General features: G+C 43.1%; 3 protein-coding genes and 1 long non-coding RNA gene across 4 annotated transcripts; all 4 read left to right on the forward strand.

The window, feature by feature from the left end:
* Nucleotides 1-13,787: 13,787 nt before the first annotated feature.
* LOC120643959 lies at nucleotides 13,788-16,151 on the forward strand. The gene is made up of 2 exons (XR_005663251.1): nucleotides 13,788-15,374; nucleotides 15,532-16,151. It is a non-coding gene; the product is annotated as an uncharacterized LOC120643959 (long non-coding RNA).
* Nucleotides 16,152-16,546: 395 nt separating this feature from the next.
* LOC120643958 (PHD finger protein ALFIN-LIKE 8-like) lies at nucleotides 16,547-28,431 on the forward strand. The gene is made up of 5 exons (XM_039920478.1): nucleotides 16,547-16,775; nucleotides 16,921-16,953; nucleotides 18,016-18,244; nucleotides 27,591-27,717; nucleotides 27,797-28,431. Exons 1-5 carry the CDS (start codon nucleotides 16,685-16,687, stop codon nucleotides 28,079-28,081), a joined length of 765 nt encoding a protein of 254 aa, XP_039776412.1. The 5' UTR covers nucleotides 16,547-16,684; the 3' UTR covers nucleotides 28,082-28,431.
* Nucleotides 28,432-36,706: 8,275 nt separating this feature from the next.
* Nucleotides 36,707-38,392, forward strand: LOC120643960 (putative clathrin assembly protein At1g33340). Its single transcript, XM_039920479.1, has one exon. The coding sequence runs from the start codon at nucleotides 36,973-36,975 to the stop codon at nucleotides 38,179-38,181; it is 1,209 nt and encodes a 402-aa protein (XP_039776413.1). The 5' UTR covers nucleotides 36,707-36,972; the 3' UTR covers nucleotides 38,182-38,392.
* Nucleotides 38,393-54,467: 16,075 nt separating this feature from the next.
* Nucleotides 54,468-56,823, forward strand: LOC120646168 (transcription factor bHLH18-like). Its single transcript, XM_039922862.1, has 2 exons — nucleotides 54,468-54,868; nucleotides 56,173-56,823. Exons 1-2 carry the CDS (start codon nucleotides 54,482-54,484, stop codon nucleotides 56,710-56,712), a joined length of 927 nt encoding a protein of 308 aa, XP_039778796.1. The 5' UTR covers nucleotides 54,468-54,481; the 3' UTR covers nucleotides 56,713-56,823.
* Nucleotides 56,824-72,089: the final 15,266 nt, after the last annotated feature.

Raw genomic sequence — 72,089 nt, forward strand, 5'->3', positions numbered from 1 at the left:
TGGGGCTTTGGAGGAGACTCGGCCGCCACTCCTCTTTCGCCAGGTCAAACGAGGCGATGCCGTCATAGTCGCCCACGCGAGAAGTGGGCGAACGAGGCGACGCCATCAAGAAGTGGGCGAACCCTTGGGCGACCGCCCTGTGCCGGGCAACCGTCATGTCGACGGGCGCCGGAGGGCTCTGTGCCGGCCTCCAGCACAGGTCTCCGCGGCCGTCGATAGTGAGGATCTCGCATGATTGGCTGGGCTTGTAACGGTCTTGCGCAGTGTAGATGCGGAGAAGCTTGTATTCAATTGTGTTGGGAACTTGCCCAAGCACGTACGACGACCAGGTCGGCAGACCATCCACCGTCATCGTTGATCCAGCGGGAATGCTGACGGCGCCGGCGACCGGATTGAGCACGCGGAGTGAGCCGCTGCCAGTAGGCACATGGCAGATGAGGCCGCCGGTCGCCACGATGCCGCCGGCTCTCTGCGCGTCCAGCTTGCCAACGATGGCACCGGAGGCCGCGTCCACTTGTTTAAGGTCGACGCGGTCGATGTCTTTGGCGTCGTGGACGGCGGCGACGAGGAGGGACAGCCCCTTGGAGCGTGTGGCGGGCGCAGCCATGGATCGCCGGCCGAGTGGAGACTGAAGAGCTGGATCGGAGCACCAAAAAAAAAAAGTTATGGAACTCGAGCGCTGGGAACGCTTGGGATTGACGTGGTGTTGGTTTGGTGTGCCGTTGGTTGCTTATATGGACGGGGTGGCTCGAGTCCGACTCGGCTGTTCTCTCTGAATCGGCATCTGACTTGAGAAACAATCGGAGTCGGGGTCTTTCCGTCGCACAGGATAGGGGTGAAAATTTCTTTCCTATGCCTCCTCCCTCGCCTAGAAAAGGGGAAGCCCAGTCCCTGTGCTGCGAGCAGCACAGAACCCCCTCCGCCCGCCATGGCTGAGCCGAGCTCGACCTCACCGTGGAGCCCCCTCCTCCGGCCGACCTCCGCCCGGTCTGATCCCCTGAATCGGTTCCCCCACCTCGTCCTGATGCTCCCAAGCCCACACGCGCAGCCTCTCCCTCGCCGGACCACCGCCGCCCGCACCTCGCCGGAGCTTCTGCTCACGCCGGCGAGCCCCTTCGAGCGGCCCCCCAACCCAACCGAGACCACAAACAGGTATCCCTCGACCTCCTCTTGCTCATCCCCCACCTGGCCCTTGCCGCCAGCGAGCTCCTCGCCGGAATTCCGGCCGGCCAGTGATGTTCCCCTCCTCTGATTTCCGCTAGGGACCTGTTCGTAATTTTAAAACTTGATTTCAGGGTCCAGAACAGAAAAGGTGCATGAACTATGAATCAGTGAACTTGTAAAATCAATAACAATTCATAGAAAAATCATAAAAATGAAAACTCAATTGTTCTGGAATCCTTGCAACAAACTCTAAAACTTTCTTCACATGCACATCTTTAGATTCTGAATATATTTTAATCTAGAAAAAAGATTAGAATAAATAGGATATAAATGTTCTAGGAGTTCTACTCAGTATATATAGCTGATTTTTGGCTAGATGTTACATCATGCACTGTATAGCTCTGTGTAAAAAAATGAGCACCAATGTACACCTCTAACTAGATGAAAACCTACATCTTGCTAGATCTAGCATAGCAATTTACATATTATTTCTGGATGTTCTGTTATAGTTAATTGCATGAAACGTATTCCATAATCTAGGAGTCCTACGAGAACCACAATGCGCAAGGTTAGTTAATTTTTGAACTGTATAGATATATATGTGATTTAATCCATGTTTAATAGTGCTATTTTATGATAAATAGTTATGGATATTGGAAAATTATGAAACTTTTACCAGTTACTCTATTTGAGTAGATAAAGATTCTGGTAAAATTTGAGCACCAAACCCTTGGTAGAACAAAAGATACATAAATGTTATTGTGATCCTAGATCTAAAATGTGATTTTTATTCATGTTGTTGTACATGGTTTCTTGAGATGAAACTTTCTCAAATAAATAATAAAACTTCATAAAAGCTACACAAAAATTTTGGAATGTAGTACTTAACAATGACAAGCTCAAATAATTATGCATATGCTAAGTTAATAAAAAGCAATACTAAATATTATGTAGGATAAAAATTCTGAAATTTTTACTGCAACATGATAATGCTTAGAGGAGGTTCTAGTAAAAATTTTAGATCCAGAAACCTCGTGGAACTCTCTGTATAATTAGATCTTTATAAATATAGATTTAGGTTAGATAAATTGTTGCTTCTGGAACTTGCATAGGAAAAATATGAAACATTTACAGTAGATTATCTATGATCTTAGTAACACTCTGTAAAAATTTGAGAACCATAACTTACATACTTTGATCTATAAAAATGAATCTTGATCCTAGCAGTAGCTGTTTAATTTATTTTTCATGTTTAATTTGTTATATCAAATAAGCTGAAATTTATACAGTAATCATATCACTCAGATATGTACCTTGTGTAAAAATTTCAACATCAGAAATCATGCATAACTATAGTTATAAGTGTCACATTGTTCTCCTAGTGATTAATCAAGAAAAATGAAATTTCTGCACAATGATAAAATGGAGAAACATGAACAACCCACACTTGCTTTATGAGTTAAGTAAAATAAACTACTACTCTATAAAGGATTGCCCAAGAAAAGGTAATTAAGAAACTTCATAATAAAACTTGTGCTACAACTTTATCTGGAAGGAAAGAAATATAATTTTTACCATGTTATAACATGAACACTTTGCATTCATATAGATGATATGACTCTCATCGACGGAACGAACGAGTTGGCGCTGAAGTTCGGGAACGAACTACATGAAGTTCAAGCTAATCTAACTATAAGTTGCCGAAGACCCGGACCAATGTTCGGAAGAGCCCGAGGCTAATTTTTGCCTAGGAAGGCAAGCCCCAATGCATCTAATTCCTATTATTTTCAATCTATGCAATTTATGTTTTAATATTATTCCATTGTGCATTTAAGTTTCAGGCGTTGGTTGTAACCTTAGATGCATGATCCTAGGTTTCTATGGTTTGTTTACCCGGTTAAATCAACTAGATGCTCTACTAACTAGGACAGTTAAAAGTCGAGTAGTTTCCTGCTACTCGCGAGATTATAGGATCTGACTGTTTTATCACAAACTGCAATCATAAGGCTTACGGTGGGATCATGGGACCCCGTCGATTTAGTGACAATGTACTAAGGCACAATGTGTGGTACATTTGTTAAGTGTTTGAACGTACTAGTCACATGCCGAGAATATGGTAATCGGTAAGCTCGGTACCTGATTGGACCGACAAGTGGACTTTTTCCCACCCTCTGGAATTCGTTCCTTGGCAAGTACACGTGCTGTCACGACCCGACGCCGTCTGTAGTCCGTGGGGCCATGTACTTGAGGGGGGTGGCCCTGATCTACGACCCGGGAAGAAAGAGGAAATGTTGCTTGGGGTGGCTCATCGGTGCTCCGGCCGTGTGTGTTAGTTTTACCTTGTAAGGTTAAGAACTCGATTCGAATCGGCCGCCGCTCACGGTCAATGAGACTGCTTAACATTTCCACATAGAGTAACAAGTGGAAGATGATGATAATATTATTGCTATACTGTTTATCCAACATGCTTTGTATAGTTATAGATGCTAATCTAGACTGGTTTAATCCACATAGAATCTTGAAAATAAAAATGGAATATAAGGACCTACTCTTAGTTGTGTTTTTTTCGGCAAAACAAACCCCTCGAGCCAAAAAGCCTTGCATGTCTAGTTAAGTGGACTAAGTTATATTCGTTGATGGGTAAGCCTTGCTGAGTATTAGTATACTCAGCCTTGCTTGTGGCCCATGTTATACAGTCGTCCGACTAATCGCGATTAGTCATGATTAGTCGACCTTATCGCTCCGCTGGCTTCGATAAGTGAAACGACTAGCTTTTGTCGATCAGATGTCTGATCGTCCGACTAATCGTCGCCTAATCGCGATTAGTCGTCCGACTAGCTACTTGGACGATCAGGCCAAAACCAAAAGATGTCCAGCAGACCAGAACTCCAGCCCGCCGCCTGTACTGGGCTCAATTAGGCCCATTAGCCATTAGGGTTAGGTTAACTATATAACTTGCACCACGCAGGCACCGCACAATCCTCCGCTCGAGCGCTCGAGTCGAGCCGCCACCGCCGCCTGCGTCACGTCGAGCAAGGATATGGAGTGTGGGACAAGAATATGGAGTTCTGGACAGTTCAAACATCAAATCTCACAAGTAAGTGTCACCAAACTGACTATCATTATGGTGTTCCTGCTTGCTATATAGTATATAAGTACATATACATGTACATATATGTCGTGGGATATATAGGACGACTATAGCGACGACTAGGACCGACTAGGGTCGACTAATCGACCTGATCGACGACTAGTCGCAACTAGTCGCCTTATCGGTGCCATGGCGACTAGGTTCGACTAGACGACTGTATAACATGGCTTATGGCATTGTTTTCAGGTGAGAACTTTGAAGATATGATTGCTGGTTTAACTTGGCCTTGTACTTTGCCTCCGGGTTGGTCTGTGGTGTGGGATGGATCCTCAGCTGGTGCTGACACTCCTCCTCCCGACCAGCTGACACTCCTCCTCCCGAATGATGTCTCGTATGGGCTTTATCGAGATGTCAAGTTATCGTTAGTTATCATATTTTTACCTTCCGCTGAATAAATAAACACTGATGAACTGTAGTAGTTGAATTTCTGTAGTACTGCTTTACTTTTAGAACTGGTCTGTAATAATTTCAAATTTCCGCTGTAAGACTATGTGATGTGTGAAATGCGTGTTGTTGTATTCTCTGGACTCGCCTTCGTGTGAGGTTTGCTTATTCGATTCTGGTTTTTTGTGGCTTTAATCGAGAGTTTGCTCGAGGAACTACCGAGGTACGTGCGAGTTGGATCAGAGTTGCCTTTGCAACGATGGTTAGCGCACTAATTCAAGTTATTTTGGGCGGTTCCGCCACAGCTCGTATCAGAGCTAAATAAGCTGTTTACAAAAGACTACAACAAAGTTTTCTAACAAGAAATGCTTAAAATTTGACTTCAAAATGTTTAGTTTGTGAAAATGCATTGGATTCTTAAGGAAGAGTCTAGAACGTAAAGCCCTAGGGATTTAAGAGTATGATTAAGGTGGCTTAATAGATATGACTGATTTCTAGCACATTACTTTCAGCACTTTTATTTCAGTACTTAAATTCTGTAACGACGCACCTACGTAAAGATAAGAATGGTAAGGATCTTCAGTCAGCTGAGAGAGTCTGACCTTCCCGTCGGTGATGCGAGCCGAACGCTGAGCTCAAGCAGTGGCCTACTTGACTGCTGCCAATATACCAACCATCGATTGATTATATTGGGAGTAAATGGCTCCAAATAGGAATGAAATTCCCCGTCTACGACGGTACAAAGTCAATACGCTATTTCGATAGCGTATGCTTAACGTTGTCCATACGGCAGAAATTGTATGGATGCCGGTTCTATAGTGATCGGTAATATATGGGAACACTTTTGTGAGTGCTGGCACGGAAGGTTCATTGATATATACTCTGTCAAATTTTCTGCAGGTACGCTAACCCCGAAACCATAATCCTAGGACGACTAGTTAACCGACTAGTTATATAGCGAGAGATGTATTTACGTATGCCACCGAACTAACCACGTAAGTCCAAAGGTATTTGGCAGTTATTTCAATTTGTGAGGGCGATTAGGACGTGCATTCATCCCTAAATAGTCGCAATCCAAATCGTAAGGAAAATCTACAAGTAATGAATTGAAAAGACTCCATAAGAAGTTTCTAGGCAAATCTGTCCTATTCTGCTGAAATTTGAATAGCTCAAATTTTTGGAAATAGTAAACTACCTCAAATCAAGTTGAGCCTGTGAAATTAAACATAGTAAATCAAGTTTCATTCCTGCTGTAAAAATTTGAAAATTTTTTAAGGACTCCGCCCTAGTGTTTCTAACTACTTGGTGAAACCCTGTAATTCAGTCAACTTGTAGCAGTCTGACCACATGAATTTTTCGACCCATTTAAAAGCACTTCCTGAGAAAACGTTCAATATTAACTTTGTATATAACTAAGTCAAGAAGCTACTCTAAAATTTTTAAAAATTTGGGTCATGTGGTTTGGTGCTGGCAGTCAAATTACTAGCTCTCTGGACAGTCTGAATTCTGAGTCGACACATACTCAAACACTTAAGGTTTTGATGATCTTATCCTCTGAATTAGACTTGTACTTGACTAGAGAAAATGTTCCTAAATATCTTAGGCACCTTCTGTAAAAATTTCAGAATTTTTGAACCTTGGTAGCATCAGTTATGCTCAGATCATTCCACTGTTCAAAATCTGTCTATCAGCTGAACCCGAGACTAAGAAATGGAATTCTTTGACCATCTTAGTCAGCAAATCAGCCTCTGAATTGAATACCAAAGTTGTTCCAAATTTACTAATCTAAATACTACTAAAATTTCAGCCCCATTGGATATATACAGCAGGAGTTATGCACGAAACACAGAGGCTCTGTTTTCTGAAAAACAGGAAAACCAGAGTAGTGGTAACTGAATTTTTCGACTACCTTTCTCTAGGAATTGGTCTCAAAGTTGACTACCAAAGTTGTAGCACAAGAAATTATCTAACCCCTGTCAAAATTTCAAAGCTTTTGGATGAACAGAATGCGAGTTATGATTTTTTATCGTAACCAGCAGTTTCCTGCACACTCTTGTAACCAAGCCTTTCGAGTTCTATTCTTCTGCACATGTATACTTTAAGTTCTGAAAACTTTATGTATCATATTGCTGATGCTAAACTTCCACTTTCAGATGGTTGGATCAACTCGGAGTACCCCTGATGGCTTTGGGCAACCGAGTGGTAGTGGATCGCAGCAGCCGCCACCGCCACCGCCACAGCTCGAGCTGGCGGAATATCTAGCCGCCCACACTGAGTTGCTTCGCCAATTCATTCAAGGGTAGCAGTTCTAGCAGCCATGAGTTGGGCACAATGTCCACCAACCTCAAGCTGTCAGTTATCTGGATTTCTTAGGAACTCAGCCCCCTCTGTTCAACGTGACAGAGGAGCCCTTGAATGCGAACGCTTGGATTCGCACAATCGAGTCCAACTTCTCTCTACTTGTGGTGCCATGTTCGATGCAAATAAGGCTCTCTTTGCCGCGCAGCAACTTCGCGGTACTGCTCGTCTTTGGTGGGATCATTACAAAGCTATGCTTTCGGCTGATCATATTGTCACCTGGGATGAATTCAAGAATGCATTTAGAGCCCATCATATTCCAGAAGGGCTTATGGAAAGAAAATTGAATGAGTTTCTGGCTCTTACTCAGGGAACTCAAACTGTTATCAAATATGTTCAGTCTTTCAATAATTTATGTCATTACGCGGGCTATCATGCGGACACTAAAACTAAGAAGCGTGATCATTTCCGCAGAGGCTTGTGTACCAAGCTCAAGGATCATCTGAACCCCATTAAGGTTGATACATATAATGAGCTAGTGAATCTGGCAATCACCCAAGAGGATTGCATTATGGCTCACCGTGCTGAGAAAAAGAGGAAAGCACAAGCTGTACCCTCTAGTGCTCCGCCACAGAGATATCGTTTGGTACAGAAGGCTACACCTATAGCTCCTCAGATGGCCCCTCGGCAAGGGCGTTGGATTTTCCGGCCCCTACCACAGTAGGGCGTTGCACAACCCCCTGTTCCTCTGTAGACTGGCCCAAGGCTAATTGCTCAACAACCAGTTCATCCAAGCAATGCAAAATGTTGTTTTATTTGTGGGAATTCTACTCACTTTTCTATGGACTACCCCAGGCTAGACAACCAAATTAGGGCCAAGGCTCTAACCAGAATAACAAGAGCAAGGGCAAAAAGCAGTTTTACTATACTTACTGATCTTCCCGAGGGTGCACCAGTGATGTCGGAAATATTCTCTATCCACAACAAGCCTACAGTTATATTATTTAATTCGGTTGCATCGCATAGCTTCATCTGTGCCAAATTTGATGCTAGAATGGGATTTGATTTCAGTCACACTAAAGGGTCATATATGATATCAACACCGGGTAGTAAAATAGCTTCCAATCAAATCACACGACGTGTTCCAATCAAGCTGGGTAGTAAAATTATCAAAACTGACTTGATCATCTTGGGACTAGAAGGCATGGATATTATTTTGGGGATGAATTGGATGACTAAACAAAGAGTTACACTTGATATTCTTGCATGAGCTGTTGAAATAAATTCACCCGATCACGGAGCCATGACTCTTTACTTGCCTTTCCGGGAGTGCATAAATTCTTGCGCTTTCGCGATCCAAGGAGTCAAACTAGAAGATATTCCGGTGGTATGTGAGTATGTTGATGTTTTTTCGGATGACTTACCAGGAATGCCACCAGATAGAAAAATCAAGTTTATCATAGAATTGCAGCCAGGCACTACACCTATCTCCAAACGACCCTACAGAATGCCACCCAAGGAGTTAGCCAAATTGAAAATTCAGCTTCAAAAACTTCTAGACAAAGGCTTCATTCGCCCAAGTGCATCACCGTGGGGTTGCCCAGCCCTATTTGTGAAGAAAAAGGATCATAGTTTGAGGTTGTGTGTTGACCAGGGTTTTACTTACCGACCGGTCCGGCCAAACCGGTGCGGTCCGGTACCGGTATACCGGTCCGGTTTGGCCGGAAACCGGTCGGTACCGGTGGAATTCAAATTTAAATTCAAATTTCACAGTACAACCGGTTCGTACCGGTATACCGGCCGGTTAGACCGGTATACCGGCTGGTTTGACCGGTTTACCGACCGGTCGGTTTGACTGGTAACCGACCAAATTCAATTTTTTTTCTTTTTTGGTTTAAATTCAAATGCCCGTAAAGTATACTAAATGAATGTTTGTATAACATATTTTAGTCTAAATAAACCCTCCAATCCTTTTTTGTACTACTTTTACATTGTATTTGTATACTTTTGTATGCACGTTTTTTTGTTTAACTTCAAATCGCCGCAAACTATACTAAATGAACAAATTTTTGAGAAAATTTGACACCATTAGATTCGTCGCACCTTGAAGTATTTTTAGGAATTTTTTTGAGAATTTTTCATTTTTTTGAATTTAAATTTGAATTTTGAATTTGGACCGGTTTGGTACCGGTCCAAACCGGAACCGGGGCGGACCGGTTTGACCGGTAACCAGTCAAACCGGACCGGTTCCCACCGGTTTGGTGAACCCTGGTGTTGACTCGACCTCTCAATGTGGTAATCATTAAAAATAAATATTCACTTCCCCCATTGATGTTCTCTTTAATCAGTTGGTTGGTGCCAAAATCTTCTCAAAGACTGATCTTCGCTCTGGCTATCATCAGATCAAGATTTGCCTATGTGATATTCCTAAGACTGCTTTTTCAACACGATACGGGCTCTATGAATATTTGGTCATGTCTTTCGGGCTCACAAATACTCCTGCCTATTTTATGTATCTCATGAATTCATTATTCATGCCGGAGCTTGCCAAGTTCGTCGTGGTTTTTATTGACGACATTCTGATTTATTCTAAGAATGAGGAAGACCATGCTAAACACTTACGCATTGTTCTTCAACCCCTCAGAGACCATAAGCTCTATGCTAAGTTCTCAAAATGTGAATTTTGATTAAATAGTGTGAAATTCTTGGGCCACACAATTTCGGACCAAGGAATATCAGTCGATCCCAGCAAAGTTGAAGAAGTGATGGACTGGAAACCTCCTACTTTCGTTCATCAAATCCACAGTTTTCTTGGTTTAGCAGGATATTACCGCAGATTCATTCCGGGCTTCTCTAGAATTGCTAAACCAATGACTGAGATTTTAAAGAAAGGTGTGAAATATAATTGGGATGTGAAATGTGATGAAGCATTCCACACCTTAAGAGCACATCTGACCACAGCACCAGTCTTGGCTCAATCTAACAACAGTAAGCCATATGATGTTTATTGTGATGCATCGGGTACTGGTCTTGGCTGTGTTTTTATGCAAGAAAATTGGGTTATCCCTTATGCTTCTCGAGCACTCCGACCTCATGAACTCAATTATCCAACTCATGATCTTGAGCTAGCAGCAGTTATTCATGCTCTCAAGATTTGGAGACATTATCTTATGGGTACTCATTGCAACATTTACACTGACCATAAGAGTCTCAAATATATTTTTCACCCAGAGTGATCTAAATATGAGGCAAAGAAGGTGGCTAGAATTAATCAAATATTATGATCTTGAAGTTCATTATCATCCCGGCAAAACCAATGTTGTAGCTGATGCTCTCAGCCGTAAAGTTCACTGTAACTGCCTCTCAGTTGAATCATACAACGAGACATTATGTGCTGAAATGCAGAAGCTAAATCTGGAGATTATTCCTGAAGGGACTTTGAATCATATCTCCATTGAACCAACCCTTTATGACCGAGTCATCATGGCACAAGTACATGACAAAGGTGTTGGGATTATCAAACAGAAAGTGTTAGAAGGTGAACGGAAAAATACAAATGTTTCCGTGTAGATCACAAAGGGAATTTGTGGTTTGAAAGTCACTTGGTCGTTCCTAGAAATCAGGAACTCCGAAAGCAAATTCTTGATGAAGCACATCTCTCCAAATTTTCAATCCATCCTGTTAGCACCAAAATGTACCAAGATCTTCGGCAAAATTTTTGGTGGACACGAATGAAAAAGGAAATTGCTAAATATGTTGCAGAGTGTGACACTTGTCAGAGGGTAAAGGCTAGTCATTTGAAAGTTGATGGAACCCTCCAACCTCTGCCATCTTGGAAATGAGATGACATCAACATGGATTTCATTGTGGGCTTACCCAATATCTCGCAGCATCATGATTCTATTTGGGTTATTGTTGATCGACTCACAAAAACAGCTCACTTTATTCCAGTACATACTGAATATAGGGTTAGAAAATATACGGAAATTTATCTTGATCGCATTGTTTGTCTGCATGGTGTACCCAAGATAATTATTTCTGATCGTGGTGCTCAGTTTATAGCACGATTTTGGGAACAACTTCAGGAAGCTCTCAGAACCAAATTAATTCGAAGCTCTGCTTATCATCCGCAGACTGATGGACAAACCGAAAGAGTGAACCAAATTCTTAAAGATATGCTTAGATCATGTGTCATTCATTATGGCAAAAATTGGGACAAATGTTTACCCCTGGCGCAATTCTCATATAATAACAGTTATCAAGCTAGTTTGAAAATGGCACCCTTTGAAGCTTTGTACGGTCGCAGATATCGAACTCCTTTGAGTTAGTCACAAACAGACAAGCATAAAATATTCGGACATGATTTAGTGGTCGAGGTTGAGGAGCAAGTAAAAGTGATACAAGAAAACTTGAGGGCAGCTCAGTCTAGGCAGAAGAGCTATTTTGATAAAAGGAGGAAGCCTTTGCAATTCAATATGGGTGATCGTGTCTACTTATGTGTTTCACCAACCAAATGCGTTCAACGCTTTGTAATCAAAGGCAAATTGGCTCCTCAATACATTGGACCTTATGAGATCATCGAAGAGTGTGGACCCATGGCTTATCGATTGCAACTTCCCTCGCAACTCGCAGCAATCCACAATGTGTTTCATGTATCTCAACCAAGGTTGGAAATAGCGGGCTATGAAGTTTAGCGGTAACTTTCTCTAAAAGCTATAGCGGGCTATAGTGAAAGCTAAATCATTTAGATGAATGATAAAATAATAAATAATCTCATACAAATTATAAGTATCGTTGGTCTAACACCTAAAATTTGAGTCTAACACGTCTCTTAACTATCCAATAGTACCCAATTGACATTTAGCGCTGCTAAGTCTCACAAAAACCTATTTAGCGGACATTTAGCATGGCTAAATCTCATAAAACCTCCTTTAGCGGATATAGCGAACAAATATTATATAGTGTAGCGGTAGATCTCCTAAAAAGCTATTAGCATGCTATAGCGAGGCTATAGCGGGCTATTTCCAACCATGATCTCAACTCAAGAAATGCGTCCGAGTTCCTACGAAAATTATTGAACAACAGGAGATCTTCGTGGAACCCGACCTTTCTTATGATGAACATCCTATCAAGATCCTTAATCAAAAAGAAAGGAGTACTCGTCGAAAGGTGGTTAAAATGTACAAAATTCAGTGGAATCATCACACTGAAGAAAAAGTCACCTGGAAGACTGAAAATTATCTCAATCAACATTATTCTGGTTAAAAGTCAAAAGGGCATGCCAATCATCACATTGCTTAATAGAAATTCATATAACGGCATTTTTTTTGAACCAGAGCAGAGGGACGGAGCAAAATGTTTCTGAAAACATCTGGCCCGTTTTCCTTTGCTGTGCGGATTTTTTTCATTTTTATATTTAAAAAAAATTAAAATTTCAAAAATATATGGCGGTTTCGAAAAATTTCAAAACTATACCCCTGTCGCCCCCTGCCTGGGCGACAGGACCTAAATGTAAAAAAAATTTACATTTAGGTCCTGGCACCCGGGACGCATTAAACAGCGAACTTGTAAAATCGATATAAAATCATAAAAAAAATCGGAAAAATACAAACTCAATTGTTCTGGATTCTATGAAACAAGATCTACAACTTTTGTTATATAAAGTTTTTCATTTCATCAATGTATCTTGCTCTATTTTAAATACTAGTTTAATGCACTTTTATTTAAATCTCAAGATCCATCCTTTGGATGCAGGTCACCTTTGGCTAGAGTGTTGCATATGATGAGCATAGGCTTGCACAAAATTGGTAGATCTAGAAAACATTTCTAGAATAAGTTTTTAAATTAAATCTTGCAATATGTCTAGTTTAAATGGGTTATTTATCCATGCTGCTATACTAAGTTTTAGAAGCCATAACTTTTACAGTACCATTATTTTATTTCCTAAGAGCTATAAAAAAAGTTTGGTAAATTTTAGATAAGCACAACTAGACCAAATGAATTATGACTAAGGTAAATGCACTAAATCAAGAAAAATAGTTCTTGTACCTAGAAAAAATTTGAAATAATTCATTTGGTCTAGTTGTGCTTATCTAAAATTTACCAAACTTTTTTTGTAGCTCTTAGGAAATAAAATAATGGTACTGTAAAAGTTATGGCTTCTAAAACTCAGTATAGCAGCATGGATAAATAACTCATTTAAACTAGACATATTGCAAGATTTAATTTAAAAACTTATTCTAGAAATATTTTATGGGCCTACCAATTTTGTACAAGCCTATACTTACCATATGCAGCACTCTGGCTAAAGATGACATGCATCCAAAGGATGGATCTTGAGATTTAAATAAAAGTGCATTAAACTAGTATTTAAAATAGAGCAAGATACATTGATCAAATGAAAAACTTTATATAACAAAAGTTGTAGATCTTGTTTCATAGAATTCAGAACAGTTGAGTTTGTATTTTTCTGATTTTTCTACGATTTTATATCTATTTTACAAGTTCGCTGTTTAATGCGTCCCGGGCGCCAGGACCTAAATGTAATTTTTTTTACATTTAGGTCCTGTCGCCCAGCCAGAGGGCGACAGGCCCCCTGTCGCCCAGGCAAGGGGCGACAGGGGTATAGTTTTGAATTTTTTCGAAACCGTCATATATTTTTGAAATTTTAATTTTTTTTAAATACAAAAATGAAAAAAAATCCTTGCTGTTCCGAGAGATCCAGTTGGCCCACCACGAGTTTAACTTTTGGCCCATGAGCCCAACAGCCCACGGCCCATCACATCAGGTCGGGAAGAAGCGTCTCGTCCGGAGCGCCGTCACTCACTCACTGCGGTCTCGTCTCCCCGGCGGCCGGCCGCCGCCACTTCGCCCCTCCTCACCGGACTCCGCTCTCCACTCCAAACTCACACCAGTTCTACCCTGGCGCCTTGTCCATACTTCGATTCATCCCGCTAGTTTCCGCTGATTTCCCCCCCAATCCGAGGAGTTCTAGAACTCGTCCAGGGCTATCATGCCCGTCGACACCGGCGATGCGGACTGCGGCGCGACGGCGGAGGCGGAGGCGGCGCCTGCTCCGGAGGCTGGGATGGTCTTCCCGTCCTTGGGTACTGACAGTGCAGCAGACACCCCCAAACAAGCGTTCCAGCAACAAGCCATCTAAGGCGCCATCTGGCCGGATTGCAAATGGAGATGCCGATTCCTTCGAAACCACTGCCCGTGGACGCAGCGGCGATGTCACGCAAGAGCCTGCTTCAGCATTTCAACCGTGTGTTGGGTACGCTCTCCTGACGGATGAGAGTGAGGAATCGTATGTGTGGTTGTTTGAGACTTGACTCACCTTTATGGGTGGGAAGAAGCCAGTGTCGTTCACGATGAATTATGACAGGGATGTTGAGATGGCTGCCATCAAAGTCTTTGATGAAGTTGGACAACGATTTTGCCAGCGAGATATCTTCTCCAGTTGCAGGGAGAGGTTGGCTCCTGTTTATGCAGCACACCCATCATTCAAGCAAGAGCTCAAGGATTGTGTAAGTAAATTGGAAAGGATTGATGAGTTTGAGTCAACATGGAGGGTTTTGCTTAACAAGTGTAATCTGCTAGGGAGTAAGTGGTTGCAAACAATATATAACATCCGTCATCAGTGGGTGCCTGTCTACCTTAAAGATAGCTTCTTCGGTGAAATGGTCAAATGCACCGAAGTGGGAGACAATGTTCAAGTTTTTACAGAGGAATTTCATCGCGACTACCAGATTTAGTATTGCAGTTTGATAAAGCGATGCTGCTACATTATCAGAATGAACTCCAGAAAGACATTGCAAGCTTCGGGTGCAAGATGGTCATGAAGACTTCATACCCAATGGAGAAACAAGCATCTGAGCTGTACACCAAATTTATGTTTGGCTTGTTTCAGGATGAGCTTGTTGGATCCTCAGACCTTTTAGTGAAGCTGATTGAAAATGGAGGCATTAGCAAATTTGAAGTAACTAAATCTGGCATTGCCAATAGTAGATACACTGTTGTCCGTAATGCCTTTGAGAGCAGCATGACTTGCAGTTGCCACAAATTTGAATTTGCTGGGATGCTGTGTCGGCATATCTTAAAGGTTTTTGTTGCTATTGGCGTGCGAGTGCTTCCTGATAAATATATACTGAAACGATGGTCAAAAAATGCCAAGGATGACTTGTTATCTGCAGTTCTCGAAAGCTCAAAAGGACCTTTTGCCTGGCAGTGTAATGATCTGTACCGTGATGCTATCAGATTTGCCGAGGAAGGCACAATATCTCCAGTGATATACAAAATTGCCAAAGAGGCTTTGGTGAAGGCTTTTGCTGAAGCTTGTCCTCAAAGGAAGTTCCATTCGTAATAAACAAAACAGGTACTGATCACATGTTATCGTGGTAGGGTCTTTGTCTTACTCTGCAACTCCACCCTCATTGATAAATCTGGAATACCTTGATGTGGCTTACTGATTACGCAATGACACTTCTTTGTTTGCATTTCCATTCTAACAACTGTTACATACAAATCACCAGGAAATTCACATGCTATGGAGTTAACAAGGATCTTGTCCATGGACCTGCTGGCACCATTAAAAACCAATCTGAATTCTGAAGACCCCGGTCTGGATGGCAATTATTTCAGAATATGCTTTGGGGGTAGGTCTGCAATTGTTTCAACGGAGACAAAGTCTGCGATAGGCATTCTGAGACCGCACTGTTTAGTAATGCCGTACAAATCATCCCTCTGAATTAACAGGAGACTGGCGCTTTCTCTGTTAATTAGTGGCTGAAGGAAGGCCCATTCAGCCATTCTGGTGCTGGCACTCTTATCTTGCACAGGATCTTCATTTAGGATCTGATGATGCTCCAAAGAGGACAATCAAGAGCTGCATATCTGGCATCTACGGCGCCCTACAGGGATTGTAACATTGTTTGCGTGTAGCTGTCCACTGTGCCAGCTCTGTGTGCTTTTGTTGACACGAAATGAAACCATTGTGAAACTCCTGGGATGATGCATGCATGATGCTGCTGCACGTGAGTGAATGCAGCACCAACTGCTGCTCTGTTGCCACTTGAGGCTGTCCTTTCTCTTGTTGTACTGTTGTACTTGGAACCAAATCACAAGCATTCAAAATACTGATATTCAGACTTCACTGGCATTCATGCCCCTCGATTTTGAAATCACTGTTATCTGCTTCTGTCCGTCCTGCCAGAAGAAGATACGCTTATGTTCATGTATCCATGAAAAACATCTTAATCTTCCATAAGCAGATGCTAGTAGATAAGTAAAGTCCTGCATCCTCAAAGGCATGTTTACGCTCGCTGGCAAGTGGGCCCGGCACGACAGTGGCGGAGGCTTTCACAGTTTTGACCGCGCCTGGCATGCCGGCTGACCGTTTCCGCATCAGGGTCGCAACTGGAAAATCATGGTACGCCCAGGGGCTGATGCGTAATTCCTCCGGGTAAAAGCGTCCTTGCAAATGTTTCATCCACCCCCTCGGCGTGATTCAAAATCCGCGCCCTGGTCCCCCCCCCGTCCCCTCCCTCCGGCCTCGCCTAAAAATCCCGGTCGCTCTCGCAGTCTCGCTGTCCTCAAGCTCCAGCTCCCCCAACCCCCCTCACCTCGGCGGCCGCCCAAAACCCTAACCCTAGCCCGCCCCCCTGCCCGAGCTCCGGCGCCGGGGACATGGACGGCGGCGGCACGCCCCGCACGCCGGAGGACGTGTTCCGGGACTTCCGCGCGCGCCGGGCCGGCATGATCAAGGCGCTCACCACCGGTACGTGCCGCTGCTCCTCCTTCCATTGCCGCCCTTGCGGCGGGGCTTTGAACGGTTCGGGGGGTTCCTGGGGCTCCGGAGCCTTCGATCGGTTGGGTCCTGGGTGGCTGATTTGGTTCCCCGTTGCTGGTTTTTTTTTTTGCAGACGTGGAGAAGTTCTACCAGCAGTGCGACCCAGGTGAGCTCCTCCGATTCGCTGTACTTGAGCCTGGAATTCGTGCGATTCGGTCGCGTTCGTGCTGTTTCGTGCCGGAATGATTGGGTCTTCGAGGAGCTTGACTGGGAGGTCTTGTGTGATTTTTGTGTTCCTTGCTGGGAGGGGTAATTTTTTTTTCTGTGGATTTGGTTCTAGTTCGCTTCTCGCTTCCATCCATTCCTGGATTTTGCTGGATTTTTTTTCTCTCTGCTGGTTTGGGGAATTTGGCCTTGAAGGGAAAGCTTCTGTGCCTTTTTACCTCTCGCAGAAAAGTTTGATGGAATTGTTCTCTGTTGCTTTGGTGCTTCTCACTGTCGATCTGCTATCAGATCAGTTTGGTGCTAACAAAAGGAGGTTGGACGAATGAGGTATAGGAGGGAGCTCCTTTTCTTTTTCTATCCCTTTGTTAAGCGACTTACCCAATTGGATGACGTTTGCCCGTACTGTTATTTTGGGCTCGGGAGAGCAGGGGAGTAGAAAGTAGTGTCAAGTGACCACGTTGGCACGTTGCCCACCTCATGAGTCAGGACTCAGGAGGGGTATTTTTGGCCTTTCGTTTGGGCAAGCGAGAAGTTATGGTCGCTTTCAGTGACGACGCAAAAAGAATAATACTATGCACTAGGGAAGTCACTGGAGCATAAGGAGACTAGCACTGACACAAGGTTACTCCCTTATCATGGCCCAATAGATTTCCTTGGCATCCAAGTGGAATCTTCCTCTTATTGTTATTATATTTACTCCTGGAATAACCAATTAGCTTTTACTATCTTAAGTTTCTTATTACTATGTGCTTTTCTTGGTATTCGTTTTAAGGGTTATCTTAATGGACACTGGTAGCCACTAAACCTGAGTTGTACATTCGTACTCTTGTTTTCATGTGTTTCTGTTTCTTTCTATTCTCTCTGTAGTTTCTTTTTTTCAGTATGCATACAGTTGCAGTCTTTTCCAAACATTCTTGGTTCTGGTTTCTTATGAGTCAAATAGCATAGAAGAAAGAATCTCGACAGAGACTCAGAAGCTTAAGGCATAATATTTTGATTGCAGAGAAAGAGAATCTGTGTTTGTATGGCCTTCCCAATGAAACATGGGAAGTGAACTTGCCTGCAGAAGAGGTTCCTCCTGAACTTCCAGAGCCAGCTCTAGGAATTAATTTTGCACGTGATGGAATGGAGGAGAAAGATTGGTTGTCACTTGTCGCCGTACATAGTGATGCTTGGCTGCTGGCTGTGGCATTTTACTTTGGAGCAAGATTTGGGTTTGACAAAGAATCCAGGTACTGTACTTATTATTGATTTATTTCTCATGTTGCTGTACCCAATCTTTGTTATCTGACTCTACTATGCTTGTGTGTTATTGAGTAGTGAGGTTCTATCTATTCTTATTGTTGTTATTGCGCAGTTATTCCTTATCACTGTTTGCATTGATTGTGTTGAAAATCTAAAGTTACTTTGGTCATCTGAGTTCTACAAATGTCTTGTTGAGAAGCACATTCTGCTAAAACCGATACAATAATACGCCTCTATTCTTCTCTCTTTGAGATATTGGTTCTGGAATTCCGGGTCATCAGATCGTCATTGGTGCTAACTTCACTAGTTGTATAATCTCCACATGCATCTTGGTGCCTTCTCCAACCAAGATTTCTGCCATTGCTTTGCATTTAATTGCTCCTGGTTGGTTTATCTTTTATATTGTATTTGTGATTTTTGATCTCTTGGTAATGAATTTGGTGATTCGGTCAATCAAGATTGTTTTTTTTGTGTAGTATGCTCACCAATGTTTCTCTATTCCATCATGGTTTCTTCTCCTTTTGTTCCATAGATGGAGGATGCTATTTGCAAGATATTGGCTATTGCTGACCGGACATGCATTTGCACTATAGCTTAGTTGTCATTGGTACACCATCCCCAGCAGTTTTGGCTGCTTATCCGCCTAGCTGATGTTCTTTTGCACCTGCCCAACGGTTACAGGCAGAATTTGAACCTCAAAAGATGTCCTGTGTAGCTAGTATTGTAGGCTTGATCATGATGAAGGTCCCTGCTTCATGCTTTTTTTCCATGTGGTAGTTTTCATAAACATGGCCAATATGAGGATCTATGTAATGAGTGCTAGAATGGTTAGATGGATCATGATACCCTATCATCTGCATCCTCCTTTAGTAGCGATTCTTTTTCTCCATGATAACATTGAACTCAATCTCTCGTGCCATGTCATTTATTAAACATCTTTGACTTATGATCTATCTTCTTCAAGTCAAGAGTATGCACATACCTGGGCCATCTCAAACTTCCTTCTACTCATTGCTCACAGTCAGGTATTGTTGATTCATCTGCTCCTATAAACTTGCTACTGATGCACATTTGCTTTGGTTATACTCTACTAGACCTAAAACATCTTGCATTAAGAGAGATGATGGCATCCTTGGCTGTATTCTCATGCCACTCTACACACACCTTAGTTTATTGGCTTACCGTACTATGTATTGCTTGTTTGCGTATTTTGTCCATCTAGTGTCTACTTACCTTATATATATGTACTATCTCTTTGGATTGGATGAGAGTGGCTTTGCACTAAGAGAGATGATGGCATCCTTGCCTGTATTCTCATGGGAACTCTACATGCACCTTAGTTTACTGGCTTACCGTACTAGGTATTGCTTGTGTGCGCATTTTGTTAATCCATCTGGTGTCTACTTACCATATATATATATATATCAAAATCGAATACTATTCACCAACCTGCCAAGATCCTGAGAATCGCACGCACACCATAACCCGCCTGCATATTAGATACTAATCGAGCACATATCCACATACGTCGCTATCATCCTATAAGCCAGTAGCCTTGAATTTTTGCTCCTAATATTCGCTAATCAACTGCATAAGAATCACGCACTCGTCCACCACCCACGAAGGTCGCTATCGTTGAATAGTATCGCACACCCATACTTCATAATCAAGTACCACATAATTTGCATAATCACAAGAAGTGCTCTGCATAGTGCACCGAATAGTAAGTGAATTTGGGTGCCTGAGCCACTCAGTTGAAGTGCTCGAGCGCTATTCATATTCTGAATTTGAATAGTACTTGATATTTTGAATAGTGCCACGAATTTGAATAGTAACTATTCACGACACTATTCAAATTCAGCAGTTACTATTCAAATTCGTGGCACTATTCAAAATATCAGGTACTATTCAAATTCAGAATATGAATAGTGCTCGAGCACTTCAACTGAGTGGCTCAGGCACCCAAATTCACTTACTATTCAGTGCACTATGCAGAGCACTTGTGATTATGCAAATTATGTAGTACTTGATTATGCAGTATGGGTGTGCGATACTATTCAACGATAGCGACCTTCGTTGGTGGTGGACGAGTGCGTGATTCTTATGCAGTTGATTAGCGAATATTAGGAGCAAAAATTCAAGGCTACTAGCTTATAGGATGATAGCGACGTATGTGGATATGTGCTCGATTAGTATCTAATATGCAGGCGGGTTATGGTGTGCGTGCGATTCTTACGATCTTGGCAGGTTGGCGAAACCAAAATTTCAGCCGGTGGAGTGTCTTATGCTTGTGTAAATCCTACTCGGTACTCACCGCATGCATCGCTAGCTTGCTTCAGAACCAGGCCTACCCGATCTTCTCCCGAACTAACCCCGGCCACGCGTACATAGGACTCAGTCCCTACCGTCTCCCCAGGCAGTTCCACCCGAAGGGAACACTTCTCTGCGGACACAGGCTCTCTCAGGCGCCTTTCCATGGGCTAAACGAGAGCAACTCAACGCAGAGGTTTCTCCTCTAGGGTCCCTAGCGTAGAGACATCACCCCGTATGCACGAGCTCAAAGGAAAGCAGGGAAATTCACAGGAAAGCTTAATCCATTTCCACAGAGCAAACTTACATACGGCTTTCCCTTTCGGGAAACCCCAAGCACTTACACAACCTTGGATTACCTTACAGGCGAAGGGCGATTACAGCTTCTCCCTTATTTCTATATTACAATGGAAGTGAGATGGCTACTAATTAGGTGGAGTGGTGGTGGATGCGCTCTGAGTTCTTCGTCTGGTTCGTTGTCCGTCGTCGTGTCGAATGCGTGCGTCTGGCTTCTCCTTTTATAGACGGGAGGAGCCTTCAGGCTTAAGAAAGCGCTGGACACCCGACGTCTTCAATTATCCTCCTTTACTGTTGCCTGGACAGCTGGACGATAACGCTGGCTTCAATAATTGTCCTGGATACAGTAGAACTCACTGTTGAAATTACTATTTATTCCTTTTGCCTTGTCCACTTCCTTCACGTGATATTCTCTGGATATATTCGAGAATATATTCGGTGTATAGTCTTCCACGCCCGAATGATTGATGTCGCAGACATCAAGCAAACACTCTGGCATGTTATATATATATATATATATATATATATATATATATATATATATATATATATATATAGGCCAGGGCTAATCTCTACCCTGGGTATGGAATAACTATTCCATACCCGAGCCAGCCCAGGCACCATCCGATCACGCCTGCTCCACGGGTGCGGCTGGTTTTTTTCTCCGTCGCAGCTTTCCTCGTTGGTTTTGCTGCCCCTGGCGGTTTTCCTCCCATGTCCCACGTGCGCACGATCGGGTTAGTTGCCTACCCATTTTCCCCCGATGTGATGGACGTCCCCCGATGTGAAAGACGTATGATGGAGGTTACCTGCTGGTTTGGAGGTGTGATTGGTCAATGATGTGAAGAGACATTAGTAGACGCATGTGCATTGTGGATTACAATAGTTTAGTGACTGAGACTTATCCTTCGACTAGATGAATTTCAAAAAGTTTGTTTTGCCATGTCGATGCATTAGCTTATAGATTAAATTAATTATTCTTTATTACATCCACGTTCTGCTGCATGTGGAACAAGAACAATCAAGATCGATCTTCTCCCACCAAATTCACGAGCACTAACAAATAAGGTTATATCGTAATGTTTCAACAACACATGATGATTAACCTTTTTGTCTCGAACGATGATGATTAACTTTTATGGTCAAGTATCCAACATTGTACTTGAAATTTCAGATTTCACGGCAACACCTTGATTACATTACTTACAGGTACAAAGTTTCCAATAGCTAGTTCTACAATCAGTACATTTGTATATAGATTTTTGTAGGTGCATCTGAGGTCATGTAGAACTTCAATTAAAATTGTTCCTGCAGATGCAGCTGCAGGTGGAGGCTTCATCCAGACGACCAGACCCGCAGAACCATCCAAGCAAAATTATTGATATTCATCCTTAAGACTAAAAATGGTCAAAGACTCAAATTGTTATCCAAGCACAGGATAGATAGAAAAATGGCGTGAGTGCAACCATTAAAAAAAATGCTAGCTTGTACAATGACACATGCACGGAACACCATCTTCTTTGCTAATGTGCAAAATGAAGACAACTTATTTGTTTTTTTTTAAATGAGAAGATTCAGCTTAGATAGTAACTCTCCATGGTAGCCAAGTTAACTATTAGCCGGCATCTAGAAATGCAGGATGATGACAGTTTAGATCAAATCTCATATTTTTATAGGCAAAAGATGCAGGAGAATAAGGCACCCAGTTTTAAGGGTAAAGAGTAAAAAAATGCACAAAATAAGGTATATGATGCTGCTGCTGTTAGTGCTAGATGTAGAACGAAAAAATGAACACCTTTTCTTCTAAAGCTTCAGGTTCAGAATCCCAAACAACTCTCTAGTCTCTATTGATTTCGCCAATCCAACATATTTCAAATGCATGTTTTATTTTTGCAGATTACAATGCAGATCTATGCAAAAATGGGTAAATAGAAGCATTGAACAAAATTACATGGTAAACTGGATGAATGAAAGCATTGAACACAATTGCATGGTAAACTGGATGAATGGAAGCAGAGACACCAAACTGTATTTTTCTTTCTGAAGAAAATATTGCATACAATTATAATGACGATAGCACATATGAGAGCAAAGAGGATCCAGTTAACTGAACACAGATTAACACATAAGAAAACTGTTTGAGCAGTGCCATCTCTGTGGTAGCGGCATACATGAACCCAAGCATGCTGGCGTGGCTTGCAATGCAACATTAGAGCTAGCAGAAAACTTGTCAGTGATGATGAAGACAGGTAGCAATGAGATCCACTACAGAATCAGACTTCGATCTAGCAATAATGTAGTTAATCTTGTATAAAAAGAGGTATACCGGTGCATTATGACAAATAGAAATGTCAGTACATGGGGTATACAATTTTGTTTCCTTGAATTTACTTGGCAAGATTGGTTCTTAACTACAATCATTTGCTGGCTAACATGTTTAACTCAGTTCAGTTGCAGGAAACTGTGGTTAAAGCAAATAACATGTTTGTTCACCTGAAAAATGTACAGAACTTAACAAACTAGCACCTATAATTATTGCATATCTAAATTCTTTAAACAGGAACTCATCTAGTCATATTGACAAATAAAAGTCATCAATTCTTTTAAAAGAAATTAAAGCTCTAGTTATCTGAACAGGTATCTATCGGTCAACAAATAAACATCTAGGTCTATGAAGAATAAGTATCCTTCAGCCAACAAACTATAGGTTCTACACTTTCTAGATCTACTCTTTACTGCAAACTTGAATTAGTAATCAATAAAAATATACCAAGAAGAGAACAGTTTGTTGGATCATCTCATGCAAGAGCCCAAACAAATGAACGAAGCTGAAATACAGTCTAACAACAATGGGAAAACCACACCGAACCAGTTAGAAATCTGTGACAGCACCTGAAAGTTAGGAAGGTTTCCTACGGACAGAATCTGGACAGTGCTGCTCTGCTCACGGCGTTAGTGTGGGAGCTGGACAGGTCTGGGGGCTTCACGGCACATCTTGAGCACCTGCTTGTCTCCTGCAACTCGTTAGTTAGGGATACACATCGGCTGCTGGATGTTACCACCATCCTGCAGAGACAACATAGATCCCATGTGTGTGCAGCAAGATTGGAAGAAATCCCATATGTGACTATGAGATTGCAATAATCTATGGCCAACAATGCTCTAGTACCTCCATAGTTCCTTCATATCAATGCAAGAAATCAATCCAAATCAACAGAAATACACGAGAGGAAAAGGGGCACCTTGCGCTGGGGGATGGGTTGTCAGAGGCTCAGACCTCATTAATCTGAAGAAATCCACGGCGGAGGGATTTGGAAGCTGCCGCCACTGCGAAGGGGTACCAACCTATTGCCGTGCAGCTCGTGGGGGCAGACATCGGGAGGGTGGTGCGGCACCGGGATCAGGGGCGCGTCTTGGGGGGGGGGGGGGGGCGGGGGGGGGGGGGAGGAGGACTGGCGCCGCGACGACCTCCTGCCACGCTCACGCGCCGCCGCGCAGCAGCTCGTGGGGCGGGCATCGGGAGGGTGGTGCGGCGCTGGGATCGGGAGCGCGTCTGGGGGAGGGAAGACCAGCGCCACGCCGACCTTGTGCCAGCGCTCGCGCGCCGCCGTGCAGCAGCTCGTGGGGGCGGACGTCGGGAGGGTGCTGCGGCGCCGAGATTGGGGATGCGTCTTGGGGATGAGGGAGCGCCGACGGCAGGGTGGTGCGTCGGCAAAACAGAAATCCGAGCTAGGCGCCGGGATAGGGGGCGCTTCTGGAGGAGGGAGCGGCGACGGCAGGGATCCGAGCGGGGCGGTTTTGGTGGGCGGCGATGGGAGGTGCTGGGTTCGGTGGTGATGGTGGGAGTGGGGGTGGGGTGGTCTGGGAGTGGGGGTGGGTGGCGGGGTGGAGGGGGGCGCACCTAGACCGGGGGCGAACCGGGGGGCGGCAGATCTGGTGCGCACGGCGCTCGGGGTCAGGGGCGGCTCGGGTATGGAATGGGTTATTCTATACCCAGGTTATAGAATAGACCTACTATATATATATATATATATATATATATATATATATATATATATATGAACTATCTCTTTGGATTGGATCAGAGTGGTTTTTGGTAGCTATAGGTTCTTAGGGGTTCTTCTTGGTGCTACCTGTTATTGTTGGTTATTGTATAGGCTGTATGCATATTTTCTCATGCTTTCAGACAATTGTTATCTGGTTGTGCCAGTTCTCCCCATTTTCATTTGTTGTTTCTAATGCTTGGGGTGGAGTTACCGAATTAGTTTAGAATTAACATTTTCATGTCACAAAGATTGCTTGACTATGTTTCCCACAATTTGGAGATAAAATTGGGTTCACTATTGTTTACCAAAAAATCGTCAGCAATCTGGCTTGCAATGTTGCTGTGTTGGTGATTGTAATTTCTCCTCGTATTTTTAGCTGCACCCTGTCATTTCCTTTTTTCCCCCTCATGAGCTATCCAAGCTGTATTTAATTTCTATGGAATGTTTTTTTTTCTTCCTGGTTACCGTCTTGAGGAAAGGGTACCAAGATATGATCCTTGATTTTGTTCTATCATCTCTGCTATTTCCTTATTTCCCGTCATGAGCGAACCAAGTTCTCTTAGTCTTATCCTATGCAGTGTGTTTTTGGCACTGCTGCACCATGGGCCGGGGCTACCATGTTACGAGTTCTTGCATATTATTTGTTCTATCATTTCATGAACCTGCACATTTTTTTCCTGAAATGTGGAAACTCCTAACTACATTTCATGACCATTCACATTTTTTTTGGGAAATGTGGACACCCTAATTCCATTACTGAAATATAGTGGAATCCATGTTCTTTTGGATACAAAATCCAGGACAAGGGTACAGAAGTGCAGCACTGATGTAAGATAATCAGGAAGACATCTAGCAAGGGATCAACAGAACAATTCAGTTTGACTAGATTGATAAGAAAACTAGAATAGATTATCACTTCGCACTGAATTGCTTCTACTCACTATATTCTTTCCTCGTTACTTGTGATTTGTCTTTCCTTTCAAAAATAAAGATGTGTGATTTGTCTGAGTGTTTGTTTTATGCATGTACTCACCAATCACCATCTTTTGTTGACCTGCAATGGATAAGGATCCACATGGTAAATGTGTATGCTTCTTCATTCTCTTTTTAATCAATTTAGTTTCATTAGGACAGCTGGGAGACCTTACTCTGTCTTGATGGCTTACTCTGTCCCAGTCAGGCATGAAAACTTTCTTAGGAGCTTGAGCTTCCCTGTAGACATGGTGCAGAACTATTTTGCAATTATAATCACAAGATAATGGAAATAGTTGTGACAATTTGGCATGCTGTTTGCATAATTTGTTAGGATTCAATTTTAAGCTCTTTATTAAGAAAAAAACGAAAGAAAAATCAAAGATAATGTCTACTTGTTCTTCTTTTGCGTAAATTTCTGGAGTGATTGTTCTAGACTTCTGGTATGTAACAGATCGCTGAAGTTAACTGACCATTACAACTAAAAGGTTCCTGAGCAAATCTTTTAACATATGTTCAGTAACCTGCAGCCCTATCTCCCTTTGTTTCAGCATTCTTTGCATTGGCATCCGTTAGCTATAGTATTCTACATTGTGATTATTGTGGAGTGGTAGAGATATTGCCCCTCAAAAATAATGCTATTAACCTAAGGTGTTGGCATGTTGTGGCAATTGATGTTCTAACTGGAAAGTGTTAGGTATATTGATTTTGGTTCTACATCATCACAGAAATTTCAAAAATTTAGGTCAAACTCAAAGATGAAACTTAATTACTTTATGAATGGCAAGCCTTTAAACAATTAAATTTGTTTATCTTTCTTGTCACATAATAATAATTATGATTGAAAAAGTAATTGCATCATTTGACATTGAATTCTAATTATTTATTTAGGCCTTAAAAATATTCAGTTGTACATAATATTTTTTTTGTGTGCCCTTGATATTTTCAAATTCAAGCTTAATACTAGTGTCATGTTAACATTTTGATAGGATTACGTTTATGTTTTTGAGTTGTCTGAATGTTGCTGCAGTCCTCTTGTGCTCATTTTTCTTGACATATTCATTTTCTCTCATAAATGGAGGGGTAATTCCTCTATTTTCATACAGCGGGAATCTTTCTTACCACTGATATAGCAGATTCTCTTCCCATATTAGAAAATTATAGCTCTAGATGCTTCAATAGTCAAAATGACCATTTGTTTTGAACATACTATACTGCATTAATTAATTTCTAACTGGTAGCAAGATGGAGAAACTCTTTTGAGTTCTATTAGATAGGATTGTTTGCTTCTGATCCTGGGAAAACTGCCTGGCACAGACAGCACATCCAAGCGCTAGATTTCATTGGCCTGGGCTCTGGATTGTTGCCTGGCTGCAGCTGCCTGAGCTTTGTAACTAGTGTTCGATACTTTGGGTCTTTGCGGCCCTGATCTTTTGAATTCAAGTTTGGTGATATGTGATGCTTTTTAGTATGCAAATAATAATATGGAAAGCTTTTTATTATAACCTAAAGGAATTTGATGTATGCGTCAGACTTCATTATGCAAACTATAATATGGAAAATTTTCTTTTGTACTTCTGCTGGAATATTTTCCTTACAATTAGGGGCCTGTAAGAGCATTTTGGTGTTCTACGATTCTATGCTCTAAAGGAATTAGATGGATTTTCTGACATCCATATATAATCAACTATTTGTGGTTTTATTGCAGGAAGCGGCTCTTTGTCATGATTAATAACCTCCCTACCATATATGAGGTTGTCACAGGAACTGCGAAGAAGCAAACCAAAGAAAAAACTCCGAAAAACAGCAGCAAGAGCAATAAATCTGGCACAAAAGTATGATTCCTTTGATTCTACTTTAACTGTTTTAGCCTCAAATAAGCCCCTAACTTCATTCCACTAAACGCATATACAGCCACCACAGCAACCAGAACCCAACTCAAGGGGTTCCAAGATGCCACCTCCAAAGGATGAGGATGACAGCGGAGGCGAGGAAGATGAGGAAGAGGATGATCATGAAAACACATTGTGTGGTTCATGTGGCGACAACTATGGACAGGACGAGTTTTGGATATGCTGTGATGCCTGTGAGACATGGTTCCATGGCAAATGTGTCAAGATCACTCCCGCCAAAGCCGAGCACATCAAGCACTACAAGTGTCCGAACTGCAGCGGTAGTAGCAAGAGAGCCCGAGCATGATCCTGGTGGGTATATCCATCGCTCATGCCTGTAGAACCAAGAGGTTGACTCGCTGTAAAACATCCACATGGGACCGACTGCCCCCATGGTTTCGCATTCAGTCGTTGCTTTCAGTGTAGGACCAGCTGTAGGGTCTTGATGTGCTGTTTGTTGTATGTCAAAGACATTCTAGATCTTCTGTTGTTAGTAACTAGCAACTAACTGTAGTAGCCTGTATTTCTTCAAGCTTCTCCCAGCGCGCCTGTAGTATTGGATTTGGGAATAGCTTTAGATCTCAGTTGTGCATTATGTATCACCATGTACTCATGTTAATTCGTTAAAAGGTTGTGTGCTGCTATTTCCCATCGCCACTGGCATACTCGCAAAAGCAACACATGAAACTCCTCAGCTGGCTTACCAAGTTTTTTTATGTATCTCCAAAATCTCGTCCAGTTACAATGCTCCAAGGTGGTATGCCCAATTATTCTCCATAGATTTGTTTGTTTTTTGAAAGATTCATAGATTTGTCTGCTGATCATATGAACCCGTTGGCTCAATTTCAGTAATTGCAGCATCGTCTTTCCATCCAGCAGCATAGCTTTGCATACTTTTTCTGAGGCAGCTTATGAGTGGTCAATGGTGTAAACCACAGTGTAGTGGGGGTTTGACTTTTGGCAGTGCTGCAGCTTGTCAATGGAACACAACATGCAGATGGGCAAGGTAGGGAGGACTGCATCGGATCGGATGCCCTGTGTAGTTTACAAGCATATCTGCATCGATCGCGGTCTGCTTTCCCGGGCTCCTCTGCTTTTTTGGTTTTCTGATGTGTTCATGTCCCTGTCCAGTCCGCAGCCTATCAAACAAAGCTTTATCTTCCACTCCGCCAACCTCGCCTTTTTGACTTGTCCAAGTTTATCCCTATTCTTTCTGCGGTCTGCTTCAGCGCCTTTCCTGATTTTTGTTCTTCTTCTCGCTCCCTGGCGTGCCAAATCCTGGCGACAACAATGGGGTATAGGGTATTTGGCGGTTAGATATTATGATTCAAGTGGCGTCGCAGCTCGGATGCCACGGCAGCTTCTTCAGGCTTGGACGGTGTAGTTGATGTCCTTGCGCATTCGCAGGAGTTCCGCATCTTTGCAGCTCCGCGATAGTGATAGAAGCTAGTATGTATGTGTGTCCTAATAACTTTGTAAAAGCCGGGAACGGCCTTGCAGAGATTGTCTCACCTTGATGTATATAGTTGTGTCTGAGATCATAAAAGCTTCATTTGTCTAAAAAGACAATGATGGATAAAACTTTTTGTTAAGCATTTGCAGTAAATTAGGCATTCATTTTGCTATTTTTTACCAACTCATTCATTTTCTTCTTTTACATCTCTCAAATGTCCATTCATCATATTTCGATGTTTGCTAGTGTCTGGTCAGAAATTAAATTCAAATAAGCATAAACGAGATCATTTTTGGGTTGCTGGCAGAAACGAGATTTTTGCGAAGTACTCCCTCTGCAAGTCATTCTAGGATTGAAAAATTGTTTAAAAAAAAGTCACTTTACCCTATTTAGAAAGTGCATACACATATAAAAATCAATTAGTGTTAAATATGAATAATAAATAGAGGCAAACATGGTTATTTTAATCTGTGCTAAAATTTCTAGGATGACTAGGATTTTGGGATAGTAGCTAGTAGTATTCTCATATCAAATTTCATATTGAGGACTGTTTTCTTCAATCTAAATTCGAATCCAAGGTTATACCATCTAAAAATTAACAAAAAAATTATTAGTAAGTGCAATTGTTTCAAGAGAAGGTAGAAACCTAGACAAAACTGCCAGTATCAACAGCACATACTAGTCTTTCTTATTAGATTTCCAAAGCATAAGCTAATTTCACATTTTTAAGAAAGAGAACAGGATAATTATTTTATCTTGTCCCGTTCATCCTCATCTTAATAACAAAGACAAGTAGTGATGCTAATTTTGATTTCTCTTGGTCACTAGATCAAACCCGAACCTCTTGCAATTCAGCTAATTTTGATCGCAAATCATGGGAAATGGAAGGAAAATGAACTAACGCAATTGTATCCCTAGAGCCAAGTTACGTTCCAACAAAGCTTCGAATTTGTAATCATTTTGTTTGCACAAACAAGTCAGGTGTAATAACTAATAATGTCACAAAATAGTGTGTTATGACTTAATATGATCAAATGGAATGTTAAACAAGTTATCAATGCATTACTTGCACCACAAATATGGGCAACTTTGACACTAACGTGATCAAGCCACCAAGCAGGAGGGAGACAATTGGGTAGCTGCGGGTGCTGCAAATCTCGGTTGCCTCTTTGCCGTTTAATTGTGACTTAGATGGCTAGCCCTGCTTGTGTGTTTTGGTTGTAAGTGTTGTGTAATAACCCTTGTGTTGTGTGGTGTGTCCTGTGTTGTATTCAAACTTTGATACTTCTCTTATACAAAGATGCACGGCTCTCATGCGTATTTGTTAAAAAAAAAACACTAATGTGGTCCATAAAAAGGTACATCTGTGAGCACCAATTGGAATAATTATGAATTTGTAAAATTTGGTATACCTTTATGAAAGTACATTCAACACTAGTCTTCGCATCTTAACTTTTTGCCTATTGCAAATATGTGCAAAGATATTGCAAAAATAATTTAGAAATTCACCCCAAACAACACTCTTTTTCTCTGGAGAGAGTGCAAATTTAATTCACTAGAATCATCTAATCATTTGTATTTATTAAAGAAAATACAATTCAAGAATCACAACAATACAGAAAATGTATGTCGGCAAAACAGAATCCCTAGCTCCATTTGACTTTTCTTTTTTTTTTATAAAAAGTATGGTGGATGCTTTACGTGTGTATTGCCACACACTTGGGACCCATCTCTATTTTATACATTTTATCTTCAATTATTGGAACATATTTTTCTCAATCTAATGATGATTAATTAATTGACAAACTACTTTCTTTTTAATGTATTTGAATCTGATGCTGTAGCAAAGCAGACGTCAAATTGCACCTATTGTAATCTCTGAAGATTCTGAGATAGTGTTGCATGCACCACATGAAGGTTGTGCCTTGCCCCCTTGGCATTGTTTTTATTTACCTACACTTTTCTGTTGAATTTGTCAAACTATGGCAAAGGCCAGGAAAGAATAACATCTAGCACAGAAATTTCAAGTTCACTGTGTCTTCCACTAATGGGCAAGTTAACAATTAGAACAAATAGAGACGCTTCCTTTGCCTTTAGTCTTGTCTAGTATGGCCTTTTCACTTTCCTCTGCTCTCTCCAATGGAATGTTCTTTGTGCAATGGTGCATGCAAGGAGATGACTTTGCCATGTCTGAACAATGACCCACCACTAGAAGAGGAAGTAATCAACAGATCAGAAACTTTGTCATGTTTCTGTTTTGAAACTAAACTACAAAGTTTGTAGAACTGGAACACTTGGCTCATTTGGACATGTAGATTCAAAATCTCAATGATGTTAATACCAACTGATGTGATTGATCCTTCTGTGAATAAGAAAGCATGGTTGGTGGACTGAAGCAAGTGGTGTTATTAAAATGTCACTACACGCGCGCGCGCACGATATTTCTTTGTGAATAATTAACTAGCTCAAAATTAATCTAGTTGATTCATGAAAAAAAGAAAGCCCTTAGTTCAGTGCAAGTGTACTTACAAATTGCACAATGTCGGAACTGTTGAATTATTCCTTCTTCTATTTGTTCCAACAAAAAGAGAAATTGTAGTTCTTTAACCATTTCTCCTAGCTACTTTAACCGCACCGTAATGGCGCTATCACATCCAATATTACACAAGGAGAATATATGTGGGGTTGAGTTGTTTCAAATGGGTAGGAATCAGGCACCATCAATTTTTCCTTCCCATTGAAATAATCTTTTCGATGAAATTGTCCGACTTACACTTTTCGCAATCCGATTTGCCCATGCATCCGGTGACACACTTTGTCCTACAAAGTGCATCGGTGCAGCAACATCAACGCCTTGGTTAAACTATGCGCCATGAGCAGTTCGAAAGCATGCTACATACCCTCCATTCTCTTGTGTCAATTATATATGTGAGTGTAAAGCAAATCTAACATTATCCTTCACCTATGTATAGCTAGGAGAGCCGAATATATGTATGGTGTGACTTGTTCCTATTGGGACAGGTGCTCTACTCCAGTGTGTGGGGTTTCAACTGTGGTTCACCTTTAATTAGTTCCAAATCCTACATTCCTCTCAAAAAGCTCCTTGTTTGATGTTGATGTGCAGGAATCCATATGAGGCTAATACTAAAAAAAACTCTTGCTGTTTGAGTCAAACCTCCTGTCCAAATGCCAATGGAAGAAGCCTTTGATGCGTGAAGCACCTCATTCACTACCGGAAATTTTCAAATTGCCGTGAGCGGAAGACTTTGCCGTGAGTCTCCTCTTGGGCACACGGCAAAAGAGCCATTTGCCGAGTGCAGGAAAACAAACACTTGGCAAAATATGAGCACACGGCAAAGAAGGTATTTGCCGTGTGCCACAAGGGAAAGCACACGGCAAACGGTTGCACTCGGCAAAACAAAAATTTTACCAAGTGTTTTTTGTTTGCCGTGTGTCTGAGCCCTAGCACACGGCAAAGTTTTTTTAAAAAAAAGTGGTTCCACACTCCCAACTTTTTTAGACATACACATATTGTATATGGTACTTTATATTAATATCTGGTATTTTTTTAGTCTATTTGATATATTTAGTCATTTAATTTTATTAAACAATTTGAACTGCAAATGATTTGAATAACGGAGTAAAATCCATCAAAAAATCATATTCATGTTATTGAGTCCAATCTGAAGCCGTATCCATAAAATGGAAGGCAATATCGAACATCTTTTTCCCGAACCATGCCCGAGAACATGAGTCTGAATCATTTTAAAATTCTATAAATAACATGTGAAGTCTAAAAATCATAAAATTTGTCATGGTATCATAATTTCATGTGCTGAGTCTATGGTAAAAAATTGGAAAGGTTTCACACAAGTTTGATGTATGCTCTTTACAGATCGAAACATATTCGGAGAAGATCCATAGAGTCGAGAAGGAATTGTTCAGATTTTGAGTTAAAGTGACGGCCGAATTAGGTTTTCAGTTTACAACTTTTTGTTTATGCAATACACAACTTAGATTACTTAATGCCAAATTTTGGTAATTTTTCGGATCCGTTTCTTAATTTTAATTTTTTTTGCAGTTAAACTATATCATTTGATATACATTTAAATTGAGCTATAACTACATGAAATAATAGTTTTTTCAAAGAATCATCAAACATGAATTGTTTAGTGTCTTTTGCAAAGTATTTTTAATGTTCATTCAATCAATTTTTATAATAAAAACTTTTGAAATTGAATTAGTTCATAAAATAGAATTTTTTTAAATATGTGTTTGCCGTGTGCCTCCAGAGGAACACGGCAAAAAAAACTCTTTGCCGTGTGTGCTGGATCTAGACACACGGCAAAAATTCTCCATCCGTTCGGATAAGACTGGCGCCTTATCTCTCTTCCTCCTTCATCTCTCTCTCCCGCACTCTCTCTCCCTCCCTCATCTCTCCCACACACACTCTCTCTCCCTCCCTCATCTCTCCCACACACACTCTCTCTCTCCCTCCCGGCGGCGGCCACCAGCACCGGCCGGCCCCGGCAACGGCGCGGCCTCAAGCGCCAGCTGGCGGTGGCCGCCAGCGGCATCGGCGGCGCTCGACCTCGAGCGTGAACCGGTGGGGCCGGATCCGGCGGTAGCATTGGCGGATCCAGCCCGGCGCGGCCACCTCCGGCGGCGGCATTGCGGGTCGACGGCGGGGGACGCCGCGAAGGCGCGCGGCGGGGTGGATCCGCCCCCGCCGGTCCGCGCCGGACCGACGGGGACTGGATCCGCGACCTCGAGCGGCGGCGGTGGCGGCGTGCGACCGGCGGGGCCTCAAGCGTGGACCGGCGGGGCCGGATTTGGCAGTAGCGTGGGAGGATCCAGCCCGGCACGGCCTCCTCCAGCGGCGGCTTTGCGGGGCGATGGCGGGGGACGACGCGAAGGTGCGCGGTGGGGCGGCGGGCCGAGGCAGTGGCGCCCGTGCCGTCCTCTGCATGGCGAACGTGCGGCGGGGCGGCGGGCTGAGGCAGTCGGCGAGGCGGCAACAGCAGGGCTGGTGCGGGCAGCGGTGTGGAGCTCCGGCGGCGGGCAGCGAGCTGGTGGCGGCAGCGATGGCCCGCCAGTGGGGCCGAGAGTTTTTTTTTAATGTTTTCCAAAAATATTTGCTGAGTGCCAGTTCAGCACACGGCAAACTCTTTTACTGAGTGCACGAAAAAAGGCCCACGGCAAAAGCCAGCTTTGTCGGCCGGCGTTTGCCGTGAGCGGATTGCCGGGTGCAACACACGGCAAAGCCTTTGCCGTGTACAATCCGGCACTACCGGAGTCTGGGTCTTTGCCGTGTGCCAAAGACACACGGCAAAAGGCTCAAAGCACACGTCAAAAGGGTTCACCGTCGGGCGCCCACGGCGAAGACCCGACGGCGACCGGCCAGATGGCAAACACGCTCTTTGCCGTGTGCCCTTTATCGGGCACACGACAAAGGCTTCACCGTGCGTTTTTGACGACACACGGCGAAAAAAAAAAGAAGAAACGGCAGGGAACGGCGGGGTGGACGGCTTCGCCGTGAGCCAAATCAGACGCATGGCAAACAATTTTAAAAAAATAAAAAAATCAACCAGCTGCCCCCACCGCCGGCCGCACCCCTGGTGCCGCCGCCGGAGAGACGAGAGGCAGGGGAACCGCCGCCGGATGGAGGGAGAAGAAGCCGCCGCCGGAGGCCCCCGCGCCAGATCTGGAGGGGCGCCGGATCCTTCACCTCCGCTGTTCCGTCCGCCGTGCGCCGTCATGGAGGAGGAAGCAGCCCCGCCGTGCGCCGTCGTGGGAGAAGGAGGCAGACCCGCCGTGCGCCGTCGCTGGGAGGAGGAGGCCGGCCGCCGCTCGCCTCCGTCACCGGATCTGAGGATGAGGAGGAGGCCGCGGCCGCGGCCGCCGCCCCTCCTCACCGGTCAATCACCGGCGAGGGGCAAGCAGAGGGGGGAGGAGAGGAGCCGTGTGAGGTGAGGGAGAGGGCCGACGGAGGCCGGCTCGCCGCTGCACTGGCTGCACGGGAGAGAAGGGAGGGGAGGGAGAGGAGAGGAGCGGTGGCGGCGGATCTGAGAGAGGAGTGGCGGCGGCGGATCTGAGAGAGGGGGGGGCGGCGGATGCGGGAGGAGGGCGTGCGGTGCGGCGGGACGAGTGGGGCGGTAGGGTTTGGAAGGGTTGGGGGGATTTATACGAAGAGCCGGCGAATCTGGGCCGTCCGATCTCGAGAACGACGGGCCATAGTCAAGAGACACTTGTTTGCCGTGTGCCAATAAAAAAAAACACACGGCAAACATTTCTACATCAATGAAATTCCTGTAATTGCATTTGATATATTATAATTATCAAATAGTTTGAAAAAATACTAAAGTTTTTGTAATTGCACTATATATTGTGTATTGCCTTTAGAAAAAAGTTCGAAGTCAAAACCAAATTTGACCATCACTTCCACTCCAAAACTAACCGCATCCTTCTAAACTCTATGATTCTTCTTCGGAGATGTTTCCGTTTGTAAGCATCATACGTGAAAAAATTCCAAAACTCACTAAATTTTTTACCACAACCTCCACATATGATATCATGAGTTGTTCACAAATCTCATATTTTTTAGACTTGATTTGCATTTTTTAGAATTTTAAAATCATTCAGACACACGGTCGTGATCGTTTTTCCTGGTCAAGTTGTTCAAAATTTCTTTGGATTTCATGGGTATGGCCTTAAATTGGGCTAAATAACATGAATATCATTTTTTCACTCATTTTGATCTACTATTTGAACCACTTGCAGTTCAAATTTGACTTATTTAAAAAAATTGCTTGAAATGTAATTAGTTAGTTAAATATAGCAAATAAATACAAACATGTTCCAAATTTTAACACGGATTACAACATGTTGCTTGTGGATTGGGAAAAAAATTTGGAGGGCAGAGGATGATTTTTTGTTGTCCGCTTTGCTGTGTGCCTTCAAAAGGCACACGGTGAAGCCAAGCCTTCGCCGTGTGCCTTTTCATGGCACACGGCAAAGCCTAATGCCGCAACCTCCTCGTAAAGGCCGTCATACACGGACAAAAAAATTATTGCATTGCCGTGTGCTAAAAAAACACACGGCGAACTATTACTTCGCCGTGTGCCAAATATTAAGCACACGGTGAAGCATGACTTCGCCGTGTGCCACTAAAAAGCACACGGCGAACCATTACTTCGCCGTGTGCCAGAAAAAGCACACGGCGAAGTATGGCTTCGTCGTGTGCCCGATAGAAAGCACACGGCGAACTATCGGGCACACGGCGACTTTCGATTTTCCGGTAGTGCGGGCTTTGCCGTGTGTATCCGGCACACGGTAAATATGGTGAGTCCGGTAGTGATTCCAAAGGCATTTGATTCCTCCACCCAAGAGTTGACCTCCGAATATAATTTCTCTCTCTCTCTCATTCATATAGCTAGTGGGAGCTCGCTTTCCTCTTGCTACCCCTTTTCACAAGTCATAAGGCTAATAGTGGACTGCTTGTTGATGTGCTCACTCTCAGAGCGAGCCAGCGAGGCTGCTCTCAAGAATTTCTTGTGAAGATGACACTCTCATGCGACCATGGTCATAGCAGCCATATCTATAGCTAGCTCATCCTTCTCTCTCTAGGCCCACTTACAGGTGACTGCATGCACAAGATCGAGCTAGCTATAACTCTCATGCACCATCTCTCTCTTCATCTCCTCCCTCTCTCTCTACTCTCCTCCTGACACGAGGGCATATAAGGCATGAAGGTGTTCAAGGGCAAGATTTGGGCAGCCATCGGGTCACTCATGGACCACGCCGCGGGCACAGCGTCTACCGCCAAGGCGGCCTCCTCGGCCGCCGCAGTCCCTGACCGGGCTCTCCTCGCCGACATCGAGGCGGCCGTGGAGCGGTGCACCGGGGGCGGGGGTGCCGGCGGCGACGACCGCCACGTCCACGAGATCCTCTTCCTCGTCTCCAACGCGCCGGGCGCCATCACCTTCCTCTCCCGCCGCATCACGGCGCGCCTCGAGGCCGCGCGCGCCCCGGCCGCCGCGCTCCGCTCGCTGCTCCTCGTCCACCGCCTCCTCCGCGCCGGCGACCGCTACTTCGAGCAGGACCTCCGCGGCCTCTGGGCGTCCCGCGACCTCCGCGTCGACGCGCCACGCTGCAGCTGCTCCCCGCTCGCCGCCGGCACCTCCTACTTCGGCGCCGGCGCGGCGGTCGCCACGGGCGCCTGCGCCTTCGTCCACGGCTACTCGGCCTACCTCGAGGAGCGCATGCAGTGGGTGATCAACCAGGCCGGCAACCTGGAGCCCGCGCGGCCGCCGCCCAACCACGACGGCGGCGGCAAGCCCCCACCCCCGCCCTCCTCCTCCTCCTCCTCCCACGACGCCGACGCCGAGACGCTCCTGTTCAAGCTCGCCATGTGCCAGAAGCTGCTCGACCTCGCCATCCAGCTGCTGCCGGACAACAACACCAGCGCCTGCGCCGCCGCCCGGTCGGCCTTCGGCATTGTGCTCCGGGAGAGCTTCAAGGTCTACGACGCCTTCACGGAGGGCCTCGACGCCGTGCTGCTGCGGTCGAGGAGCCTCGCCGGGCTGAGCAAGCCGCTGAGGGTCTCGGCGCACGAGATACTCAAGAAGGCGTGCACCCAGACGCCGGACCTCAAGGAGTTCTACCACAAGTGCAAGAGGAGCAGCGCGAGCAAGAGCCTCGAGTACCCTCTCGTCAGGGTCGTCACGCCGGCGCAGGCCGCCGCGGTGGAGATGATGCTCCCCATGCCGATCCCGGAAGAAGACGACGGCCAGGAAGCAGAGCCGCAGGCGGAGGCGGAGGCCGGCGACGGCGGTGGTTCGCCGTTTGCGCGCAAGATGGAGACGACGATCAGCACGGTCTGGGTTGAGTTCGAGGAAGATGAAAAGCTGATACCCGGTGACGATCACTCCTGGTCTCCTGAGCCAAAAAGCTAGCCAAGCAAGCTATCGTAGGAGTTCTTGCAACTTATTGTTCCAAAGTGTGTTAATTTTGGGTGCTCCGGATTGGGCCGTCTCGATTTCTCCTCTCTCTTGTTCATCTTGTTGTGTGGAAGGTTAATTATTTATTTGAAGGGATTTGTGTCTTCATTCAGCTGAGAATAAGCCAAGTAATAATAATTCTTCTCTGTGTTTATTATCTTTCATCTCATTGATTTTTTCGGCCTCTCTGACCTTTGGCTTTTATGCATGGTAGCTACCTCATTGTCACTTTTATGTAGCTTGCTTATGTACTTTTGACATATTATTACCTATACATTCTTCTTCTTGTTTCATTTCACATGCTTAGTTAATTGAAGGGGTGTTGCAAGTGAATGTTGTTACTCCATAAAAACTCTCAAGATTGGCAGGAAGTAATGCTTAGGGTACAAGAATTAAGCAAGTTTTTTTTTCTTATAACTTACTATCTCAAACTTGCTTCAATTCACTTGAACTCTTTGCCTGGCCTGCCCCAACAAAGCAGAGCCTAGCAGTGGTTCTTGATCATGTCTAAATGTTTAGACCTGTGGTTTGTTATCGCTAATTCAAGTTCCAATAATCTAGGCGCCGTAAAATTAAAGGTTTGTAAGTGAGTAGGAGTGATGCATGTTTTAGCTGTTCTGACTGATTTGGCCATTTGGGTCTACTCAGTTTCTTGTTAAAAAAAATTGAGTACAAGTTGGAGGTGCATGTACTATTTTCCACCTAGAATTTTATTTCAGGGAATGAAAGGTGGGCACCGTGTTGATCGAGTCAAGGACTAGAATCTAGGTAGACAGAATCTCTCACTAAAGCCCTTACCAAGTCAGCTGTGCTCAGCTCTTGATCTATCCGGCTGTTGGGGTGGTCAATTTACTTTTGTTTGGACTCAAGCAAAGAAATGAAAACATAAACCTATTGCAACTAAACACACATATGTTTTTTTGTTATTTAACTGCTTTTTCTTGCTGTGTACTACTTTTGTAGAAATGAGTGGTATTTTGTCATGTATCACTTACGAGTTTTAAATAAAATTTATCTTTACAAATATGCAAATAAAAATGTATTATATATTCACTAATCTTTCTATCTCTTTTGTAATGGCCAGTTATTATTTTTCTAGAAAAAGTAAGGGAATTTACCCCCCCCCCCCCCAATTTGGATCTCAAATGGTTATTTTGCTCTCATTTTTTTGACTTGTGAGATTTTACCCCCGCTTTTTTCAAAACAGACCATTTACCCCCTCTTTTGACACTGTTAGTTGGATGGATATTAAAAGAATAAAAATAAATTGGAGAAAAACTCAAATTAATTTGAAAAGACCGTGGTACCCTTAACCCTATCCAAATATTCTCTACTCGCTTATCCCCAAAGTCACATTCCAGACCTCCCTCTCTTGTAACAGTCGAGGCGGTCCTGCAACAGGCGACAGCGGCGGCACCAGTAGGCGGGGGCGGGAGATCGCACAGGTGCCCAACATGGGGGCGCGGTGACCCGGCGCGGCCTAGGTGACCATCTGTGTGGCGCGGATGGCTCAGCAGCAACACCAGTAAGATAAGCCCATGAAGGGATGCGAGAGAAACAGAGGTGAGCATTTCGCAATGGTGGTTCCTCCAGGCTTCCTGATTTGCCCACACCAACTATCTGTGGCACAGCCTTTGCTTACATCCACCCCTTTTTAGCTTTTCTTTTGTGCAAGCAGTCCTCAACATCGCCACAATCGTGACCTCAACAACTTGCAGTAGACACGGTGCGCATGGAAGAAACAAGGTAAATTCAGTGCTAAGATTGAAATCGCGTGGATTGAAATCGGTTTATAGGGCGAATTAGATATGACCTCTAGAGAGATTCAGCTAACTTTATATTCAGTGTTGTGATTTGTAGGTTAAATCACAGAGATAATGCAAGGGTAGGAGCAAGAGCAAGTGGAACATGGAGGGGAAGGGGGTGCAGGAAGAGGAGAAACGACAAGGAGTTTGGTGCACTTGAACTTAATTAAATTCATGTTGTGGCATGTTGCTACCAAAATTTGGTCATGTTTGAAAGTTGTAAAAATCTGGTTTAAATTTACTTGAGAAAATTCATTTTAATCGGTCAAAATGTTCTCCTATTCAAAACAAGGGTAAAATCACCAAATTCAAACAATAGTAGGGGCAAATCCGCAAGATCAAATTGGTCTTTTCATAGAAATTTTAACACCCTTAACTCGCTTTTAAAGAACAGGGCAAACACTTCTTTCTTTTTGAAAAAGTAGGGGTAAATTTGCACAAGTCAAAAAATAGAGGCAAAATCATCATTTCACTTCAAAATAGGAGCAAGAACGCCAAAGCCCCCAAAAGTAAATGTGCAGAACTACAATTACATATGTGTGAAAAATCTTTTCTCCACTGTACTTGTTTGTTGCACTAGAACAATAATACATCATACATATAACTCACCACAAATCTGGTGAAAATTTATTCCTAGTGGACTTTGACAATTTGACTATAATTTGACATGTGTTTTCCATATGTCAAACATCTAAGAAAGTTTACACTGTTTGGGGAATGAGATCATATACTAATTTCAGTTTTCAAGTAAGTTGCTCCAACTATGTGTACATAGGTCCGTGTTGCGCTAGCGGTTCTTGAACAAAGGCTGGGATTTTACCATCCAACCCCATGCTGCATGATCAAATTTTGGTTCATCTATTTTTAGAGAAGTGGTGATGGTGGTTTGCTTCACAGTAACTCATCATTTTTGAAGGATGCGATCTCTCCTGAGGAGGTGAAGGTGACAGACTGGTTTGAAAACAAGGGGCTTGCTCTACTAGTTCATATAGACAAGCTAGATGTTGAACTGTTGCTAGAATGTTTGATTTTTTAGTTAAGTTGAAACCTAAGGTGAAATATTTTTTATTGGTTGAATATTTTTAAATATGTGTTAAACTTGTATGCTGAAAAGTTGGAGTCAGATAAAAATAATTTTGATACAATTGTTGTAAAATCAATATCTTTATGTGACCTAAGTTTTGCTTTGTATAAGTCACAATGTATGAAAATATGATATATCTTCCAAGAACAATGTGTCAATGAATCTATGACATTTGTTATAGATGCTGAAATTCTTCTTATAAAGTTGGAAAATTTTTCTTGTAGAAAGATGTAATATTTTTATTGAAACTGAAACTTCTTTCTTTCAAAGCTGGATTATTTTTTATTTAAGAAAGGAAAGCTTGTTGAGCAGAACATGTTTTAAAATGTTGCATGTGTATGTTCAAATTGTTGAGTTAGATGGAGAAATAATAGTACAACTGTTGTTATTTTTTAATAGAATAACACCTAATCATTTGCTAGGAAAGAGGAAAGAAAACTTCGAATAGAATAAAAGAAGTTGAGCTCACAATAATACGTCATACAGATAACTCATGACAAATCTGGTGAAAATTTATTCCTTGCTGACTTCAACAACAATTTAATTTGACCGTAATTTGAAATGTGTTTTCCATATGTCAAACATCTATGGTCTAGTTTACACTCTGTTTGGGTGATGACATCATATATTAAATAAAGTTTTCTATTAAATTGTTCCAACTATGTGTACTCAAGTCAATGCTGCGCTAGCGGTTCTTGAATAAAAGCTTGGATTTTACCATCGAACTCGATGAGATATTGTTTGCTGCATGATTAAATTTCATTCAGCTAATTTTATTCATGCTCAAATTTTTCTTATAAAGGTGGAACATTGTTCTTGTAGAAAGATTGAATTGTTTTTATTTAAGCTGGAACTTTTTTCTTTTAAAGCTGGAATATTTTTTATTTAAGAAGGGAAATCTTGTTGAGCAGGTCATGTTTCAAAATGTTGCACGTGTAGGTTGAAATTGTTGAGTTAGATGGAGAAACATTAGTACAACCCTTGTTATTTTTTAAAAGAAAAATACCTAATCATTCGCTAGGAAAGAGAAAAGAAAACTGGAATAGAAATAACAAGGGTTGTGCTAACTTTTTTTCATGTGTTTTTGGCAATTTGTGTTCATGTGTGGTGTGCCAAACTAGGCTAATTGAAATGGTCAACACAGATAGGAGGCACCTCTTGGATTTTGGGTTAATATTGAGACATCTTGACAGTCTCGTATTCAAAAAATCATAACTATTTTTCCTTACTAGCAGATAGCGGAGATGTACGTGCCACAGGCACGTATTTAATTTTTCTTTCATCAAGCAATGATGTTATTTATTTTCCTTCCAAAAATAATACACATCTTTCTTTTTCTATCGAAAATAATGATGTCAATTATTATCCTTCCAAAATAAATAATGACGTGAATTATAGATGAATGTATGTGAAAAAGAAAGTAAAAGTATGTGCTAAAGGAAATTAATACGTGGATATAAGGGGTGTGGGTATAGGAAATTGCTGGTATAAAAAGTATTAAGATTTTGGTGGGAAACATTGACGAAACCAATCTCCCCCTCTCTTTCGTCAAACTTTTTGGACTGACAAGTCGAGCCTCCGTGAGGGGTATGGCGGGCCCAAACTTAGTGAGAAAGTGTTTTAATTGTTTCAACTTTTTATAAATAGATTGATAATTTGATTCAGAAGGAAAGTGACTCGAGTGGTTTGGAGACCAGAAGGTGGTTAAGCATGACACATGAGAAGTTGAGATAACGCAATTTCAGGCTATAGATCCTTTATCCAGATAATTAAAAAAAAGAGTCATTTCACGATTGTAAGGATCACCGGGGTGTCCGACCCTAGAGGGGGAGGGGGTGAATAGAGTCACTAATTCGCTTTCCAACCTAGGGCTCAAACTACTTGCATAAGATAAACTACATGCTAGTTATGACTAAGGTTTATCTATACTACTCTCTACTTACCCCAAAAGACTTGCAACCTATAGCCAATCCTAATCAAACTAACTAAGAAAGTAAAGGCACGCAAGATAGAGTAAATGCGGAAACGTAATATGGTAAATAAAGAGGTAAGGGAGAGAATATGCAAACTCCCGTGAAGACACCAAGACACACGATTTAACGTGGTTCGGTTAGGACACCAAGTCCCTCCCTACGTCCACGGCCACTTGTCCAACAAGAATAAGTGTGATGCCGAGTCTCTTCGCTTGATCACCGTCTTGCGTTCGCCACCAAGGCTTTCGGCAAGCAAAGGCTAAGTGGCGCCAAGTCACCAAGACAAGGCCACCGCCACCGTCTCTCTCAAAGCGTCACCAACGTCACCGTCTTCACTATCGGAGCTTCTCACCAAGAGGGGTCTCCTTCCCCGCACAAAGTGTCGTTGCCGCTCCACACCAAGTCGGAGGGTCACACGACGATTACAATGATTGCTTGCCGCAGCAAGACTTCTCTCAAGGGAGCTCTCGCAAGAACTAATCCCTATTACAAGCACTAAGCTTACTCTCGCAAGAGTGCTTAAGCTTATATGATGTACAATGAAGCTCTATGGTGGTTGGAGGTGTTCTTCAAGTGTAGTGGACTTCTCTATCTCTTCGGCAACTCCAGCACACACCAAATGAGCCGTGGGGTGGGATATATATAGCCCAACCCTCCAAAACTAGACGTTAAGAAAAGCTGACAGATTTCCTTAGCATCGGTTAATCCGACGCTCAGGAAAATCATCATCGCCGGTTTAACCGGTGAGTGCATTTTCCCAGCAACTAGCCGTTACTGCTCCAACGGCTACTTGATCAATTGCACCGACGCTCTTGAATTCATCGTCGGTTTAACCGGTGTATGTAAGCTCAGAAAACCCCCAAAAACGGAGTCTCTGGACAACTGCACCGACGCTTGTCTTCAGGCATCGTCGGTTCAACCGACACTAAACTCTAGCCTCAGCTTCTGGGTCCATTGCACCGACGCCATCATTTTTCCCATCGTCGGTTCATCCGGTGCACTCTGTTGACTGAGTCTTCTCTGAACTCATTGCACAGGTGTATGTAATTTGCCTCACGTCGGTTTAACCGGTGAGTGCAAATTACCTCTGTCTTGGTCCTTTCGACCTGATTTCTTCGGGATTTTGTATCTTTTCATCCCTTGGACCTATAAGTCTGATAATGATCATCTTAACACATATATTAGTCCAAGTGTTGTATGTGTCATCAATCGCCAAAATATTATATTGAAATATGGCATGAGAGGCCATTTTCGCTACAACGATGCTGTTGGATAGGGGTGCAATTCGGTCACCCTATAGGTGCGCTCCAACACTCTTTTTAGTTCAAATATCTGTACTATTTTTTTCAAAATGGGATCTCACTTAGAAAAAATAATACAAACTTTTAAGCTAAAGAGGGTTAGAGGTGCACCTAATGGTCAGCAATTTACACTCCTACTGTTGGGCATAAACTATATGGTTGTATAGTTTTACATTTACAATCACATATCTATGTCGTCATATTGGAAAAAATTGTCCCAACAACATCAACTTCATGATGTAAAAGCCAAACAACCATTGAAGTTCAGCCCATAGCCCAGCAAGCATGGGTCGTCAGTGACAAGTCCATACAATTAAGCTTTGTTTTTGGTATGACTAAAACCCTTTTTTTTGTCCTTCAAAAAATAACTTTTTTTTGGAGGAAAACGACTAGAAATTTTTGGGGAGTCCCACAGTGAAAACCATTTCGAGAATAAAGGAATTATTTTGACAATCAGAAACACAAAAAAGAACTGAAATGATTCAAAGTACACTAGAATATGAATATACTCACGATTGATCCTCGGTGGTTGCTAAGCTAACATTAGTGTCTAAAAATTGAAAATCTGTTTTTTTTTCATTCAGTTAAGTTTGCCGAACTAATGGAGTGACAACATGTTTCTTCGAACCTAGACACGACGTTATTGTCGCCGCAATACGAGGACATGGACATGAAGATGTACTTACAAAGAGATATGTCCAATAAAATAAATCAATGACAGGTGAATGAAAAGAGCATCTTTAGAGTATCTCCAAAAGTCTTTCTAAATTATTATTTGGAGAGTCATCTACATAAAAATCATTTTCTATATACGTTCACTCTCCAACTATTTTTCTATATCATGTTTACACTCTACATAGCCATTTTCACTATCTATCTTTGGCTAGCGAGAAATTCAAAATAGATGATGACTATATTTGGATAATCACTTAGAGAAACTCTTGAAGGGTATTTTTCAATCAAAATCTCTATTCCTAATAATTGGGATGGATTTGCCAAAACAAAAAACAATTGGGATGGATATAGAGAGTCTCTTGGAGTTGCTTTTACAGCTTACTTTGTGACATAGCATTGACCTGTGACAATACAAGATACTTTAAGACACAAAGTTAATCACATTGTTATTTCCGTCAATAATTTTCTTACACCTGGATATGGCTTCTTTTTGGTTTTGCTTGGGCACACAACCATTAAGGGGAGGGCCCAGAATTTAGAGGATGAGTATTGAAATGAAAATATTAAAAGAGTGATTTTTTTTAACCAACCTAAATTATAGATTCATACATACCAACATCATCTATTCAGACCTTAAATTGACCCAAACCTTAAATTGTTCAACACACAGATTATAGATAATTGTTGACACCGTTTTTCGACACATGTCAAGATGAACAGTGATATGAAGAACAAGTTGCCGACTTGAAAGCATATTAGCCCGTGCGGCGTGGGGTCAGCCGATAAAATGGCAGCCGATGGGATAGAGGAATATTCCAATTTGGAAGGCATTGATGGGTGGGATTTGGCAACTAGCCGATGGATTTAAAGGAATACTTTGGATTTGGTTAGGATTTGGTGATTCGGTTTAGTTTATTTTTAGAAATCTTTTTACTTTTTAGCCAAGATATGTATTTGTCCTAATGGGTTAGGACTTGTTAGTTTAGGTTATAAATATCAGCTGTACGGGACCTGAAGTGGTTGATACACATCCAATAAACAAAATTTTACAATTTTCTCGCAATTTACTTTCTTGTCGGCGACTTCGCTATTTTCTCTTTTCGAAGAGTTCTTTCGAGTTGACCCAGGACGTCTCACATTCGAGCGACTCGATTTGCTGGTGAGTTTTCATTTACCGAGTAAATTTGAGCTTTAGCTTTCGGGCGTATCACTATGGCTTTATTCAGATCTATTCAAAAGTTATCGAATTCATCTAGGCTTTGACTTCTGGCGCATCGCTGTTTTCTCGTCTAGATTTATTCACAAATTACTGATATCTGCTAGATTTTTAGGGTTTTCTTGTATTTTTTAGTCTTTATTAGATTTACCCGTCTTGTAACACGTGCAATCGGCTGTGATCTTTGTAATATCATCGTAATATTATAAAGCCATTTTAGATCTGTTTCAAGCATCATCGAGTAACTTTATTTAAGATACACATTCGTAGCTTGTATACTGTTATACACATGCAATCGGTTGATTAAGCCGATTTGTTGTTTTCTGTATCGGCTAGACTTGCTAATACGGTCGCCTATTTTATACCTGCATTAATTGTACCTTGTCTTTTTCTATATCAGCAGAGCTTGCCAATACGCTTGTGGGAGATATTCGAAAAATCAGCCGATACGCTCTCAGGTCTAACGTTTTTCAATCCTTTGTCAATTTACAGGTCAAATTGACTGGCACACTTGGTTTGAATTCTGAAACTTGGCGAACGGTGCTTTCATATTCCAGTGTGTTGATTTTTTGCGTCAACACATCTTTTATCAGCTAATTGCCAAATCCCATGCATCAATGCCTTCCAAACTGGAATATTCCTCTGGCCCATCGGCTGCCATTTTATTGGCTGACCCCACGCCGCATGCGCTAATATGCTTCCAAATCGGCAACTCCTTCTTCATATCACTGTTCATCTTGACACGTGCCGAAAAATGGTGTCAACACATGCCCCCAGTTTCGCAGTAATATATCTTTTTGCTCCGAAATTTGCTCTAATCATGATTGCCTTTCCTATCCAATTTTTGAACAATGTTCAAATTATTCTTCGTACTTCGTGCGGGCGGTGCATCAATTCCCCATTATGCCCCTGAGAGCAAACACTATAAATATCTCACTCCAGCCATTCCATCTTCTTCTCTGCTGGCACCCTTCTTTAGTACCGTCCCCCCCTCTCTCTCTTCAAGAACACATCTGTTCCGCCGTCCTCAAGATTCAAGCGGTGCGTCTCCATTGGAATTGAGATTCCTTCTTTTCTCGGCACCAAGGATTCACCCTTCCGCAGCAAATGGCTTCCCTTTTTGAAATTTCACAGGTAAGATACTTCTCCATCTCATTATTCATCGTTTTTCCGCCATCTCTGTTCTTGCGATTTATCTTGTCTCTTTTTTCCTTTAGAATCTTAGTAATAACATTATCATCCCGATAGCAATGCAGAAATGATCAACATCCAAAATGATAAGAAACTTACAAGTTAAAGGGCAACTTTCTGGTCCTTAATGCTTTGAAAATAATTGATGATGTCCTCATCCTTAATTTGCAAGAAGAATTCCCTTCCAATAAATATAACCAGCAATCATTCAAATATTTCTGCCCCATCTTGCTTCTTAGCTTGTTTTTTATAATGTTCATTATAGAAAAAAATCCTCTCAACCCCAATGTTCCAACAGGGAGAACTAGCATTGCTTGTGTGCCTCATTTTATATGCATTTTCACAAATTTTCATGAATCAATAATAAAAGACTTAAATTTTTTGAATTTTTGATGGAGCTCAGATAGTCAGACTTCTGCAGTCTACAGAACTGGGGGATAGAAGATTCAAACAATGGAATCCAATCAATCTGCTGCAGTGTCGCCGGGCCGGCTGGTCGGCCACCGCCCGCCACAGTGCGAATGCGCGAGCTGAGTGCAGCCGTGCAGGTGCCGCTGCTGGGGCCATGCGGGCCGTGTGCCCCTACGTGGCTGCGCCTCAAGGTTCGTCTAGGAAATGGATCCGCCCAAGCAGCGATAGTGGCCCCAGGCGAGCAAAATCGGACCCTTGGGCTTGCTGCCTGCAGGCACAGAGTTGCAAGCAAATAAGTGAAGGATTAGGACGGACGACCAGATATGAGGACGGAGTGAATGGAAGCTCTTAAAAAATTCTACTCGATAAGAACAAAACTTATGTCTCAAATTCAATCCGAAGTGTCTTTTGTCTAACCACCAATGTGACACAAGGCAACTTATGATGAGCTCACCTTAGAAACAGTTAGGAAAAACTCGACTCAAAGTAGAAGCAAGTGAAAAGCAATATCTCGAGCCAAATGTAGCACGAAGCGGAAGCAACGATTATCAAATGTAGAAAAAGCATTTCCAAGAATACTTAGAAAAGAGCTTTCTCCATTACGTATGCAAAGTTTTCACTAGGATTAGCAAAGTTTAAAATCAATCGGAAGCAAAGCTCATCCAAATGATCTCTCAAGAGACTCACAAAAAAAATAAAACTAAACACCAGGAATGAGTTCTTTTAGTTAAGCATGCAAAGACTAACATTTAACAAGAGCAAGTACTAATTAAAATAAATTAATTCAGCATGCAGAGGTATAAAACACATTAGAAGGAGCGAGCCCTTAATCATAATCTAGTTTAAGCATGATAGCAATTAGCAAGTAAGGAAGCATGCACAGCAACCACAAAAACTAAACAAACCTGCTCACTGTGCTGTGCAGCCGATCTGCTGGTCAATGGCCTGCTTCCGGCCTGCTCAGCGCTGGTGCCTGAGTGACCATGGTGCTCACTCACTGCGGCTGCCACTCCTCCTGCTGGGCTAGCTGCCCACGCCGGCCCGCGTTCCTTCATGGGCTGCACGTGCACAGCCGAGCTGGGCCGCCTGCCCTGGCCCACGTCGGCCTGCTGCACCGCCTCCCTCGGCAGCGTTGCGGGCTCGCCTGGCGAGCGCCTGCTTCCCACTCTCGAGTGCAAGACCAGAAGACAAAAGCAAAGAGGCCGAATCTTTGATTGAAAAATATTCTGACTCAAATCTCAACAAATTGAAATGAAACTTGAACCATAGATCCGCAACTACTAAGCCTAACAGATCTAAAGAAATTTGCGAAAAGATAGCGTGTAACTCGCAAATCGAAAATCGTACACCCTAAAAATCGCAGAAAAGAGAAAAACGCTCGGAATTCAAAGAAGAGACACGAATTTGATATTTCGGTTACAAGCCACTCCTAGCCAAATTAATGAATGGATGGCAAAAAATTCAAATCAAAGATTCACTCTCACTCTCTTTCAAATTCTAGCTCTCACAGACAAATGAGAGAACCACCAAAATTAGAGATGCAAAGAGGTATGCCTACAGATACCTTCCCTCAACTAGCCAACTCTAAGTCGCCCCCCCCCCCCCCCCCCCCCCGCGTCGTCCTCCTGGCGACTCGGGGGCGATCCACGCCGAAGCTCGCCGTCCCACCGCGAGCCACCTCCGGTGGCCGCTGCCGCCGCCAGCGACCGCCCGGGCGGCGGCGGCGGCTCGCGGCTGAGCCAAAGTTGGCGTAGCTCGCGTTCCCCCTCCCTCTCTCTCTCTCCTCCCCCACTTCCTTCTCCAAGACCTCCACATTTGGATCTGCTCGTCGACGCCTCTCCGTCGGCCGCCGGCGCCGGATCCGCCCCCCCTCAGGCCGGATCTGCCCCGTTTGCTGCCCTCCCTCCCCTGGCCGAGCCGTCGGCGTCGCGTGCGTGGGGCTGCCCGCGGCGGTGGCGCCGCGCGGGTGCGGGCCGGTGCTGGCGCGTGCCGCGCGTCTGGTCGTCGCCCGCGGTCGCGCGATGGCCCTCGGCTGCAGGCCGTGCCGTGGTCGCCTGCCCCTGGGCCTTGCTCTCGCGTGCGCCGCTCCTGCACCGCGCTCTGGCGGGCACGCAGTTCCGGGGCCGTGCGGCGCGGCGCCCCCCCTGGGGTGGCGGCCTCCGCGGTGGGGTTCTGCGTGGCGGCGGCGGCGGCGCCCTCGGCGGCCTCTGCAGCGGGGGGGCGGCGCTCGGCACTCGGCTCGGTCTCTGTGGCAGCGGCGCCAACGGCCACGGCTGCTGGTGCTGCTGCCGTGACGGCGGCTTGCGGCATGGCGGCGCTTGGCTTGTTTGCTGTGTTGGTGGCCACGATGGTGGCTCACCTCCCCTGCGAACTGTAGTGGGGCCCCCTCCCCTGCTCTGGTGTCGTTCTCGGCGTCGCGATGGCGGCTGCTGAACCTGCCTTCGTTTCATGTTGCCCACCATCACTCAGGTTGCCTTGGTTGCTTTGCGTGGCGGATGCTTTGCCGTCTTACGGATCGTGGTTGCTCTCGGATGGATGCTTTGCCGTCTAGATCGTTGTTTAGGCGGATGCTTTGCCGCCAGGGTCGTACTTGGGTGGATGCTTTGCCACTGGTGGATGCTTGGACGCCGTCGTGCTACTGGTGCTTGCTCTGAGTGGATGCTTCGCCGCTCATGTCGTGTTAGGTGGATGCTTTGCCACCGTTTCTATTGGGCGGATGCTTTGCCGCCATATCTTATGTGGGTGGATGCTATGCCACATTTCTCTTTCTCTGGCGGATGCTTTGCCACCTTGTACTGCTGTCGGGTGGATGGTTTGCCACCGCTTGGAAGGCATCCTCGGTGATGGTGTTTCCTTTGTGCAGGTTTAGTTCTTGAGTCGCCGGTTGGGTAGCTAAGCTGGTTGTGGCTTCCCTCTTCATGCTTCTTCTGTTGTATGTGACGTTTGTTGCTGTGCGTTGGGTTTGTAGTCCTTTTTCAGTGTTTCTCTGTCGTTTATCCTTAGTTCTCTTGGGTCGGTCAAGCCCTGTTTGGCGGCTCCAAGAACTGTTTGTAAACTGCTTTCTTCTTAATGAAATACGTGCCAAGGCATGTTCGCGAAAAAAAACTAGCCAACTCTCTCTGTCTATAGATTTACTAGCCAATGACCAAAACGCCCTTCATTAAACATACAACTTAAATATCTCTCAGGGGTAAAACTGTACAAGTTTTTACTCAACCAACGGATAGACACACCGCCTTCACGACTTCGCTTCGTCTCGATGCAAGCTTCGCGATAACGCCACGTGTCCTCCATCTCTGCCATCCGATCGCACCGCATACGCCCCCAGTTTTGAGACCCAAACCGGCAATTTTGTCGCCACCCTAGTTTTGAGGTCCAAACCGTTAAACCTGCCACCTTTGACGTCGACACATGTCCGATCTCACGAGTAAAAATTGGTTGTTAATCACGAATCAAAAGACATATCAAATTTATATAACATTGTTAATTACTCATCATCTAAAAATAATCACTATTAGTTGTCAACAAGTCTAGAATGCCGGGATCGCCGAGCTCGCTCGCTGCTGCTGCACAGCAGCCCCGCTCGCGCTGGACCTTGCGTTGCCACTGCCACCTCATGCTCGAGCTCACCGGCGGCGTTACATCCAGATGATCCACGAGCGCGGGGGGGCGATGCGCGAGAGCTCCTGGCCCCAGCATGCGGGCCCCACGGCCAGCACGGACCTCGGCTGCTCCTTGCCCAACAGCCAGCGGCGCCGCATCCTCACAGCGAGTCTGAACTGCACCCTCCCACCGAGTCTGAAGAGAAATGGTGAAGAGAAGAAAAGATGGTGCTCAATTGGTTGCTTCGTCACTGGGACCTATGTACGGAAGGGAGAGTGCAGGTCGGAAATCGAGCGCCTGCAATTGAGGGCTAAACTTTAGTATATGTCACATTAAAGAGAATCTTAGTATTTTAAAATATTAAATAAAGGTTAATTATAAAACTAACTGCAGGACCCTAGGGCTAAACTGCGAGACGAATCTAATGAGCTATACCAATCCATAATTAGCGGATGGTTACTGTATCATCACTGTAGCAAATTATGAATTCCCGAATTAGCACTCAGCTGTCAAAAAAATTTAATAAACATATTTTATTTAATACTCTAAAATAGTAAGATTTCTTTTGATGTGATATGAACTTAAAAAAAATCCTTGGAACCAAACAGCACAGACTCGCGTGTACGATTGGATTTCCATGAGGCCGCGAGGGGCTTGATTAGAATAACAGGAGACAGCAAGCCTTAGGCCCTGTTTAGTTGCCTTCAAAATTTCAAAACTTTACAAGATTTTTCATCACATCAAAATTTTCAACGCATGCATAAAGTATTAAATGTAACTAAATAAAATAACTAATTACAAAGTTTGTCTATAATTTGCTAGACGAATCTTTTGAACCTAATTAACCTATGACGGGATAATAATTACTAAATACAAACGAAAGTGCTATAGTACTTTACACTCAAAAGTTTACGCATCTAGACAAGGCCTTAGAGAATCTGGTGGGCATTCAGTTTTTTGGTTAGATTTTTTGATTTTTTAAAAGAAATTTGGTTTTAAAAATAAAAAACTGATTGGTTTCAAAAAAATTTAGAAACTGAGTATTTCGATTCTCAGTTATTTTTGTTTGGTTTCGGTTCTAACCGAACTAGTCGAATTTTTTTAGCAGAAGCTAGGATAACAAAAAATTATACAAGTTCTATAGTAAATTTAGACAATTCTTTCTCTATTTTTAGAGAACAATAATTGAGAAGGAAACAATAATGATATAGTAAGAGAATTACATAGCAACTGAAATATGACACATCAAATATAATTAAACTAAATATATTTTTTACAAAATGTAAGGTTTCTGTAATTTGGTTCTTTCGGTTAACCGAGAGTTGGAATCAGAATTTTTTTTGAGTTATTTCAACTCCGTACTTTTTGGAATCGAATAGGGGAACTGATTTTTCAGTTTCATTATTTAGGCAATTAATTATGCCACCTGAGAGTAGTTGGGCGCAGGGGCGCTAGGAGGGATTGGGGCCCTGGCCCATTTCGGGAATAGAAAGGTGGGCCCACTGGCTGGAGGCCTACTGTGAGTCAGATTTGCATTTTTAATTTATATACATATCCCCTCAAAAAAATTTATATACATATCATATATACTATATAAATCTAGTTTTGTCAAAAACTAATGGGTATAATTTAGGTGGGCCCGACCCATACGTATAATTTATATACAAGTAGAATCAGTATCCTGATATATGAGGCCAAGACAGAACAATGCAGTCTTTTCTTCAGATTTACACTGATCTGAACCCACTTCTCGCGGATCTGCTTCTGTAATCTAAAGCCTTCATGATTAGCTAAAAAACGGAGCAGCACAATCACGTGGATCTCCTAAAATACTTGGCATGAGTATTATCATATATTTGTGCGAATTATGGATACAGATTCATAATAAACTTCGTCACTTCAACAACTGACGTAGACATCCCTACGGAACTGTCACCATCGGTGCTACCTACTGACTACTGTAGTACGTAGCGCATCATGATTGGTTCAGTACTAGTACCTGCTCATTGTAAGTTGCTTTGCTGTTGAGCTTGCTGGAGTTGGTGGCTGGTGCTGATTTGCCGTGAGAAAAAAATACTGCTGGCTGGTGGCTGATACTGATTTGGTGTGTGAGAAAAGTACTGGTGCTAGTTGCCAGCACAACAGAGTGATAACTGCAACTATTGTGGTTTCTCAGCAAATAAAAAAACACACTTTGTTTGCAGAAGTGTATAGAACAGAGATGAACGTACATGTACCTTGTAGCATTCAGGTGTCACTGTCGTCGTACCTGCAGGATCTCGGATAGGACTTGTTGAGATATGCGCAAGGAATTGTCTAAACCTATTGCAGATCACAGCACATATTTTCACAAAAAAGGAGGATAATATGTGACGATCCTCAGGGATCAGAGCTGTGTGATGTCAACGGTCAGCACGCAGGCACGAAAGCAGACCAAAGAAGAATGAAATTGTTGAGAAGATGTGTTGATAAAAAAAGGGAACGCGTTCGTGCGTGTGCAGATCCAATCATCCAATCTTGCAAATATTTTGCGCGTTGGCCCTATCTGCCAATGCAAGCCCTTCTCCGGTCTCCTGCCTTCTCTGTATATATAAGCACGAACAGTAGCAGACTAGCAGCTTGAAGCATATGAAAGAAAGGGAACCCAAGGAAAAATCAAAAGGTATGCATTTGCTTTGGTTTCCATTTTTTGCGCGGATTCCTAGTTATCTTGTTCCTCTTGCACATATGCTCCTTGCCCTTTTTTTTTCAGGATTAAGGTGATGGATGAAGCAAACAAATATAACTCATCGCATCCGGTAAGAACATTTATTCCCTGGTAAACCCCTGCTGAGCTCGGAAAATTTGGCCTTGATTTCGAGTGCTGAATCTGATTTATTTGCTCTTGACGAGTCTTGACTTGCTGCAATCGATGATGGCCATGTTTTCAGGAACCTGATGCTGATGATCATCAGGATGAGTTAGCATACATGTACCAGCAAGAGGAGCATGCCGGGATGCAGCAGCTGTTCCAAGACCCACACCCACACCCACTACACCACGCGCTGGCCATGTCCGGTTTCCAGAGGTTTGGGAGTGCCTCGGCATTGCCGGACCTGTCGTTCGGAGGAGCGGCGGCGGTGGCGGTCAAGACCGAGCAAGGGCAGCCGTCGTTGTCGAGGTCGGGCATCCTCTCGTTCGGCGCGCTGCCGCCGGCGGCTAGAACGCTCAGCTTCTCGGGAGGAGAAGACTGGCCGGACGTCGCCGTCGAAGGGGTGCCGCCGGAGAGGCGGAGCCGGTCGCACTTGAGCGCGCAAGAGCATGTCGCCGCCGAGCGCAAGCGGCGTGAGAAGATGCAGCAGCAGTTCGTGGCGTTGGCCACCATGGTCCCTGACCTCACCAAGGTAATCGAAAATTCCAAATACACTCCTGCCAAGGTCATTCAAATCTAATATTGAGTTGTATGCACTAACCCATTCAACCCAAAAATTTAAGCTAATAGGAAAAGATGGACAATTCAGATTATACTTCAACACTCCCCCTCACGTGCATGCTACCTCAACATCAAACGTGAAAATTAGGGGTTGACTATAACTATTTTATTTAACGGCGCCCACTAGAATTCGAATTCGAGACCTCTGGTCCTAATACCATATTGAGTTGCATGCACAAATCAATTCAATCTAAAAGTTGAAGCTGATTGGAAGAGGTGAATAATTCACTTATACTTCAACATCCAACTTACAAACCCCATAAATAAAACATCCAACTTACAAACGGAATAGAAGCTTAATTAATTAGACCAGTGAGGGTATCACCATTCACCAGCAGCCCTATGACCAGTCAAGGTAGTTGGGACTACAGGTGGTTGATGTACTAGCTAGTCTTAGTCATGAAACGAATATTAGACAAGCATGCCAATAGATATGTTATATTTTTAGAAAAGTTTTGATACCTATTTGACATTTTTCTGATTTAAAATGAATTACTTATGAAATTTTTAGTTTAAAGTTAAATATTTTTAATTGCCATGAATGAAAACCACCTTCAAAACCATCTAAGGGGCCAAATCTGTCCAGTTTCAACAGTTGGATGATCTTTGTTATTCGATTTTATAGTTGAAGGTTGAAAATCGGACTTTTATTATAATTTGAACGTGTTTTATAAATCCAAAGATTACTGCTTGTCACACTTCATTATGTTCAGTTCTGAATCAGTTGTCGAGGCATGGTGCGAAGAGGCCTGTAGAAAGGTACTATATAGCTGTCATCTGTCGCATGTTTTTTCAATGAAAATACAAATATCACATACGACATGAACATCATGTTTCTTGAAGATGGGATGGGGGTGACTTTCCACAGGTTAATCAGCATGTTCTTGATGGCACGATCGAGGTGACATTCCAAAAATCAAGACTACAAAAAGTACTTTATTTAATCTTCACTAAGATTGCGGTATGCTTACCACACTTTGACACTCTATTCGGCTACAACTAGCCAACAATATTTTTCTCAAACACAAATCAGCACCAACCACCAGCCACAGTCAGCCAACAATATTTTTTTCTTACAACAAATCAGCACCAGCCACAAGCCATAGCTAGCCGAACAGAGTCTAAAGTTAACAACTCTCTGTCGTGGAGAGAATTTTTAGTCAAAACAAAATGAGCTCGCTTTAATTAAGTGATTAACCCTTTTGCATTTGTCAGACGGACAAGATCTCTATCCTTGGGAGCACCATCCAGTACGTGAAGCAGCTTGAGGAGAAGGTGAAGACACTAGAGAAGCAACAGAGCGAAAGGAGAACAACCTCTGAGGGCTTTGAGGGCAAGGGTCACGCATCCTCAACCGACAGCCAGCAGGCGCCAGGTCCCAGCGGGAGCACCCATGGTGTCGGCAGCTCCATCCCGACCGTTGAGGCGAGCATCCATGGTGACACCGTCCTGCTGAAAATCTGTTGCGAGAGGAGGAGCGGAGTGCTGGTGATGATCATCTCCGAGCTCGAGAGCCTGGGCCTCTCCATCCTAAACACCAGCGTCTTCCCCTTCAGCAGCTCGTATTTCAGCATCAACATCACTGCCAAGGCAAGGATCCCATATTCCCACATCCCCATTGATCGATGGACCCATTTAATCTTTTCAGAAGTTGGTTTTTGCAACTCCAATTTTTTTTGTTTTACAGATAATATTGAACATGTTTATGTCTCGTGCAGATTGGAGAAGGCTTTTCGACGACAGTTGAGCTCGTGAAGAATCTCACCACGGCTCTCAGAGGTTTCTCTTGAGAAGAAAAGACAATAAGAAGAGTATCAAGTGAATGTGAATGAAGCTAATTTCTTATTTCTCTAAAGTTATAGTTTTCGTTGTCTATTTTTCTGTCAAATATAATAAAAGTATGCCCCTATTTCATTATTTTGTTTTTTTAACAAAATTTGTTGTACATGTACCAATGCTCCACATACAAAATAATGGGCCGTTACTATCCACCAAAAATAATGCCTTTTCGATAGTATCTCGAGAAAATAAGTAATAATTACCACAGGTACGATTCAGGAAGGTACAATGTTTCTTATTTCTTCTAAATTGTATGATAGAACACTTCCTATATCTATATTATTCTATACTATAAAATAAAAAATAATTGAAAATATTTTTTAGCTGAATGTCGGGGTCAAGAGAGGTGGAAGGGAGTGTAGATCCATGAAAATTAAATGCAATTTTTTTTTTGTCACCCGATGTGGTCGTACCCTCCCGCCCTCCCCTCTTCGCCGGCAGACGCTCGCTCTCACTCCCTTCCCTCTACTCTTTATGGCCTTGTGAGCCCCACGGCCGCCGGCCGAGTCTTCCCTCCTCCGTGCGGCCCCCACGGAGACGCTCGTGTTAAACCCTTTTGGATCATCTAGTAGTAGATCGACGGGGTAAACAACTTTATTGCAGCAAAAACACGAAGATACATTTACCTATTCTCTGAAAATGGGTCACCTTGATATAAAACATTTACCAGAGAATTAAACTTTAAGGTACAACTCATAAATTTATAATATTGTTGTCATCAACGTTGGTCATAAAATAACAATACCATAATTTAATTTTAAACAAATGTCTTTCTATTCCTCTTTTTAAATTTTCCCATTGGTTCCAATTTAAATAGAGAATGAAACTTTTACTCTGCAGCGAAAACTTTTGGAATGGAAAACTGCACTTTTAAGCATTTTCTGTAGTCTTTTATTCGAATTGTAATCAAATTCATCAAAACTTTACTATGCTTCTAAAAATTAGAAAACTGATCTCTGTGCTTTACTGTGCTATCGGCCCGGCTGTGCGCGCAGCCCAATTCGGTTCGGCGGAGCGCCTTTGCGCGTGGGCCAAACTTGGCTCCTGGCGCCGCTTACCGCCTAGGCCTGGAGCCCATAAATTGATGACTGGGCCATCGAACTGGCCCAGCTACAGAACTCTAGCCCAGCCCACTTGGGCTCATTCCATTCATTTTACTCTTTCTTTTCTCTCTCATCTTGTCTGAGGCGGCGGCGGCGGTTGGGCGGCCGGAGGAGAAGGCAGCGGCGCCGGTGAGTTGACGGTGCCCGCGCGGCTCCCCCAAAGCTCCTCTGCAGCCCTGAACTTTCCTTGCCACTCCTTTCTCTCTGTGCTAAGTGGCGGCCGCCAAAGGCTAGCCGGAGATGGCGCCGCCGCCAGCGGCCCCCTCGCCGGTGCGTGCGCTCTACTGTGTGGGAGCGCACCGCCATCGAACAGTCTGGCAATGGTGTTGTGTGCCTAGATCCCGCACGTGCAACGCAATAGGACGACGGCGGCTCAGGTTCTCCATGCAGCGCAACAGTGGTGGTTCGCCGGCGAACTGGTGGCTCTGGTGGATCTCTTGCACGTCGGTGGCCGGCGGTGAGGCCTAGGTAAGCCCTGCCACTACTGTGATCCCCTTACTGGTTAGGGTTAGGGTTTGTGCTTCATCTTTCAACTTCGATTCGAGATCGAATTGATTTTCTTTTGTCTCTGTTTCTTTCGATTTGTGACCGAATCCTTCCCATCTGGATCTACTCACTTGAGTACCCTCTGATACAATTGTTAAGCCCTTTTGGATCATCTAGTAGTAGATCGATGGGGTAAACAAACTTTTAGTAGAGGAAATACCTTGCTCCTGCTGCCACTTGCCATGGCGCCGTCGTGGACACGCTGGAGTGGAAGTCGTAGGGGTGGCGATGTCGCAGTACAGGATCGGGGCCGTCATGGTGCAGGTCGAAGACGACGCGCCAGCAGCAAGGACAACAACAGTAGGAGGGCGGAGATGGTGGCGGTGTTGGCTTGGTGGTGCTTCCTATCACTTCAGTGCCCCTCACTGATCGGTCTGGGGTTTGAGGTAAAGAGCAGTGACGACAGTGGTGAACCTCATGTCCTGTGCCACTGACCCTATCTCTCTCTTTTATATGGCGCTGCACGACGGGAGCCCACCAGCCGTGTTGAGCTGGGCGTCCCCGATCAGGACACGAGTCAAGAGAGGGCCCAGACATGACCGTTTGGCCAAATTTGATGGAGATCAACCTAATAGCTCGCTGCTCACCCTCTACTCTGCACGGCCTCGGGTCTCGCTGCCGCCACTCGCTGCCACCAATATCAAAATCATCATAAGCATCAAACATCCTGTAAAACTGCACGTCATGTATGGTTTCATCGAGTGGATTATCTGTCGGAGGGGGAGCATTCTCGCCATGATACGTCCAGATCATGTAGTCCTAAACAAAATCGTACCAACACATGCAATCTTATTGTAGTTGTGTCGTTGAACACTCTCGGATTCTTGCAAGGTTTGCAGGGGCAAGATATCCATTGTGTCTTTTTTATTTCTTTCATGGTTCTTCCCGGCTTGAATGAATTTATTATGTTCTCCATGAAAATAGGCGTCTGTCCTTCGTGCTCTGTACATCCATGTCCTATCCATCTCTGAACAACAATAAATAATTTAATTAGATTAAAATAATCTCTTCTATAATTTCACACACAAATGATAAATAAATATATACTTTTGTGTAAGAGTAGATATTGGTAAATAAATAATTAAAAAATATATATTTTACTGTCTCCTCCGTAGATATAGAAAATTATTTACTTAGGCATGAGGCATAGATATCATGGTGATCCATTGCTCTACTCTCACGGTGCACACTGAATACATGTTTTTCTATGTATGCGTAGATATTTAAAAAATCAATTTGATTAGTACTAAATAAAGAAAATCAAAACTCCACCTATTATCTTACCACTAAATTTTGAAAAAAATCTCTCATGCATGTGTGTAAAGATAGAAAAAATAAATCAAATCTTTTTCTCAAAGGAAATGGAGCCCTGAATGGCCATAAATATATATATACTTTTATATATGCATAGATATTGAAAAAAATGTTAGTTTCACTAGTACTAAATAAAAAAAAAATCAAAACCCAACCTGTTATTGTACCACTAAAACTTGGGGAAAGAAATCTAACATGCATGTTTATAAATATAGAAAAAAAACAAATCTTCTTCTCTCCTCTCTGTAGATCTAGGAATTATATACTTAGGAATGCGGCTAATAGATCGAGTACAAATGGCTACACAATCTTGTTCTCCTACTAAAATAGCACAACTTCATCCAAAAGTTTGAGGCAAATGGTGTCTTAAATGGCAAATCTACATCATGGAGATCTTGATCTAACTAGAGGCAGAGAGAGCTTCATTTGGGCCTTAAAACTAACTGTTTACACCATTTTTGGGAACATATCAATCGAGTGGTGCATAACAGGAAGCCGGTGGAAGCAACCGACGTCAAGGCGAGAAAAAGGGTAATGGCACATTGGGCCTGTGGGCCGGGAGGGCATCGCAGCTGTTAAAGCAAGAATTGGGCTGGCAAACCTCGTCAACAAGTTATCCCATAGGGTTGTGTCATTTGTTTAGGAAAATTTATTTTCTTATAAATCAAGTTGTATCTCACTGTGACGGCAACGGGGTCTTGGATTAGACTATAAATAGTATATCCCCGCATTTTTAAACTTTGATCAACCACATCCAAACAAAAACATTTATCTTTAGGCATCTACTTTTCATGTTGGCAGCTTCGCCAAAATCCTAGTTGCAGTAGTTTTTTTTTCCTTTACGAGTTCTTAGCAGGCACGTTCATTGTTTGCTGGTAAGTTTCGAGTCAAGTTGTGTATAGGCTTAGGTTAACAACGCATGGCTTCTTCCTCTGTTTATAGAGCTCAAAGTTATTGAGCACGTTAAATCCCTCCAGCGGGGTTAACTATTCCCAATTTCTCGATAAAAGTTATCAATATGTTAGATTAATCCACTTAGTCTAGATTTTTGTTGCTTTCATCACAATTTATTAATAATTGCTTATATCTTTCTAGGTTAATCCATTTAACCTGGTTTTCCTTTGTTTTAAGTTCTTACACAAGTTATCGACATCTTTTTAGATCTTGCTAGGTTAACCCATTTAATCTAGTTTGTTTTAAGTTTTTTTGTCACAAGTTATCCCGCCTAGATCCGTCCGGCCCTAACATTACGTGGAGTGTGAAGATTCGTCCGGCTAGATTTTCGCGTGAACACTAACAAAAGAGCTTAGAAATAACATTGAATTAGTATCAACTTACCCCTAGAGACTTCAACTTGAAGGAAATTAACTTTTGAAATTTCCTCCCCTTTTTCTTTTTCTTTTTTGATTTTTGGGGAGCTCCTCTCCTGAGAAAGTAATGTCTTGTTGGGAGGAGGAATAAGGGAGTTTGTAGCTTTTGACAATCGTTTTTAGGGCGGATCGGTTGCTACAGTAACTCTAGTGTACTTGTAGCAACATGTTACATTTTGACCCGCCTCTAAAAAATTTAAGGCGTTGCTACGAATCGTTTTTGTAGAGGATAACCAGAAATCTACCCTTTCTAAGCACAATATTTTATTCTACATAAAATGTATTCTTTTGGCACATAAGTTGTATAAGAACCACTATTCTACATCTGATGGGAACAGGGGGTCCCGATCTTCTGTCAGGTGGAGGTAACTATCGATTTGGTGGAGATGTCGCACAAACGATCCGGCTTCTATTCAACACGATTCGAACCCCGCAATCGCAGCACCACTTCTCCTCTGGTTATCAACCATGCGCTGCACGATTGACCTTGCCATGAAGGCTAATCCTTACCTGCGAATCGAAAATGCAAGCAATAACAATGAAGAACACAATCTTGAAAATTGCAGATGAATGATTAAGCACTCGAGTTGGGGTCTCACAAATCGACACGGCGGCGAAACTGTTCTTGACAGAATAATCTAAGCAAAACCCAAACCCTAACAAGGGTGTGGAAGCTGCTAATAAATTCCCTAGGGTCATGCAAGACCCGCTAGACGCACCCCTAATGGGCTCCAACATGATACAAGACCCAAAGACCGAAAGATGATGTCGCAGAACCGGGACAGAAACTGGATGTCAAATTCCTTGGAAGATTCCCGTCGACTCCTGATGAATTCGTGCCTGAAACTGGTGCCATTGGAAGCGTCTTGAAATTATATTTCCAGCCATATAAAGAACATCTAAATCCGACTCTGTATGCAAGCTGGGCGTCCATTTTAGTGCGGGTTGTTCCTGTAATCCGAAACTGAAACGAAATCGAATCAGTTTGGGCCTCCATCTTGTTCCAGACGTCCTCACTGGTCCTCCACGCCTCCAAGGCCTTCTCCACGCCTTTGCTGGTCCCCTCCTTTGTTCCTAAGTATAATTAAATCATTAGGTAGCAAACTATTCTCAAATTCACAGAAATAATTACTTAGGAATGAGTTCACCTGTAAATTCAATTGTCGAGCGCGTGCGCGAGTAGTTGGATCTTGGATATCAACTTGAGGAGTGTTGTTTGTATCCATGGTAGTGATGTCCTCATCAACATCCATAATTATTATACTGCTAAAGCTTCAAAGAAACATTTCCACTTTACAGTGGGAGCATGCCGTATTAAAATTTTGTGATCACTTAAAGGTACACATAACACTCATTGTTGTCTTATTACAATTAGTATACCACAAAGCATGTGTTAATGCGGGCATCAGGCCAACTAGCTTTTGCTTTTAGCTCTAAAAAGAAGACTCGTTTCAGTGCTTTGTGCACTAATTTTTAGGAGCATGCAGATTATACATGTGTTATATGTAACTTTCTTAGCGTTGGCTTTCACCCAGTTCCCACAAGCAACATAAGGGTCTTTTGGCAGCCTGCAGGAATAATATATAGCAAGAAGTACACTGCCAGTGAGAGAAGCCGTACGGTATTGCAGGAAGCATTAAGCCCTACGGTATTGCAGGAAGCGAGTTGGATTGAAACTCAAACAGTAGATAAAAGGTCGAATCTGCCAACAACAAGCGTGGAACTCAAACGCTGGGCTGTTTATTATTAAAGTTTAGTCCCCATCACATCAAAGAAAATCTTACTATTTAAAAATATTAAATAAAATTTATTTACAAAATTTTTGGCACAGATGAGTGTAATTCGCGAGATGAATCTAATGAGCCTAATTAATTCATAATTTGCAACGGTAGTGCTACAGTAACTATCCGCTAATTATGAATTAAATATATCTCATTAGATTCGTCTCGCAGTTTAGCCCCAAAATCTGCAATTAGTTTTGTAATAAGACTTTATTTAATATTTTTAAATAGTAAGATTCTCTTTATTATGACAGGGACTAAAGTTTCGTCTCTGAATCCAAACACCAGGCATATGAATTAAATACATTGTTCCGTTACCAAGACCATTTTTTTGCTCACTAGGGGTTCAGTTGTGAGGCTGCTTCTGCTTTGATTCTTTGCCCTTTTAAGAAACAGTAGTACTATACTACTATGTGTGTTACGACGTCCCTATTAAACTATATATGCGCCTCATTTTCAATGTTGTTAATTCTGCCGGACTGGCTCTACTATCAATGGGTTGGCATCTTCTGCAAAGTGCCTTTAGAATGTCAGTAAAAAGTTTGAAAGATACCGTGAGTATTGACACACTCTTATGACTCAAGTAAATCGTCTTTATTGGACATAATCTAGGAAGCGTAGCTGCAAACAGTGAAAAGAGTGCGATGATTAATGATCACATCTGATGCTTGAAATTTGATAGCTGTGCATAAGGTGCTGAACATACTGTTGATCTATTTCTGGATAGTTTTTCACATCATCTTGCTCCTTTTTTATGTATACCAGTTTTACTATGAACAGATCGATCGACACCAACAGGGTTTATATATACCGGTTCTGTCGTTGCCAATTAAATTTAGCTGACATTCTCATTCCAAATTAAAACACTCCATTCTCATTCCAGGGTTATTTGATACTTTAGAATACTTATATTTACGCAATAGACAAAACTGACTCCAGCCACCAAGTGGAATGAGATGGAAAAAATTAAATGCAAAAGGAGAGCTGCAAGAAATGTCTGATTTCCAGCAGATGGTTGCACAACACAGAAGTGATGACTGTTAGCCTAGAAATGAAATTCTTTTTCTCTCAACCCTAAGTAGCCACACGAGGCCAGTAAAATCAGCATGTGTTCCCATCGACGGTCACCCTTCGGGGCTATATCTCACCCTATCTAGTAATATAGAAAGATACATGGACGCATAAATATGAGACGTATCTAACAATGACAACATATTGTTAATTAACTATGTAGCTTAATTAATTAACAAAAATATAATTTGCAGTAAAGAAATTAACAAAAATATAAGGTGTGACTTGTCATGGGATAGTAGCACTGATGTTTCTTCTGTGCTCGTTACAAATATATGAGTTCAAAATATGCACGCGTAACATTATTTGCAAGCTACTGCAAGAAAAGATGATGCGTTCGTCTTTTGAATCAAAATCTTGAAACATTTTCTTTCAAAAGCAGGCCTCCTTAAAAGAAGAACAAAAACAGAAGGATGGAAAGCCGAGGAGCCCTTAGCTTGGGAATGGAGGTTTACCGAGGCTGGGCGTCCACTTCAAGGGATTCCACGACTTTTTCAGTCTTTCTAAGTGGAACCATGTTAGTTTACTGTGAGCAGCCTCTGCTTTCTTCATACCATATCATTTGTTCCATGTTAGGTCTTCCCAGAATAAGATGTTGATACTGCCATACTGGCAAATGTCACCGCTTCTTTGGTTTTGATGACGACGAATCAATGTTGAGCAGTGTGGCTAACGATGTTCTGAGCATATATTTTCAGGGTAAGCATGCTAGTAGAGCCACATGTCAGAAATTTTACATGTATACACATATGTTCCTCCTTGACTCCATTAAGTAATGAGTTTGCTCAATGCCTGCTCCAACTTGGGAGTATAGGGGAACCTCTTTTACACAGGTCAACAAGGAAATGGTCAAAATCGAGGTGTACCAAAACATGCTCTCATGAACGATAGACAAAACCACCAAATAAGTTTGCTCTACATGTTCAGTGCGAGTTTTTGGACAATAGGCACTTTCAAATCTATTAGAAAAGTTGTATGTGATGGATTCGATAATGACTTTAGTAATTTCTTAGGCTTCCAAAATGCCCTGACATTGTAGTAACTTGTTGGGTAAATTGCCGACAAACTATAGCACCGCAACTTTCAAGCGCTATTTACCAGCAAAGTAAAAATTAATGTCCATATATAGTGCTATGTCTACATCAGCGACACACCGACCATTTCTCCAGCACGTTCAAACTCCATTACACCCTAATTGGAGTGGCATATGTGATTTAGTCCTAGCCACTGATGACCTGTTGAATTGTGCATATACAGCCTCAAGGAAGTCGATGAGACGGATGTGGAGAAAGGAGAAAAAAAGGATGGTCACAAAATCAACACATGAAGGTGATCACTGTTTTTTTTTTGTCGATGATGGTGCAGTTTGTTGACAGCCAAATTTGGCACCTGCTGAGGTCGACCGGTCTGACCGGTCGGGCCGACCGGTCAGACCGGTCTGGTTTGTACAGTCCGGGTAGAATTAGGGTTTTTGTAAAGAGTCCTCATGTAATCCTACTCGTGAAGGGGTACGTCTTCCCCGGCCTATAAATATAAAGGCTAAGGCCGATTGAGGTTAATCCCAATCGATTCATACAATTACCTTTATCTTTTATCCTCCAAACCCTAACTTTTCCAACCCTATTTGCTGTTCTTCGCTCGTCTCTACGGCGTTCGATGGCGTTCTGAGTGGCCTGCCGACCTCAGAGCAACCCTAGCTTCATTAGCTCCGACGGGGTCCCTCCCGAGCTCTTGGTTCTAGGTCTTCGCCATCTTCCTGGAGTACCGGTCTGACCGGTCCGCTATACCGATCTAACCGGTCGGCGCAGGGAGGTTGCTAGTGTTGATCGTTTTGACGATCCTGCTGCGCGTTCTAGCGCGTTCGAGTGTGTGACAAGATTTTGCGTCAACACACTTTTTGGTGACTCCGCTGGGGAACAGATTAATCTGGTTTTTAAACCGATCTAATCTAGTTCTCAAAGAAGATGGGCGTCATCACCGACCTCGACGAAGGCAACATCTCCACATCTATCGAGGAACTTAGCGAGGAGGAGCGCCAAGAGTACTTGGTGGTCAGGGAGCACTTCAAAGCACAATTCTTGAAGGGATTCAAGAAAAATCAGCAAGGCCAGGTCACGAGGGTTCAAGACTTTGTGATGCCCTCCTTCACGCTCAAGAATAAGCAAGTCGAGGTAATAAGCAATGTAAGCACTTCATCTTCCGACTTGTTTAACCAATTATCATCTATTATGGATAAGAAAATTGCTGATATATATATAAGCCCATGAATGATTTAAAAGATCAAATAGATATCATGAAAAAAGGCAAATCCATAGATGATAATTGTGCTTTCCAAACTGTTAATTCATCGGCTACGCCAGGATCTGTTCAAGAACCACTATATGGCATGCCGACGAACTATTCTACAGGGCAAACATCACCATTGCAGCTGGTACAGTCGAATGCAGCTGGACCGGTCAGACCGGTGCGATGGTGGTCAGCCCAGTAACATCTACACCGAACACGTCTACTCTTTGCTCGGCAATCCTTAGCCGAACCAATGAGATGACAAATTGTGTGCAGCCTTCTCCTTCACAAGAATCTGGTTCTCCACATGAACCTATTCTTGTTAATGTACATGGAAATTCTACGGGGCATGCATCGATAAGTTCGGTTCAGATGATGGTACAAGATAATTCTATAGAACATCGTCTTACTTCTGTAGCACAAGCATCCACGAGTGGTAGATCCAAAGCCGATCCCGCTAGGTTAAAAGAGGATCCGGCTAGTGCGATGAAAACTAAATTCGGTGTGGATTTAGGTAATTCTACATTATACCAAAAGCCATATCCTCCTTAATTTGATTTAGTTTCTTTTCCTGCTGGTTGGTGTGTTCCTGATTTTGTGAAATTTAGTGGTGATGATAATAAAGCACCTTGGGAGCACATTGACCAATATATCTTACAACTGGAAAAAGCTGGTTTTCATGAGGCTTTGCGCATTCGTTTATTTTCATTATCTTTGACTGGAACCGCTTTTTCTTGGTTTTCTTCATTGGCCCCGAATTCTATTCAATCTTGGAATCAGTTGGAACGTAAGTTTCATGATCGTTTTTTATAATGGGCACAATGAAGCTAAACTATCGGATTTGGCATCGGTTAGGCAAGGCCAAGATGAGCCTGCTTCGGATTACTTCCGAAGGTTTAAAGATATAAAGAACCGATGTTTCAATTTAACAGTTTCTGAAAAAGAATTGACTGATTTGGCTTTTGATGGTTTGCGTTCTTATTTGAAAAAAGAACTCGAAGGCTTTGAGTACTACACTATTAATTATTTACACATGAAAGTTTTGGGTTTAGAATTTAGACACCAGAGCGCAAAAGATGCCCATAATATTCATCGGTCCATACATGTCGATTGTAAATCTGATTCGGACGATGAGAAAAAGGAAGCTTATGTTGCTGAATTCATATGGCCATCAGATGCAAAGCCATGTTCTTGTTCACCACTGAAGCCGATTCCAAAGAATCGGCAAGAACAAGCTCGTTTCACTTTTGATGTTTCTAAGTGTGATCGTATATTTGATGAATTGCTTAGAAGCAGAAACATCAAGTTGTCTCATGTCATACCGCCGCTTGAGGAGCTGAAGCGGCATGCATATTGCAAGTGGCATAATACTTTTTCTCATGCAACTAATGATTGCAATATCTTTCGTCGAAAAATCTAATCGGTCGTTAATGAAGGACGATTGGTAATACATGAGGTAAAAGATGACAAGGCGTCATTTCCTATGCATACGATTGATTTGGATAATGTCAAGGTACTCATTCGGCCGGAACAAGCTGAAGGAGCAAAAGGAAAAAATGTTATCATTGGTGAGCCAAGGCCGAAAAATATCAATGACAAGATTCAAGCTAGGGAAGTGACGATGGAGAAAACTCCTGATGGAAAGGAGTCATTGAAGATCACTGTCAAAACTTCAAGGCCCGGGGGGAAAGAAAGTTCCTCTCAAAAGACGAGTCGGCCTGCAACTCAGGCACGACCGGTCAGACCGGTCGCCTCAACCGGTCAGACCGGTCAGACAAAAGGCCGGCCCAGAACTTTCAAGCCTAAGCGGCCGGAAGGAGGTACTCAGAAGGTTAATGAGTCAAAGGTGCAGGGGAGTTTTACAAAGCAGAAGCTCACCTTTGCTCAGTTACTGCACAAATACACAAAGGCCGTTCCAAAAGATCGGCCACTAAAAAAAGAACCAAGTTCACCTCCGCGTCAAGGAAAGCGTTCTTCTCCTAGGGGAGAATCTAGCAAGCGTAGGGGTGATAGCACTACAGTATTGCCTCCTCAGAAGGTGTATGCTGCTACGTCATGGGCGTCACCGGCATCAGGTTTTTCTTGTCCTACATGGGGGCATGAAGGAATTTGGATGTATTGTTATCCGATGCTATACCCACCATCTCACCACAGGGAGGAGGATCACAGAAGGCCTGTGTTCGGCAAGGTTGCATGACTAGTGCATGACCGATTGAGATCCAACCAATTAGGTCAGAGGCGACAGCCTGCACCGGTCAGACCGGTCGCCGCTAACCGGTCAAACCGATCTCATCAGAGGCCGGGCAAAGCTCATTCTCCGAGATAGGTTTACCGTGTCAAGGAGAAAAAAGAAGAGGTACAACCCACTATTGATTCAGAGAAAGCTAAAGCTGATGATGTTGTGCAAATCGGCAATATCAAAGTGGTTGTCAATGATGCGGGTACAAGGCCGATGGTTTTTGGTAAATCGGTCAATCCTTCTATCCAAAGGCCGATCATGGCCAATGATCATGAGGCCAGCAGCAGTAACTCGATATCAAAGTACTTTCAACCAAGATGGTGTCCTTCAGGGTTGACTCGTACTCAAAGAAGGAAGCTGCAACGTCTACGTGCTCAGGAGAAGAAGGAAAAAGAATTCAAGAGGCTGAGGGACAAACAATCCAACCACTACAAACCAATGGTCCCTCAAGGCAAGGTATGGAGGGTCAAAGCAGTTGACCAGCCAGCATGACCAGTCAAACCGCTTCAGGAGACCGGTACAAGCGACCGGTCTAACCGCCCAGAGCAACCGGTCAGACCGGCTGAGGTTTCAGCAGAACAGAAAGCCGAATTGGCAATGCCCGTTTCGGTTCCTTGCGATGGAGAAACACCGCTAGCATTCTCGGTACAAGGCAATGAGGAGCTAGTGGATCATGAGGCTACACCAAAAGAGCAGCAATATGGAGCTCGACGACATTTAAGTGCTCGGGGGGCAAAATATTGGCAAATGATAATTTACCTCATGAAGTTTCTATGCAACAGATCAGTTTGCAAGGGGCTCTCAAGACTTTGATCAAGTATTTAAGGTCTTGAGCTGGTTGAAAATTGCAACATCAGCGGATAAAAGCCGAATTAGAAGTTTTTCAATTCGAGTTAGAAAATTGGCAAACTATTTGTAATAAGGCATATTGATGCTCTTACTTCTATTCTTCGGTTAAAGAATGAAACCGAATTTACTTGGGGGGCAGAACAGCAAGAGGCTTTTGAAAAGATCAAGGTTTATTTGTCTTCAACACCTGTGCTCAAGGCGTTTAGGAGAGGGGTTCCTTTCAGGCTTTATGTGGCTGTTGAAGATAATGTCATTGGGACTGTTTTGACTCAAGAACCGAAGACAAGGAGTATGTCATCACTTATATAAGCCGACGACTTATTGATGCGGAGACAAGAAGAGTGCACAAATAACCAAGTTGAATATGAGGCTTTCTATTTGGCTTGGAATTCTTGCAATCCATGGGCGTGAAGCATGTTGAAGCCTTTGGAGATTCTCTTCTGGTGGTGCAGCAAGTGTCTAAGGTATGCCAGTGTTATAATGGTTCTCTAAATGCATATCTTGATAAATGCCTCGATATTATTTCCTCTTTCGATGAATTTATTATCAAACATATTCCGAGGGAGGAGAATGGAAAGGCAAATATTCTGGCGCAACAAGCATCTGGCTATAATGTTACGAAAAAATATTTCAACATTATCAAGCCGATGTAAATGAAAGCCGAGTGTCTGGTTCTGGACGCACCGGTCCGACCGGTCAGTGAAATCGGTCTGACCGCCCAGACCGGTCAAACCGGTCCAGAGACCGGTCTAACCGGTGATGCAGCTGTTAGTTCTGATTCGGCCAAAAAAGATGATTCAATCGTCTCGGCCGAAGCCCAGGATTGGAGGGTTCCTCTTATGTCGTATTTGGGAGATCCTGGTCGTGGCACAGAGAAAAATATTCGGCATTTGGCTTTCAAGTATGTTTTAATTGACGATGAACTTTATCGTCGAACTGCCGAAGATTTGCTCCTCAACTGTTTAGACTCGGATCAGGCTCGGGTTGCTATGGGTGAGGTTCATGAAGGTATTTGTGGTACTCATCAATCGGCTCCCAAGATGAAGTGGTTACTCAAAAGAGCTGGTTTCTATTGGCCCACCATGCTGTCCGATTGTTTTAGATACTATAAAGGGTGTAAAGAATGTTAGCGGTTTGGTGATTTGCAATTGGTACCTGCTGTGTTGATGCATCCTATTATTAAACCGTGGCCGTTCTGAGGTTGGGGGTTGGATTTCATTGAACAGATTAATCCTCCATCTTCAAAGGGGCATCGCTTCGTGTTAGTTGCTACAGATTATTTTACTAAGTGGACCGAAGCAGTTCCTTTGAAGAATATGACACATAGGGAGGTAATTGAGTTTATTACTGAGCATATTATTCATAGATTTGGCATTCGACAAGCTTTGACGACAGATCAAGGTTCTTCATTTATATCAAAAGAGGTGCGTGTCTTTGCCGAATTTTATAAAATTAAGTTACTCAATTCATCTCCATACTATGCTCAGGCCAATGGGCAGGCCGAGTCTAGTAATAAGATTTTGATCAAACTCATCAAGAAGAAGATAGAAGAAAATCCTAAGAGGTGGCATGAAGTGTTATCCGAAGCTTTGTGGGCTCATCGTATATCTAGACATGGTTCTACTAAGGTTACTCTTTTTGAGCTTGTGTATGGTCAAGAGGCCGTTTTACCCGTTGAGGTAAATCTGGACGCATATAGGTTGGCAAAGCAAAATGACCTCTCCGCTGTTGATTACCATGATTTGATGATGGATAATATTGATGAGGTGACCGACAAGCGTTTGAAGGCTTTGAAGGAGATTGAGAAAGACAAGCTTCGGGTGGCCAGAGCTTACAACAAAAAGATAAAACTTAAATCTTTTCAGGTTGGGGATCTGGTTTGGAAGACAATTTTGCCTCTTGGGATGAAAAGCAACAAGTTTGGCAAATGGTCGCCAAGTTGGGAGGGTCCATACAAGATTATCAAAGTTATCTCCGGAAATTCGTATATGGTGGAGACGGTGCAAGGTGAACGTCTACCCAAGGCTATCAATGGGAGATACTTGAAGAAATTCTATCCTAGCGTTTGGCAAAGTGCGTGAAGACGAAGACGGCCGGTATTGGATATCGCCCTTAGTTTTTATTTTTAGAATTGTGTGCTCTGTGTAAACCATGTACATCAGGATAGTTCTTGCTTTTTGGTTTGTGAAACTCACCAAAAAGCTGGGGGGCATATGTTGACAGCCAAATTTGGCACCTGCTGAGGTCGACCGGTCTGACCAGTCGGGCCGACCGGTCAGACCGGTCTGGTTTGTACAGTCCGAGTAGAATTAGGGTTTTTGTAAAGAGTCCTCATGTAATCCTACTCGTGAAGGGGTACGTCTTCCCCGGCCTATAAATATAAAGGCTAAGGCCGATTGAGGTTAATCCCAATCGATTCATACAATTACCTTTATCTTTTATCCTCCAAACCCTAACTTTTCCAACCCTATCTGCTGTTCTTCGCTCGTCTCTACGGTGTTCGATGGCGTTCTGAGTGGCCTGTCGACCTCAGAGCAACCCTAGCTTCATTAGCTCCGACGGGGTCCCTCCCGAGCTCTTGGTTCTAGGTCTTCGCCGTCTTCCTGGAGTACCGGTCTGACCGGTCCGCTATACCGGTCTAACCGGTCGGCGCAGGGAGGGTGCTAGTGTTGATCGTTTTGACGATCCTGCTGCGCGTTCTATCGCGTTCGAGTGTGTGACCAGATTTTGCGTC

This window comes from Panicum virgatum, chromosome 8K, assembly GCF_016808335.1.
Source record: "Panicum virgatum strain AP13 chromosome 8K, P.virgatum_v5, whole genome shotgun sequence".
Taxonomy (NCBI): Eukaryota; Viridiplantae; Streptophyta; class Magnoliopsida; order Poales; family Poaceae; genus Panicum; species Panicum virgatum.

Excerpts from the sequence above, each read along its gene's own strand:
- LOC120643958 (XM_039920478.1), top strand. The coding sequence starts at position 16,685 with ATGGACGGCGGCGGCACGCCCCGCACGCCGGAGGACGTGTTCCGGGAC. Across the intron at positions 16,954-18,015 it reads CTACCAGCAGTGCGACCCAG|AGAAAGAGAATCTGTGTTTG; the intron begins GTGAGCTCCTCC and ends TTTTGATTGCAG. Across the intron at positions 27,718-27,796 it reads GCAATAAATCTGGCACAAAA|CCACCACAGCAACCAGAACC; the intron begins GTATGATTCCTT and ends ACGCATATACAG.
- LOC120643960 (XM_039920479.1), top strand. The coding sequence starts at position 36,973 with ATGAAGGTGTTCAAGGGCAAGATTTGGGCAGCCATCGGGTCACTCATG.
- LOC120646168 (XM_039922862.1), top strand. The coding sequence starts at position 54,482 with ATGCAGCAGCTGTTCCAAGACCCACACCCACACCCACTACACCACGCG. Across the intron at positions 54,869-56,172 it reads TGGTCCCTGACCTCACCAAG|ACGGACAAGATCTCTATCCT; the intron begins GTAATCGAAAAT and ends TGCATTTGTCAG.